This window comes from Misgurnus anguillicaudatus, chromosome 24, assembly GCF_027580225.2.
Source record: "Misgurnus anguillicaudatus chromosome 24, ASM2758022v2, whole genome shotgun sequence".
NCBI classification, from domain to species: Eukaryota; Metazoa; Chordata; class Actinopteri; order Cypriniformes; family Cobitidae; genus Misgurnus; species Misgurnus anguillicaudatus.
In genome coordinates, this window is record NC_073360.2 from 31125750 (window position 1) to 31186697 (window position 60948).

Below are 60948 nucleotides of genomic sequence, written 5' to 3' on the forward strand. Positions count from 1 at the left end.
GACTTCAATTGGACAAATTCTTCAAATGGACAAATTCAATGACAATGTCTTTGTTTTTTACACCATCAGATGCCAGATTTTTCTACAGTTGTACTGTATCTTTTTTCATAAAAGTATGATTATTTTTTAAAGATAAGCTAATTGGAAAGTGCAGATTTTAGTCATGTATACCTGTTCATCATTGTTCATATATCTTAAACAACTGTGGTAAATGTGGTGTTTGTTTGTGTGTAAGTACACACATGATGTAAATTTTGGGTGAACGTGCAGGGAAATACCTCCAGTCAAACCGCAACTCTGGGAGACACTACAGTACCTTCTTTAGTTAACTTCTCATGAAGCAGGTCAGGGTGTGGTGAGCGCTGGCGTTTCTGAGGAACAAGAAACTTAACATTACATCTATTGGTTGGAGTGGGTGGGCTGGAGGTGTTTCATGCAAAACAGAGAGTAATTTAAAAAGAAACAAATAGATTTACTTAAGTTTGGTCCTTTAAGTTTAACTTTACAGCCACATATTTCAAAGTGAATAACTGCAGAGATAACTTCACACAATTAGGTATAAGACAGATATCATTAAAAAAAGGTAGGAAATGTCACAATGGAATATGTATGTTATTCAGAGGTGTTATTCTTTTCACCCTATTAAAGGTTAGAGACAGATGTGATGTGTGGCCAGTGTCAAAGATGTGTCAGTGGACAGCATTAGTCACTTATGCAGTGGCTACTTATACACACCGGGGCAGCCCCCCCAGGAACCATACTGACACTGATAGATCACTATGGGGGTAAATGATAGACTAGTAATTAAGACTCACAGTGGTGATAATAGAGACAAATGACCAGTAAATCTAAATGAAATTTTCATTTAGAGACACTTATCGTGCCTGCTTGTTTGTTGTCTTGTTCTCTTTTAAAAGTTGCTTATCCTAAACATACACTAAAACTAAAGTATGTTTACATTAACGTTTCAAACTGTACGTTACTTTGAGTAACAACAAGTCAACAAGTAGGTTTATTTACAACTTTAGATGTAAGAGCACATTTTTCCTTTCCTCATTTGGTGTGTGTGTGTTAGTACATGTAAACCATCTGCAAAGTTACAAATCCCAAAGTCTACAATTAGGGATGGGACGGTTAGAAAATTTCATATCATGATTATAGTGACCAAAGTTATCACGGTTATCAATATTATCATGGTTTTCTTAAATTGAGATAGAAATGTTCAAAAAGAACTGATACACACACTGAAAACTTTTTAACAATTTTTATTTTTAAAAATCAGCAAACAACAAATACAATTAGCAGCTATATGCACTTTTTAAAGCATAAACATTAAATCAGGGGTGTCCAGCCTTTTTTGTGTGGCAATCTACTTTTAAAATGATAAAGCTGACAAGACCTACCTGCTAAAAAACATTTTTTAACAAAACACTGTTACATTTTTTAATAACACTTTAAATGTTTAAATGTTTAAAAAAAAATCCTTGAGTACATGCTGAGTCCTTATAGCGAAATAGCGGAGATGCGGTTTTGATGAAATAAACTGACAACATTATCAGAAGCATCTCTCTCTCTCGTTCGGTTGGTCGATCGATCGCGCGCACATACACCGTGCGTGTGGATCAACTTCAGCATGTATGTGCATCCAAATTTCGGAAGTTAGACGACTCCGCTGCAGCGGCCAGGCATAAGATTTATAAAAACACACTTGAGAAGAAATGCGCAACAACTCAAAAAGACTTCTAAGGGCCCAGTCACACCAAAAGCGTTTATGGCAGTTGCAGGCGCCTTTTTTGAATGATATTCTATGGGCAGGGCACGTTTGTGCGCTGTTTATGCGCGCCGAGCGCCTTGCGGTTTTCTGCCGCCTGCTGCGCACACGTTTTTGAAGGAGCGCTGAGAGCGGAGAAGCGCCTGACGTCATTCGCGTCTTCCATTGTCCAATCGAATGAGGGGAGAGGCGGGCCTTACGTTGTGGTGAGGGAAGTTTACAGTTGCTTTGAAGAACCGGACTTACTCGCTCACTCTCTCCTGCGTGTTTGTGCACCTCTCACCCTCAAACAAGGCCAGAGCAAGCGCCCTCTTTTTAAAGTTTCTGCTAATATGACAGTTAACAGCAAAAGAGCGCTCACGCTTCAATATTTGATTGACAAGACAGCTGACTCGGTGGTTGCTTAGCAATATGAAAAGCTGCGCCGCACTGCTCTTTTTTAAAAAAAGCAGTGCGTCGCGCCTTGCGTTTGCAAGCGTTTAAAGCGCTTTTGGTGTGACTGCGCCCTAAGACCATAATGCCAATTTGGCGCTTTGCTTTCCGAAGCTCGTGGAGGCGTGGAGCAGCATACAGTTATTAATTTATAGGCGATCTACCGGCATTGCATTTGCGATCGACTGGTTGTATTGGACACCCCTGCATTAAATGAACATTAACATGGACCCCTGAGACGTATGAACCTGTTTTAATGAACAGTACCTTAAATAAGAACATCAAATGCACACATAAGCAACGCATTAAAACACAGTGCACCTGTTACTGCATCCGCCACGCCTTTTCGCACAAAAACTAATGTTGCATGCGAGCGCCTGCGTCAAGCTGATTCTGTCTGGACAGGATTTACCGCGAGTTTTCAAAATCACGGTAATCAAACACGGTTGTAATGATAATTACATTTTAAACGATAATACTAACCGTCAGGGCATTTTATCATGGTTAATCGTGAAACCAGTAATCGTCCCATCCCTATCTACAATGATGTGAGTTATCATCTCCAACATAAATCTCTTTTCTTGGACTACAATGAGCGCAATGATTGTAGGGAACAGTTTAAATTGGCACTTGTTTGTCGTTTCCGCGAAACAAATACAGACACTTGCTGTGTCCAAAGTCACATACTGTGACAATAGATCTGAATTAGATGAAGTACCTACTCACTGACTGTTAAAACAGTAGGTACTATATCAACCCAGTCTCACCCCATGGCGTCAATATTTGACGACACTTGACCATGCGTCAATATGTTGACGCGGAGGGTATACCTTTCGCGTCATTTTTTGACAAACTGGGGACTTCAATACTATATTTTCTTACCATTTTCTACCATTTTCGCGTCGGTTTAGGGTTAGATTTACATAATGACATCCTTACCCAAACCTTTCCCTAACCCAATGCCAGGCGACAACTGTTTAATTTCGCGTACCTAATAGTATTGACGTCCCCAGTTCGTCAAAAAATGACGCGAAAGGTATACCCTCCGCGTCAACATATTGACGCATGGTCAAGTGTCGTCAAATATTGACGCCATGGGTGTGAGACCGTGTTAACTATATAGTATGAATATGGATAGAATGAATTTGGACATACTACATCCGCCATATTGATACATTACAGCTGTAATGACTGACTGCATCACAGCAGCGCTACTTGAGACTAATAAGGCTGTCCCAATTCAAAGCGTGCTTAGAATTAAACCACAAAATGCGTCCTTATTTCTCTGCGCTGTTAAGGATTGAACGAATGGATCGCGCCTGCAATGGCTACATATAATGGATGGATATTCTAAAATAAACAATTAAAACCTTTATTCAATAAAATGTTGTATTTATCAGAAAAAAATTCGATAGCACTTTATTTTACAGTACGTGTACTTACCTTGTACATATATGATAAATATGTTGTACTTGCAGATAAATGTGTGGTACTTACTTTTGAGTTTCTACATGGTAATTAAATGGTATTATTACTGTACTTACCAGTGGTATATTCTTGGTAGTTATTATTTAACTCTAGATAAGTACTGGGTAATATCAGATACATACTTATAGTGTAGGTATACTGTAACTAACAAGAAACACTACTGTACTTACAAATGAATATACAATATAAATATGTAGTACTTACATGTAAGTGTGGGTTAATGACAGATACTTATAGTGTACATAACTAATAACAAACACTACTGTACTTACAAATTGTATGTACACGGTAAGTGTGTAGTACATATAGGCCAGTGTACGTTAATGACAGCACATATAGTGTATGTATACTGAACTAACAAGGAACATTACTGTACTTACAAAATCTATATACATGGTAAGTGTGTAGTACTTACAGGTCAGTGTAAGTAAATTAAATGTACTTATAGTGTTCCTATATGATAACTAATAACAAACATTACTGATGTGTCATTTTTGTTCTCAATAATTTGTTGTACTCTTTAAACCCCAGCATTAAATACCGTACGCATTACCTACTCGGTACATTCAGTAGTAGGTCCATAGTAACTGCATAGAAACAGTACTGTTAAATAAAGTGTTGCATTTTACACTGTTATTACACAGGACCTATCAGCTAAGGTATAGCATAGTATACATATGCCACTCTGAGGCAACCCCAACCATTAAATACCATACACATTACCTACTGTGTACATTCACTAGTAGGTCCATAGTACCTGCATGGAAACAGGGCTGTAAAATTAAGTGCTGCATATTACACAGTTATTACATAGGACCTACCACCTAAGATAAAGCATTGTATTATGCCACTGTGAATTATATTAACTACATTCATTTGTAAGTACAGTAGTGTTTCTTGTTAGTTAAAGTATACCTACACTATAAGTATGTATCTGGTATTACTCAGTAATTATCTAGAGTTACATAATAACTACCAAGTATGTACCACTGGTAAGTACAGTAATGATACCATTTAATTACCATGTAGATTCTCAAAAGTAAGTACCACACAGTTGTCTGTAAGTACAACATATTTACCATATATGTACAAGGTAAGTACACGTACTGTAAAATAAAGTGCTTGTCACTGTTTAAGTTTTGTTATGTTTTGTGTTAATAATATTCTGTTTATGTTGCGTATATTTCTAAGGTTGATTAATTTGATAAACTGCTGAATAGTTTAATCTACATCAACGTGTCATATTTCCTAAAATGAATTATAAATTATTTTTCTGACTCCATATTATTTTAATAAGTCAGAATCGTCTCCGCTGTGTCCTGCTGACAGGCCCAATGGACGCGTGCAGCAGGTGACGCAAAAAGTCCTCCAAAGGTTACACCGTCTCATTTCAGTTCTCTTTGCGGACTTCTGAGGTTGCAACCTTGAAAGACCGAGTGCTAAACTCTTAAGGTTGCATCAGGAGTGAAAAAGATGACAAAGACACAAGGGCCTAAAGTGTGCCAAGAAAATATCCCCCACATCATTACACCATTGCATTAATTAGAAATTGAACAGGTGTTCCTAATAATCCTTTAGGTGTGTGTGTGTGTGTGTGTGTGTGTGTGTGTGTGTGTGTGTGTGTGTGTGTGTGTGTGTGTGTGTATATATGTGTCATTTTTTGTTCATAATGCATTTACTAATGTGAACAAATATAACCTTTTTGTAAAGTGTTAAAGAAATTTGTAGTTCATTCATATTATTCAGCACACATAAACAAATAATTCAGGTATTGTTTTGTTAACAGTCATAGCTCTATACAGTATGAATATAAACTCTGAACAGGGATCAAACTCGTGTACAATTCGACGTACAAATCTTATTAAAGGTAGAAAAGTGATTTATTTAAGAGCAGTGAGAAATTTTCTTTCAATGCTGTTTGATTAAAACGAGTGACAGACAGGAGCAAAATTAGGTAACTTCCCCTTTAAGACCAAAGTCCGTATCCAATATACTGTTACACATGCGTTTAGTTGTTTACTTTCTCTTAAGACCTAAATTGTCGTGTTTATGAGGATACTTGCAAAAGCTGGGAATTTTGATGCATGTGTGTATTTAAGGCTAATACAGCTCCAAAAATACTCACAAGCTCAATGAGATGCGGATGGACGGCTTCTCAAACAGAAACAGTGCGTGCATATAAGTTAGCACTGTTGTTTGTGTTTCAATGGCTTAAAAACACTTAAAACTTAAAACTGTGGTGCTTAAATGCGTGTACAACAGTGGCGGCTTGTGACTGCTCATCCAAGGATGCGCTATTTCAAAATAAGTGTTCGGATTGTCACAATAGGCTTTATGGCCAGCTGCACTACTTCCTGAACTTCAGCCAGCTCCTTAGCTGTGTCTGAAACCGTTCCCTCGTTCACTCATTCACTATTCCCTATATGGGAAATGACAGTTGAGTCCACTATATGGGGAAGAAGCAAATGAAAATGAGTCAGCGATTTCGGACACTGACGCAAATATCATGCGTCAGAGGGCTGTCGCAGAGATTCATCATAAACACCTGTGTGGCTTTATTGATTGTGCTGTGAAATGGTAAAGTTTACTTTCTTACTGTTTTTCACATTTGTCATGTTTATTGTATTAGTTGATAATAAATATAACAAAACAACTCTTTATAATATTTATTTACTGTTGTTATTGTTTAATAAAAATGTGTATTAGATTTTAAATAAAAGATAACGCAATTATTTTTCATTTGTTTATTTTCAAAAAGTAGAAAATAACTGACAACAAGAAAATGTTTGGTGTTTACTGTCAGTATCCTTCAGCTGATTCAAGTCACGCGTTCGTCTTCCGTTGCATCATGGGAAATATGAGTGAACGAGTGTACATCGAATGTACCCTCAAAATCAGAGTGGATTGTGGGTAAAAAGTAGTGAATGAATGTAGGGAATGAAGTTGTTCACTCAGGTTTCGGACACCACTACAAAATGGCCGACACCCGATATAGTGCACTATATAGTGGATAGGGAGCGGTTTCAGACACAGCTCTTGTTTTCTGTCTGCCTTATTGGACAAACTGATTAATCCAGGTGTGTCTGATTATTGTTGTTGTGACTACTGAGGTCAGGCACACCTGGATTAATCAGTTTGTTTGTGACTACTGAGGTCAGGCACACCTGGATTAATCAGTTTGTCCAAAAATGGCAGACAGGAAACAAGGAGCTGGCTGAAGTTCAGGACGTAGGGCAGCTGGGCATAAAGCCTATTGTGGACCCCCCCTCACTCCACATTTTCAAAAACTCACCAGATCTAGACGAATCACAAGAATGACCTATTTTGGATCAAAAATGTCCGAAAGGTGATAAATTTGCACCCCTGTTGCATGCTTAAAAGGTTGCAGCCCTTGAATTGGGACACAGCTCACGTGACATACAGTACATTGTCACAAGTTAGTCGTTAACTGAAATGCAATTTAACCACAAGGGACAGCTGTTTAATTTATGTTATTGCATTTAAATAGAGCAACAGTACCACTTTTGGACATTTTTGAATAAAACAACGCCTCTCCTTCTTTATTAGATAACTCCTCTTCATGTGACTCACTGGAATACTATGAATTCGGACATACTACTCACCTCACCTACTAGTATGGAAGTAGGCAGTTTCGGATTGCAGCCATGCTTTATGTTTTAGTATCCTTATCTTATTAATCTGTTACGTTTTTCTGCGCTTTGTCATTTCCATTTTCTGGATGACATTCTATTGATAAGGTAGTAAAGACAATATTATCTCCTGTTGAGCTAATCTTCCAAATATGGTAAAGAGCATCACATTTACATCACACATGAGGTATGCGGCCAATCAACGCACTGGATAGCTGGCCAATTGGAGCACATGTTTTTCAGATCAATGAGCTTTGTACAAATTGGCACGTTTCAGAAAGCCAGGGCATAGAAGACCAACAATAATGTGCGGTATGTTAAAAATAATGTTTTTTCAACCATAAACCATGTGAGCACATTGTATTACACCATATACCCCAGATAGCCTTTTTATAATCGTAAAAGGGGCTCTTTAATACAACCCAACATTTTTTAGAGTGTGCAAAATGCTGTAATCATACATGGGAAAAGTCATGAAAAACAAAACTGTGTCATTTCTATCAAATGCATTTACAGCTGATTATATTTTGACATATTAATCAGGCAATATATAAATATTATTATGAGGCCTGTGGTGAATGAGGGCTCCTCCATTTAGCCTTGAAGGAATAATAATCCAACATCTTTCTTTGGCAGATTCTTTTTGTTCTGGCCTGCCATACATTTACATAGGGTGACCATATGTGGCATTTTTCCAAGACACGTCCTAGCCAGGATTTCGTGTGGATCCTCTGGAAGTCGCATTGTGCAACCGCATACGTCATCGAGGTTTATCTATTCAGAACCAGAAATAGATGACGTATGCAGGAGGACGCACCCGAAAACCTGACTAGGACATGTCCGGGAAAAATGCCACGTATGGTCACCTTAATTTGACACTAACTCCAATGTAAATAACTAAAGTTAACAGAAGGAGTTTACATTTATGCATTTGGCACGTGCATATATCGAGAGACTTACAGTGCATTCAAGCTATACACTTCTTTTATTAGTTTGTGTTTCCTAGAAATCAACATTACATTTTCCAGGTAACATATATAGTCTTTACTTGTAATACACCACACAGAGGGGAACTGGAAAGGCAGTGATTGAGGTTTTTAAGGGGCAAAATGTAAATATACAGTCAGAATATTCCAGGATTTATGCTGATCATGTTACAGATCTTGAACATGTTTTATAGTACAGCCCAGATTTCAGAAATATGTGGCATTTAGCTTGCGAACTCAACAGGAACCACATGTACTACTCATATCCTTTGACCTGAAGCTGAGTCCACACAACATGCAGACAAACCCAATACAGTACGTATAAAGTAATAGGTTCATCAATGTATGAAATGGAAAAGTCGTCACATTTCCCGTACACCGGTATTGCTGACAAGTAACCAGGTTGGTCTCCATTGGTCTCTTCATCTCAATGCATCAAACCCACAAATTACAGCGAATTTCATGATGAACCACAACGGGAGAGTTCCCCGTACAACATTCATTCATGACACATTCAGTGCTCACTATCTGCTTCTTGTTTTCTCCTTCTTCAGTCTCTCTCTTTCTCACTCTACGTTTCTCATGACCACAACTCTCGACATTCGTTGCCTTTTTGACTTGCTTGTGTTTATACAGATTGGTCTCGTCTCTAGTGAATGCTCTGGCAGCCAGGAACTGCTTGTCATTCATGCATTTTGTGTAAGCCTTAGTCATTTTGAAAGGTAACTGAGTTTTCTCCCAGACATGCTCATATGCTTGCCTATGCCTAAGATTCACATATTTATATATGTTATGCATATATACTTGTAATTCAAAAGCATTCATTTATCAAAACATTCGTTTTGGCATACAAATGTGCTTTGGCCCCGTTTGGACAGATTGCATGTCATCACGTACAGTGTACATACAGGAAGCATGTCACACTGAAAGGGGCTGTACATACTGTAAATATTTCTGAGAAGTCGCTGCATTGTAGCTGTGTTTTATTAGGACCCTATGAGGGTTGTTGGTTCATTTCTGTTTCCGTGTATGTGCTTTGTATGGCAACCATCAAGACAAGATGGTGTTGACTCAAACTACATATTTCTCAATTTCTCATAACCTGCAACTTCCTAGCATTTCAGAAGGTGGCCCAGTTAGTTTAGCCTTTGAGGTAGATTATTGGTTCAGAGTTGACCTGTTTGTTGTTCGGATAAGGTCTTATGAATTACTGCAAATAAGGGCACAATGTCTCAGGTGTCCCCAGAATATGTCCGTTAAGTTTCAGGTAAAAATACCTTTAAATGCGAATGAGATACTGCTCTTCACTCCCTTACCAGATGAGACAGTGAGCGCTCTTTACTTAAAATACATCTGATTCCTGTGAATACAGTCTGAGACAATAATATCTTACTATTGATAGCGTAAAATTCCCTGAAGGTGCTATTGTAATGCAAGAGTGTCTGTCAGCTGTGGGTGGGGCTTTATTAGTGTGACATCATATTAACAAGAGCATCAAAACAGCATGTCTAATAAGACTGTTTTGTTTTAATAGGGATTAAAAAAGTAGTGGATATTTTTTATTGTAGGGTTGTTTTGGTCACACACTGCCAACATACATTTATGTGGATTTGCATAATAGGTCCCGTTTAAAGTGCATCTGTGTCCAAAAATATGTACTTTTATGTATTGTTGCCTGTCTCTTTAACATTGAATATTAAGGTAGCCAGATTTTCACATCTTGCTAAATAGACTTGCAAAAACTCATGATGCTAGCATGTTGTGGGTATTTGAGAGGGTTTTGGTTTCTAAAAGTGTGCATGCTGCCATTTGGTTGCTAGGGTGCCCCACTAGGTAAATGCTATTGTGTTTGGGGTTGCCACGTCACACTGTAAAAAAAATCATATGATCTGTAACCGCTTTAGCTCAGTAAGTCATGACAACATATATTTTTATAATAACTTATAAAAAAGGGAAATTGCTTAATTTATTTTGATAAGTTACAGCATCATTTAAAAACTACGTTTTAAAAAAACTTCATAAAAAACTACAGCAATTAGATTATTAAAGGTGCATTTTGTAACTTATAAAAGGATCTCTTGACAAAAATGCAATATTATATACATAAATTTATTATCAGTGGTGTATAAAGACCTTACATAATGAACTGTATTGTTTTTATTACCTTAGAATGAGACGTTTTTATCTACATACACCACGGGTCCCTTTACATGGAAGTCGCCATTTTGTGCAGCCATGTTTCTACAGTAGCCCTAAATGGACAAACTGTTCTATAAACGGTTTCATCGGATGCACATGCATTGTCAAAGTTACGCGTCTGATCGTAACTTTACTTTCGGTCCTGTTTGTTTGACTAGTGTCTAAACTGAACTCTAAAACAAATACCTTAATGTTTGTGTAATGTTATGTTAGCGTTGACCTGCCTAGGGGACTATGGATGAAAATTAGCCCTTGGCTAAATCCAGTACAATACATGAAATGGAAATTTTATGTTAAAAATCGTGCATGGTCCCATTATAAATAAATAAATGGTAAAAAAAACACAACAATTCTTTTGGTTTCCTAAAGACGAGGGGAGACAGAGATTGTGGATCGTTGCTATGTGAAGGGAGGTTCGGCAGCCAGTTTGTAGTTAACATTGTTAGTACACATTTTACACAGTGATGTTACCTCAGTGTAGTTTTTGTATACGCTTTGGCTATTTATCTACTTGTTGTTTATTTAGCTTGTTATCAGAAATAAACTACTCTTAAAGGACTCTATTGTTATTGATTCTATATTGAGTTTACCTAAAGTTACGTTTGTTCCACAAAAGCCGTTTATTTATGTTGTTACTGCTGTAACTATAGAGCGTGTTTCATCACTGCGTTGTCTCAGAGAATGACATGTTTGTACTGAGGCGGCTACCGTAGCTTCTCTATGCATTTTGAAAGGGAGGGTTGTGGCTAGAAGGGATACAGCTACGGCCAAAATCTCCTGAAATCTCACTGGATGAGCATTGTTTTCATCTTAACACCAAACCTAACCCTAAACGCTGCATTTCATGGGTTTTAGGATGTAGTTGTACCCTATCTAGCCAAAACCACTGTTTTTCATCCCAATCCTGCCCCCAAACCTAACCCTAAACCCAACATTTTACAAGATTTGGCCATAGCTGTATCCCATCTAGCCAGAACAGAAAAGGAGGGGTGAGCTGTGGACCGAGGCATTGGTTGCAATTCACAATCTCATCCCTAGATGTCGATGAAAATCTAAACAGTGGACCATTAAAAAAATAACATCCGTAACTTACTTAAAGAGCAACTATGGTCCGATTCACATCTTTTAATTTCCTTTGGTGTGTAAGTGTGTATTAGTACATGTTAATGATATACAAACCCCAAAGTAAACGATAACGCGAGTTATCGTCTCCAATATAAATCTTTTTTTTTTTTGACTGCAACAAACACATGGATTGTAGGCAACAGTTTACTTCCTGAGATTGGTGATGTTTGTAAAGACCGACATTATCATAATTCCTCCCGCTTCGGACTTACAGCCTTTAAGTTAACACCTGTAAGCAACCGAATCTTTCAAACATGTTAAGGAGCGTCAAGGTTCCGGCTAACGTCAGAGGTATTCAGGTCAATCACATCATACGGATTAGCTGGCCAATCAGGGACACAGAGCTGTTCAAATCCGTGCATTTCAGGAAGAGAGTGAAATCTGGAGCTACAAAAAGGTACGGTAAAAATAATGTTTTTTTAGCAATGAAATAGGTGCTCTTTAACCTACAGTACATCTTCACATGTATTGAAAAACAACTGACCGTGAAATCTGCAACCTCAACTTAAAAATAATTTTCATAAGCTTACCATTGTAAATCATTCCAAGGTAAGAAAACAATTTTTACAGATTGTTGTTTATTTTTAAACAAAAATTCATGGATTGTGGCTTTAATGCAGCAGAAGTATCGTCTTTACATTTGCTAATGCTAAGTGGTCAAGGTGTAAGGAATGCTAATATTTGCAGAGATAATTTGACTTTGTACTGTAATGTTCCTGTAGTTTAGTTGCTATTGCAACAACAAATTCACGTGTTCAACTGCAAGCATCAAATGCACTGTAGGTCACTTGCATTTACCAGAAGCCTAAATACAGTAAAATGTCACGAGAGCGCTGTAAATTTAAATGTTTACCTGATCGCTTAGGAACTGTGAATGATGTCAGGATAGTTTCTTTCCTGTCAGCTTGACACCTTTTGTGCCTTTATGCATCTGCAAAAATTCAGTCAACACCTTTTATCTTTCAAGTTCTCGTGTAGTTCATTGATAGTGAGAATGTTACTGGACCGCTTTAGGTTTATGTGCATTACAGTCTACACCGCAATGACCTCCCATCATCTATAGGGTGATTTAGTTCAGCTTAGTCAATATACTCACTTCAGCCAAATCTAAAGCCATATATTTTTTGTAGCATATATAAATAGCAGCAATTCCAGAGTACTGTAAAATGCTTTGCTCAGAAACAAAGTGCTGTGCTCTCTCTTCAATTTTGCATACACACCACACATATTCACACGTACATATCTGTAAATGATGTAGGTTATTTCAGTGTGACTCAGCTACGTGCGAGGCAGTGGTCAAAGTCACCATAAGTGTTAATGTCCCGTAGTGATCTTTAAACTGTGGTCTTTGAAATTTTAATGTCAAGACCCTTTACTCACTTAACTGGTGGTCTCTCCTTTCTGGCTGTATAGGTACAATGACATTTAAAAGCATTGTTCACACTACACCACTTATTTGAACTATAGATGTGTTCTTAACAAGGTATGTGCTGGCTGTGGTTTTGTAAGGCTAGTCTCAGAACAGTCAGCTCTTCCTGGATATGCGTTGCTATTTTTAAAATGTTCTTATGCTAATTGTATACATTTCTGCATACAGTGCAAGCATAGATTGTTTATCTAATTGCACTGTTTTGTCTTAAAGTCCATATATTGCTTATAAAAATGATAGTATTTAATAACAGTAGTAAAAGCAGTACTTGTAGTGGTAACCTGTAGTTGTTACAACAAAGAGAGTTATAAAGATTTCTGCCTCATCTAGCCATAAAATCTTTTTAGTTGTCGGTCTAACATAAAATCTTGTATCAGTGATGTCAAATTTGACCCTGGCTGTGAAAACCTAGCTGATGACATTTTACGGTTTTCTAACATAAAATCATCCTACATAATGTAAAGAAATGCCTTTTATGTATAATGTAATGTCCTACATAATTAATTTTATGAATTTTGCGTAAATGAGTTTACAAGACATAAGACATAATGAGTTCACAAAACCAGGACTGGGCCTTAGTTTAATTAGGAATTATAATTAGTTTTAACAAAAATACTTTACTAAAAACTAGGGGTGTGACGAGACACTTAATCCACGAGACGAGACGAAACACGAGATTGGGTTCATGAGAACGAGACGATATTTTTACATTTTTTAAGAAACCCTCAATGATAAAATAAATGAATAAGAAACTGAAATCACATTATTTTTAAACGTTTTAGCTAATCAAGGACTGGCCCTAACAATTATTTTGCTAACTGATAATGAAGTAATTTGTTATTTTTGGGTAATAAAAATAGACCCAAGTGAGCAGTAGCATTTAAAATTACATAATAACGAAGATGCAATAATAATTAACCAACACATTACATTTGTGCCCTATAAATAAAAAGCATTATGTATGTATTATATACATAGAGAGTAATTCAGGCGTTTGAGAGAGTAATTCAGGCGTTTATTCTCTCTCGGTTGGACTACTGTAATTCGGTCTACATAGGTATTAGTCAATCCTGTGTGGATCGTTTACAAGTGGTCCAAAATGCTGCGGCCAGACTGCTTACAAGAACTCGCAAATACGACCACATTACACCTGTCCTATTCTCCTTGAATTGGTTGCCGGTAAAATACAGAATAGAGTACAAAGTTTTGCTTTTTGTCTTTAAAGCTCTTAATGGGCTAGCCCCTGTATATCTCTCTGAGCTCTTATGTATAAATGCACCATCTAGATGCCTAAGATCTTCTACCCTAAATCTGTTGAGGGTTCCCAGAACGCGGCTAAAGACAAAGGGAGACCGAGCTTTTGCTGTGGCCGGGCCCAAATTATGGAACAGTGTACCGCTACATATAAGGGAAATTACCCATGTGTCTTGTTTTAAAAAAACTCTAAAACGATACCTACTACAGAAAGCGTACAATCAATGAGCACGTAATGTGTTATTGTCTGACTTTGTAAATTTTTTGGTGTTATGTTTTATATGTTCTGTGTGTGGTTTTTATGTATTTATTTTTTATTGGCTATGTTCAGCACTGTGGTCAACATCTGTTGAAATATAGTGCTATATAAATAAAATTAAACTAAACTAAAAATAACAAATGCCTGCAGGGGGCGATAGTGGACTCGTCTCGCGGACGCTGTCTTCACTTTCACTTTAGACAGAGAGAAACGCATATTTTTAGCCAAACAATGTTTAAATCCATATTAATATTTAATATATCTCCATTTCTTTACACTAGAAATTATACAGGCACTGTCATTTTTTGCAAGAACATGCAGACATTAAGGGGCGGTTTCCCGAACAGGGATTAGACTAGTCCTAGACTAAAACATTTTTAAGAGCTGTCCAAACTGAAAACAACTGTAACTTACATATCTTAAAATCCATCAGTGCCCTTTGTTTTGCCTCAAAATGCACACAGGTAATGTTTTTAGTAAGGCATGTTTGTTAAAACTAGTTATATTTCCTAATTAAACTAAGGCCTAGTCCTGGATTATGCTAATCCCTGTCCGGGAAACCGCCCCTAAATCATGTAAACTCTGAGTGAGGATTTAATCTGCTGAGACTTCACAACTGACACTGATCAACAGACAAACATAACGTGTCTCAGACTTCACACGAGCTCCCAAACGAACATTATTGAAAACCCAAACAAAAAAGCAAACGCAGTAAAAGACAAATATAATGCATGCACTGTAAAAGGTTCAAACAGAAAGCTGCATCCTTCGGAGGTCGCATATGCAGGCTGCATACGTCATCAAGGTTTATTTAAGATCGTTAATTGAGCATTACATTCGCAAGTCGTGAGCATATTACAACAATTTGCGATTAACTAAATAATTAGTAAACTTTATAATTGTTAATAGTCTATAATAAGACAGTGATGAAGTAAATGCAGTTTAAAAATGTGACCTCCGAAGGATGCAGTCTTTTATTTGAGAAACGGCCAGCACCTCCACAAGAAATCTCGCGAGACACATGTAATCTCGCGAAACACATTTAATCTCTCGAGATCTCGTCGCAGGAGATCTCGTCACACCCCTACTAAAAACATTACCTGTGCATTTTGAGGCAAAACAAAGAGTACTGGTGTACTTTAAGCTGCCTGATCTCACAAAATACGTGAAATAGTCACGCATTATTTTGCTCAGTTTTGCGTGACATTGTCACATATTTTCACCACTTTACGTGCCCGTGCCACGCTTTTCCCGTGTCAGTTTCACGTATTGGTTACTCAACTGTTTTTCCTAATTTCTTACAACTGTTGCTTCGGTTTGGGGTTATAACAACTTTCTCTTACAAGTGTCATAAACTTTTATTAAACACAAAGCTATTTTTTTTGCAATAATCCAAAAGTCTGTGGGAAAAATAATGGATGTTCTGGCGAGAAAAATGGTGTTCTGGAGTAAGGACAAAAACTGTGTCAGGGGCTAGAATCCGAATTTGGGGTGGGACTCTTTAATTGCAGATTGCTCTAAAAAATGTTGGGTTGTTTTTAACCCAGGGTTGGGTAACTATTAGAAAGAACACATTTCTGGGTTAAAATGACCCAAATAGTGGGATGTTTTACCCAACTGCTGGGTTATTGTTAATCAACCATGTTGAAACAACCCAGCAGTTGGGTTAAAACAACCCATTATTTGGGTCATTTTAACCCAGAATTGTGTTCTGTCCAATAGTTACCAACAACCCAATATTTTTTAGAGTGTATAAAATAAAAACTGCATTTTTGAACTAATTTTTAATCTGTGATTTTTTTGCCATTTAAAGCAACATGAAATGTCTCTACAACATATTTTTGTATAGTGTCATATTGGTTACAGTTTCAATTGCATCATCATTTTGGGTGTTTTACACTTGGGGAATGACATCATTAGCCTCATTTCATGTAAAAAGGAAATTTTCTTTGTAAATAATCTGAGTGGTGTTTAGTTTGTCTATTAACTTTGAAGCCATCTATATTCTTATGCACTCCTATACATTCACTTTTAGCCAATAGAAATCCTGCATGCTCCCTTTTAATGGCCTGCTCAGTTTCAAACTATATCCTGTGAAGCTATTTCAATTTTCAAAATAAAGGTCACAAAATGTTTCCTTGTGGGACTAAATGGTTCTATAAAAACCTTTAACATTTACAGAAACTTTGTGGCACAAAGTTTCTTTGTAGGCATAAGGTAATAGTAAAGAAAATGTGGAAACTATAAATAAAAGGTTGTTTTTAAGAACCTTTGACTGAAAGGTTTATGACATCACTGTGAATAACCCTATTAGCATCTTTATTTTGAGGAGTGTTATTTTAAAAGCACACACCTTAACAAAAAGCTGCTTTGGCAACTTTCCAAAAGGTAAGTGTCTGATTTAAATTCTTTAAAATGAAAGAATTGAGTTCATAGAGAGAGATGAAGTGTAGACAGACCACCATTGTAGCGCAAAGACATATTCAGCGAATAGATTTAGTGGTGGGGAAACCCTCTTATAAAAACACATCAGAGGTGGAAGGTGAGCATTAGAGTTTATCTTCAAGGTAATTGAGCTTTTATGAGGGGTTTCAGTCGTTGTAGTACAGTTTCACTGTGCATCATCACGTTCATGTGGCTATGAAAACCGTTGCGTACAGTATGCAAAACTTGACATTTCTTTCAAAGGGTGGGGGGAGTAAGTCTGGAAATTACTGGACCATTAAAGAAGCAACTGCTAAACCAGCGACCAGCAAAGCCCCCTGACACGCCCAAAATGTCTGTGTATACTCTATTATAGAGCTTAATATGTATTTTTCACTTGTATGTATGAGCATATTTTGGTAAGTTATAGTCTAACTTAACATGAACATGCTATGAACATCTCTAATGCTTGAGAAAACAGCTAAATGCATGCTTCTGGCTTTTTGCAGCTGTGGTTTCCTTAAAGTTTCCAGCTGAAATTCAGTTATAGACTAAAAGTGAACACAGTCACCATTTCATTTGGACTTTTTCCCAAAGCATTTTTTTAAATGTCAAATATGCCATAGCATAAAAAGTACATTTGGCTTCAGTCTCTGAATACTTTATGCGGCCACTGATTTACTTTGTTTATTGTTGCTTTCATTATAATATTTCATACCTAAATTGAAGCATTAGATAGATGATTAAGTTGTTGTGCTAATGAGAAAGGATCACAAGTCACATTCTTGACAGTTCATCTCCAGCAGCCTTAAAAGCTATCTGGTTGCCTTAAAATTTCGAGTTTATTCAACCTAAAAATACAGACTGATCTCTCAGAAAGTCGTGTTATAGTCATGCAAAATTTTATAAATTTATTTGTGTCCATGGCATGAAATTAAGCTTATTTGTCTCACTCGCACAAATTTCTATAAATAGTTTTCGTGTCCGTGGCACAACTTTCTTTTTCGTGTCATTTTATGTATTGTTTTCTCATTGTTTTTTCCCATTTTCTTACCATTGTTGCTTGGGGTTGGGGTTAGAATCACTTTCTGTTACATTTTTAGACATCCTAACCCAAACCCGAACTTTAACCCCAACTCCAGGCCAGAATAGTTTTAAAAGTGGAAGAAAAACATGTAGAAACCAATACATAAAATTACATCCTAACCCCAAATCGAACCCCAACCCCAAGTGACAATGACTTAAAAATAGAAAAAATGATAAAACAATACATAAAATGACACAATAAAGAAAGTCGTGCCACAGACACGAAAAACTATTTATAGAAATTTGTGTGAGTGTCATGAAAAATACATTTATGCTCAAGGCATGAAATTTTGTGCCACAGACACGAATAAATGAATCAAATTTTGCGTGACTATAACAAGACTTTCTGTGAGATCATGTTGCAAAAATTTTAGTTAATTCAAAAAAGTTGTGTAAAAATGGTTGTGTCAACTAATATTTTTAAGTTGAATTAGTTCAAAATGTTACTTACTTTTTTAAGCTCCACCAACTTTTGTGTAGAATCAGAAAAGGACCACAAACTTGTACTTGAATTTGGGTCGCCTAAAGCCTTGTTGTGCCTTGTTGCACTTGTATGTGTTGCTTAATACAGTTGTTTTCAAACTGGGGGCCGTGAGATGGTGCCAAGGGGGCCCCAGTTTTATGACATTTTATGAAATACATTAATTTATCATGAATTCTGTGTAATTAAACCTAAAAAAATAAGGCTACTAACCAAAAGCACTTATTTTTTGTATCATTTAATGTTTTTTTTTTATTAAAATGTTGAGTTTTAGAGCAGTTTTTTGTCACAAATTTTCTATGGGGGGCCGCGAAGGAATTCCCTGTACACAAGGGGGGCCGCACGCTGAAAAGTTTGGGAACCACTGGCTTAACTCATTCACCGCCATTGACAAGTTATCTCGTCATTTATGAGTTCATATTTAACTAATAAATATGCCTTTCTGGACGAATTTCAAAGTGAAAGTGTAATACTGCTTTTATCCACCGAATTTATCAAAAACGGAAGTTAAAAAGATTTAATGATTTATTTTAACTGCCTTTATGTTTGATAGTCATTCTGAGTCTGATCTCTAACATAAATTTCTTTACAAAAACGCAATTTTTTTAAGCTTTTTGCTCAAAATGTTGTATTTTTGAAGAGAAATATCCATATTTCAGTGCTTAAATTAAGTAGAAAAAGTAAATATATAATGAAACGTTTTTTCCCCATTTTGTTTGTTTGTTTGTTTGTTTATTGTTTGTTTGAAAGCAGAGGGTGTGTTCTTTTATTTGATATAATTTGTATGTTTAAATATTTATAGAAAATAATTTTTCCTGAAAAGAATTTTGTGAAAATTTTTTTAAAATCGCAAAAATGCAGGTGGGCAACTTTTCTCAAAAAGGCTGGCGGTGAATGAGTTAATAATTGGTTGAAGTGATAATCATCACAAACAAAACCAGGGTAACTCAAAATTCATTTACTGTGCAATATACAAAGATGAAAATATGTCTGTATTGGCCATAGACTGTTGGCTGCCGTCACCATCTTGGTCGCGCATGACCACGCATCACTCGCGGATACCCGGAAATGGGTAAAGAGGTGGGACGTAGGTAAAGTTGAGGTGGCTGGTTGCTAAAACCATGCCTGCCTAGCTCGACTCTAGTGACATCAGTGGCAATTCACCCGTTACTCAAGTGGTCCCGCCCTTAATTATGCAGAACTTTAAGGCTTGATATAATTTAAAAGGAAGAGTTACAAAAAATTCACCGCCTCCCCACAGTTGTCATGAGAGAGAGAGAGAGAGAGAGAGAGAGAGAGAGAGAGACTTTATTAATCCAAGGGGAAACTGGTTTGCCACCAACTAAACCATACAGCCAACAAGCACATCACACAACTAACACACAGAATACATACTCTACATTTAGAGACTATTAAAACATGATTAAGAAATCAGTAAGACATGATTATATAAAGATTCACTTTCACAGTTCAGAAATACAAGGGAACAATACAATAAATTCAACAGTATAACAATCAACAGTATTCATTAAAATATGCTGCAGGAACAAATGTCCTTCTAATTAAACGCTTACTTAAAGAGCTTCGGAGTCCATTAAAAACACTGTGTAGTGGATGGCCTTCAAAAAGGAAAATGAAGGGCAGAATTAGCTATACAGACCAAAAACACTTTTTGTACCAGGCTGTAAACATATTATTTTCTGCTGTAAAGTAGAGCCCTGCACGGGCCATAAACTCCAGCCCTAACCCGGCCCTGGCCCGTGGTGTTCAAGCCCTACCCGACCACAGCCAGACAACTTCTGCATTTTTTTCAGCCCGAACCCGACCCGAGACCAAAATCAATCACTTTTAAGCTCTCTCTGACGGGCAAGCTCTTTGATGAACTCCCTCTCTGACACGCTCTCTCTGATGTCCGCTGTCTCTGATACACACGCAAACACACGCGTATCACACGCTACTAAGAGGTAAACTTATATTATAGGCCTGAAACATCATGGCCAAAAATATTGGACAAACAGAAGTATAAAAATTAAGGGAGAATAGTGCTATGGGATCAAACCGCAAAAATAAGTAAATAAACAGCCTACCTTTCTTTGCTTTTCAGTAACTGAACTGAAGAATAATGTTCAAAACAATCTCCAACAGGCTAATTCTGAACTTTTATCAACTCCCCACAATCCAACTTCTCTTTGATGTCCTGCATGGTCAACCGTCACCTGTATAATGCATGTGAGTGACGCGCGTCGTGCATGCGTGTTGCGTTTGTGTTACTTCCTTAGGGCAGGCGATGTATAATATTTATAATATAATCAATATATTAATATTTCATACACACTGTGTGACATGTGCTCTGCTGCACATAAATGATATGCACAATGAGGAGAGAAGCTAAAATAAGCCTGAGTCCGACCCGAGCCCGATCTGTAAAAAAAACAAAAAACATCCCGAGCCCGGCACAAATAGACTTAGCCCAGTATGTCCCGTCCCGAAAAAGTAGTATACTTCCATAGTGTACTTAAAGTGCTTTATTTTCGCACACTAATTTTGTACTTACTACATACTAAGAATTCATCTTAAAGGAATATTCCATTTTCTTAAAAAAAAATCCAGATAATTTACTCACCACCATGTCATCCAAAATGTTGATGTCTTTCTTTGTTCAGTCGAGGAGAAATTATGTTTTTTGAGGAAAACATTGCAGGATTTTTCTCATTTTAATGGACTTTAATAGACACCAACAATTAATACTTAACTCAACACTTAACAGTTTTTTTCAACGCAGTTTCAAAGGACTATAAACGATCCCAAACGAGGCATAAGGGTCTTATCTAGCAAAAGGATTGTCATTTTTGACAATAAAAATAACAAACACTTTTAAAGCACTCGTCATGTAGATCCGGTCGTGATGCGCCAGCTGACCCCACGCAATACGTCATCACGTCAAGAGGTCACAGAGGACGAACGCAAAACTCTGCCCCAGTGTTTACAAGCGTCTATAAAGAGGACCGTTCCTACGTTGTTGTATGTCAACTGATACTAATCAATGTCTTTGTGTCAGTTTATTGTTTAAAATGGTCCGCAAATTTGCGTTTTATATATCTAACACGTGACCTCCCTACGTCACTACGCATTTACGTTAGGTCGCGCTGGACCGGACCTAGACGAAACGTTGTGGTTTAAAAGAGCATATTTTTTATTTTTCTTGTCAAAAATGACAATTGTTTTGCTAGATAAGACCCTTATGCCTCGTTTATAGTCCTTTGAAACTCCGTTGAAAAAAACTGTTAAGTGTTGAGTTAAGTATTAAATGTTGGGCTCTATTAAAGTCCATTAAAATGAGAAAAATCCTGCAGTGTTTTCCTCAAAAAAAAAAAAAAAAAAATTCTTCTTGACTGAACAAAGAAAGACATTAACATTTTGGATGACATGGTGGTGAGTAAATTATCTGGATTTTTCTATTTCTTTAATGAATTTCGTGTCATTTTATCTTAAACAACTTAAGATGTTCTTAAGATTATCTAAGTGTACTTGCTATTTTGAGACGCCATGAATGTGAACCAAAATGCACTTTTAACATACTATCTCTGTATTAAAAAATGTATTTAGTTAACACTTGTATTAAACTTGAACTCAACTTTCATACAAAGATGGGTTCAAGATTACTACAAGTGGTACCTGAATACATTTTTAAATACATTTTTAGCACATTTTAGTTCATATTTATGGTGTCTCAAAATTCTTAAGAAGATTCTTAAGAAATACTAAAGATGATATTTTAGTATATTAAGTATAAAATTAGTGTGCGAAAATAAATCACTATAAGTACACTATGGAAGTGTACTACTTTTTCACCTGGGCAGGCTTGCAGGGCTCTACTGTAAAGTTTGGCATTTTAACATTGGGGTCTATGGGAATTGACTCCCTTTTGGAGCCAGATGAATTGCAGTTTAAGTCACTTCCGTATTGGCTTCATCAAAGAGATCAGAAGGTTGCCCCTCGGTATTAACGTGTATATGGATTAACCGGTTCTCAATATAGCCATATATGCTAAAATGGCATTAAGAATAAATTAAATAATTGAAGCCCAATATATATATATAATATTAATTTCATCCAAAAAAAGGATTTTAGTGCAATTGAAGAAAGTACAAATAGATTTTCAATGTGAATTAAATGATGCTAAGATGTTGTATGTATAAACAGAAGGTTTGAAAATGTATGTATGTGTGAAATGTATGTATGTAAATGTATATAAAAACAGAATCAGTTCCCAAGTCTTCATCATAAAATCTTTTCAGTTTTTATACATACAAAAAGGAACAAACCCAGCCGCTGTGTTAAATTATCCCAGAAAATGTTTATATTTGACCCAATAATGGGTTAAAGCTACCTAGCATTTAGGGTTAAAACGACCCAGCATAGGTTAAATTACAACCTAGCTGGCTGGGTTTGTCCCTTTTTTCAACAAACAGAGGGTTAATAACCAAATATGTTTTAGTTTGTCTAGCCCGTTTTCCAATGCACATTGTTTTAGACACCTTTACAGAAAGTTGCTTTCTGTTAGACCTTTTCAAAGGGCTTACAATAAATGTTTTGAAATGTCTTCAAAATGACAGGTTTAAAGTCTTTAAAAGTTTCACCTTGAATATGTTTCTTCATTTTTCTTTGTATGATGTCAGTTTAAAATTTCACAGTCTGTGTTTCCGTGATTGAACAGCAGAAGCTGATAAAGGTTTCCAGCTTTCACTCCGATGACTGATAGCAATTTGCACACCTTCACTTTCATTTTCGCAGAATTATTCTTATCTGGATTGTCAAGGTGCCTGTGAGGCTTTGATGCCTTTACCTTTGCAAAATGTGATTATATCATCACCGTGGCCCTGCAGAAGTGGCTGCTGGAGGATTTATGTGTTAATCTGTGCGTGTTTAGAGGAAGGATGTTTCAGAGAGGTGAGGAGATGACAGGAGAGGTGATTCTTAAATAGTTTCACTTGTGGCCGGAGCAACAGCTATCTCTTCATCGCAAACTTCCTTTGGTCTTTAACAGGCTGTTTTCCATAACCTGATATTTTGTTATTATGGAACATGGGCAAGAGTGGGCTGATGACTAAAATGAAGCAAAGATAGTTGCATTAACGTTGGAAAATCTTACCCTTCACCAATTTGGGGCCTTTTGAGGCAAAGGGTTTGATAAGAGACCTACAAAAGCATTTGTGAATAATTACAATTCAGGTTTTTCATTTCTATGCTAAAATATAAATAATTAGCCATTCCTACTAGCACAATTTGATATTTCATATATGCCTTTGATAAAATATGAAAGTTTATTTGATTTTAACAGTCCACTACAGACATTTTACTAACTATGAATACCTTATTGTCAACTACCTCATACAAACCTAATACTGACTATAAATAAAGTAAAATATCTATTGGACTGTTGAAATTAAGAACAATTAAGTGTTAATCATAGTAGTTTATTAACTCATAAAATTAATACTTGATTAGAAAATGTGTTTCTCATTTTTTTCATTCCTCTGATCAAAATGTTAAAAAAATCATACAGTTATGTTATTGCAGCCTGATCTCACTGTAAGTATGTATCTTAAGAGTTGGCTGATTATGAAATCGTATGAAGTGAACAATAATAAAACCCCAACCCCAATTTCACTTTGCAAAAGCAAATTGCACACAAAAACGAATGTGGTCGTATGAATTAATACGAATTAGCCACCACATGAAATACATATATACGAGTTATGAGATACCATTGGTTATTGTTACGAATATTTTTTTACTTTTACTAAAATATGTTTAGTAATTAATCGGTTATTATGTTCTTAACATACATTTTGTCCCTGATTCGAAAAACAAAACAAAAATCACGCACACTATAAATCTTGCAAAAGTATCAAAAAGTTTTATTAATCACCAACAACAATGCTGCTGATTTGAGCCTTGGCTGGGTCGGGAGGTCTTTTGTGTGGCGTTTGCATGTTTTCCCTGCAGTTCCCTGCATGCTGTTTAACACATTATGTGTCATTTTAACACATTATGTGTCATTTTGTGTTGACTTTGTGTTCAAATAAAACACAAGCTGTGTTAAAAGTAATATATATTTATATATAAACTACGGCATAACACAACTGCAACTGGGGGTATTATGTTGGTGACAAAATGCTGTTATATAGAATTCTGTTATATAGAAATTGCAAAACCATACTCGTGTCATTTTATCAAGAAGCTTCTTGAAGTTTTACTTTAGAATGAATTTTAAAGAATATTGATGGACTTCACATTTAATCTGGGCTCTTATTGACAGATTTTTCTTTAATATTCAGTGCAAGTCATCTTTTAAAAAAAATTTTTTTTTAAAGTGTGTCCAAAATTTTGGCCTGTACTGTATATATAAATATATAACACTATGTATTTATAACACTGAGATGTGACGCATTTAATGTGTTGTCCCTAAACTAATGTGTTGTTTTTAACACATCCGTTCTAAGAGTGTGAATCAATGTGGGTTTACTCCGGTTTCCTCCCACGGACCAAAGACATGCATGTTAGGTGAATTGGAGGTGCCACATTGTCCCTTCCCAACTTGTGTGGATTAACTTGTGTGTGGATTATCTTGTTTGTGGATTATCCAGTTCTCACCTTGGATAAAGCCATAGATGGTAGAATGGCATTATAAAAAATGTATAAGTAATATAATTTTGTATCCTTTTAGTCAGTTCCTTTATGATATTGCAACACAATCTCACGGCAAGTCGTGTCATAGTCACTAAATATTTGATTCATTTATTTGTGTTCATGGACACGATTTTCCGCTTTTTATGTGCCATTGAGCGCAGATGTCTTTTTCGTCTTAGTCAACACGAATTTCTATAAATAGTTTTCGTGGCACGACTTTCTTTTTCGTGTCATTTTATGTATTGTTTTCTCATTGTTTTTCCTATTTTTAAATCATTGTCGCTTGGGGTTGGAGTTAGATTTGGGTTTTTGTTTAGGATGTACTTTTATGTTATGGTTTCTACATGCTTTTCTTCCGATTTTAAAAATATTTTCACTTGGGGTTGGGGTTAGAGTTGGGGTTTGGGGTAGAATGTTTGAAATGTAACAAAAAATAATTCTAACCCCAACCCCAAGCGACAATGGTAAAAAATAGAAAAAAAAAAAACAATACATAAAATGAAACGAAAAAGAATGTTGTGCCACGAACACAGAAAACTATTTATAGAAATTCGTGTTGACTGACATGAAAAAGAAATTTGTGCTTAATGGCACGAAAAAAGCGAAAAATCTTGTCCATGAACACAAATAAATTTGTCAAATATTTTGTGACTATAACATGACTTGACATGAGTTTGGGTTGGACATTGTTGTTCAACAACTACATTTTGTTGGAGAAGCGCAACAAGCATCAACCAGCATTGAATTTTATTCATTCTGTGTATCAATTCTTTTCACTGAAAAAAATATTTTTGCACTTAAAGAGGACATATCATGAAAATCTGACTTTTTCCATGTTTTAGTGCTATGATTGGGTACCCAGTGCTTCTATCAACCTAGAAAATGTGAAAAAGATCAACCCAGTAAATAAGTTTTGGTAAACCATTCTCTGCAAGCATGTGAAAAATCAGGTAATTGAAAATTGCCTCCTCCTGTAATATCAGAAGGGGATACTACCGCCCCTTAATCTGCACTATCCAACCATGACACTGCCATTTAGCGCAGAGTTCAGCGGTCTCATTTATAAAGTGTGCGTATGCACAAAACGGGGCTCGAAATGTGTGTACATCTATAAAAAAACAAACTTGATGGAAAAATGGGCTTGCAGGGTGGGATCTGAGGATGATACATGTACACACACTTGCAGGTCATATGTGACTTATAAAGGGAACATCTACCCAGTCTCCTGAGGATGCGTATAAGTGGTGCAATACATACGCCAAATTCCACTTTGGCGTGCATATGATACGCCAGTCCTTCCCATTCACTTAAATGGTGCATCTTTTTTTGTCGTTTTATTTATTGGTTTCTCAATTTTTTTCTGTTTTTTAAACCATTTTCGCTTGGGTTTAGGGTTAGATTTTAGATTTGGTTAATGAGGTTATTTAATATACAGGTTTCTCCATGTTTTTGTCCATATTTAAGCCATGGTCGCTTGGAGTTGGGGTTAGACTTGGGGTTTGGGTTAGGATGTCATTTTTATATAACAAAAAGTTGTTGTAACCCTAAACCCAAGCGAAAATGGTAAAAAATAGCAAAGAAATTAAGAAACCAATAAATAAAACGACAAAAAAAGATGCACCTATTAAGTGAATGGGAAGGACTGGCGTATCATATGCATGCCAAAGTGGAAATTGGCGTATGTATTGCACGAGTTTTACACTTCATGCTATTTATACGCATCTTCAGGAGACTGGGCTGGGAACATTGCTTTGTTTTATAAATCGTAATATTTTTTGGCATATGCCATTTTTCGCTTTTGTGCCTATGTAGACTTTTAGTAAAGATCCTACGCACAGTTTTATAAATGAAACCCCAGCTTTTTTGCATTTTAAAAGACACACCCAAAACGGCACATTTTTGTTCAGACCTACAAAGTGGCAATTTTACCATGATATAATAAATTATCTATATGATATTTTAAGCTAAAACTTGTTTAAGCTTAATCAACTTGGATTTACAAGTCATTTAACTGTATTGACTAGTGATGAGTTACTGTAACTTCTAAAATAAAGCTGACATAACTAATGCAAATTTAACTTGATTTATTAAGTTACAGTAACTTATTACTTGTCAAGATAATTAAAATAACTTGTCAATCCTAGTTGATTAAACTTAAAAATGTAAGTGCAAAAATTATTTTTAAAGTGTACCCATCTAATTCTAAAATGTTAAATCGAGCTTCATAAGATTAAAGAATTAACCTAACTAACTCCTGTTAGTTTTCGTCCCATTAGACATCCTGATGGTTTTTCTAGTTTTTTAAAACAATAAAAATATATAATTTTTAACGTCCTGAACTTGACCAGAGCTCAGTCCTGTATACCCTTCATACAATAAAGTTTTGTTGTTGTAGTCCAAAAGTTAATCTACAGTAGTTATTTCAAACACTTCCTAACTCTGTGTGGCCTATTGCCTATTTTCTAAAATCTGAACTTATCCCAGATTCATCTGCAGCTTTGGTTAGATAGATAAACAAGTCAACAGTACAGTTGCACTTAAAAAAAAATGGCAAAAGAAAGACCAAAAGGATTAAAGACCAATCACAGATCAGTGAGGTGTAAGGGGAGGGCCAGACTAGAGTTTAGAGGTGGACTTGCATTATTCTTACCCACATGTAGGCTTCTGCCTGTCGATGGCATCACTGGTTAAGGTCGGAGTGCGCATAACTGCGTCTCTGTGCACTTGCTCAAGCTAAATCGCAGCCTTCGCTTTGAACGCTTAGGTACGTCTTTGAAAGTTTCTGTGAGTCATGTTGTTCTTTCTTTTCCTCAACTTGTATCTCTGTCTGTCTCTCTTCCCCTCCCCCTTCATTAGGTTTACGCTTTCTATATCTGGAACATCTTTTGATTACAAAAGCATTCGTGCAAGCCTCACAGTGTGATTGTGTGTTGAGGTCTTCATTTCGCAGGCCCGGAGAGGATGTGTCACGGCAGACAGGTTTTCCCCTGTTACAAGGGCGTCTTTCTCTCACTGTGCTTTTGTCTGTCTTTGTGGGCCTGACTGATGCACATTTGCTTGAAGTTTTTTAAGTTGTCACCTGCATTGGAACCGTTGGAAGAGAGTGCCTGATGCGCAACTCGTAGGTGACTGTTTTGCAGGTGGGCCGATAGAGCATAGTTTGTGACCAGGGATAATAGCTGTTGTAGCTTGACGGTAATTTTGACGTTTTTAATAATCGTAGCTTTGTAGAAGTGATGTAGAATTAAGAGACGCCGTGTAACGTTTGTGTCGAACTGAATACGCTCGCCTTTAAATGCACAAGGGCCTGCAGTACAGGTAAGTCAGTTGCTGTCTGTGACGTACAATTTGCAGTCATTCGTAGTAGAAATTGTCATTGTCATATTAGTCAGATTTGTCATTGATTTAGTTTCATTTGACGGATTCCCATGCTATACTGAGAATTATGCAGCTGAAGATCTTTGAAAGAAGTGGGCGATGTATTGTACGAACCGATGATGCGTCTTCCGATCCGATGGCATGGCTAGCCAACATTAAATGTCATATAAACAATGCTTCTCAGAAATAGTTGTGCAAATCTCAAGTAATCACTGGGTTTGATAATAAATTGCTGTATATGTTCAATTCAAATGCTAACTTTACGCTAATCGTAAAGTAACACGTTTACGGATTTTCTGGTCTTTGCTAGTGCACCTGCGTTCAAGTCATTTTTGTTTTCATTCCTGCTCACAGTATGCGTATGACATTACATATTTTTATGAATATTCTGCATTTTTAATATAGTGCACAAGCATTTTTGTATTTTTAATATGTACGTAAAATATGTACGTAAAACGACTTCCATAAAGCAAGGAGTCTTTACAAAGGGCCAATTATTCAAAGTAGTGATTGTTTTTTGCTTTTTGTTTTTAGCAAACATTTTGTATTATTATATTGTATATGCATCTATATATGAAGAGTTTCGTTGCAAAACGAGATAAATCCATTTTTTTTACATTTTTGTCAAAGCATGTTTATTATTATGTTATCATGTTATTATTTTGTTTTATGATGCTACATAGCTGTATTTTTTAAGCTATGAAGGTTTAAATCAAAACATATCAACTGCAGTTGAATTGAAATGAATTGAAATGCACAACCAAAAAACGAGATTTCTGAACAATAAAAAAACGGTGGTTATCTCGTTTTGCAACGAAACTCTTCATATTTTCTTGGAATATTAAAATATAAACAAATGCATTTCAACGATTAGATAGACAGACAGACAGACAGACAGACAGACAGACAGATAGATAGATGAGTAATATATTTTTATCTATCTATGTTTATTTTTATATTTATCATTTTGCAGACGCTTTTTTTTGTAGCTGTTATACGACAGCCCACCTTAATCACTTAGGTCCACACAGAATTATCTTTTTTTTTTTTAATAAAAATATTTGTATTTATAAACCAGGTAGTGCTGTAATAATATGCATAAAAATATGTATTCTTATTTTTCCCATGTATGCATTGGATAGCTGTAAAAAATAGCTGTGCATGCAAGGGTTAATTCATTTGTTTTGACCTTAGCACTGCTGAAAGCATATGACTAACAATTTTTAATTCTGTAATATGACATATTAGACTATTAATATTGTAACATGACTCATCAGCTTTCATTAATGGTAAAAAAAGTCTGTATTTTTGTTTACATGTACACACTTGGCAGATGCTTTAATCCAAAGCGACGCACGGCCTATTACAAGACATACGTTTTTATCAGTATGCGTATACCCTGGGTTCAAACCCTTGACATTTTGCGCTGCTAGCGTAATGCTGCCACCACTGAGCTATATAGGAGCACATTGTATGATGCCAACTCCTATTTGGTTATATAACGCATTTTAACAAGTTACGTGCTTCCAGAAGAGATTAATTGTAAAATCAGGAATATGTAACAACTCCCAACAGTTACGAAACTAGGACAGTTGTGCAAAAGGCGTAATCTGCAAAATTTGTTGTATTGGAATCATTTCCAAGTCATTTTTATGCTTTGCATTTTGTGCGTGGTGCATGTCTGTGTCTCACTTTAAGTCGGTTTAGCATCAATTCTAGTAATTAGAAGATTGAACTTCGTCATTTCAGTACAGCCTTTTCCACATAAGCCGTCAGCATTGCGTCTGCGTTGAGGGGGAGTGATCGTATCAGCGATTTGTTTTCAAACGTATTCAATACAGTATGCATCCTCGCTGCTTAATTGTTGATGGCGAAAACAAACAATGAGGGTTTGGGTAAATATTTTCAGATTTTAATAGCTTAAGGTCATTTGAGATTTTTGTATCAAAACTGTTCCACGTTCTGTCAAAAACTGCTAATAAATGTACTAAACAGTAGTTTTTATGTCAAGCCTGTATCAATGTTTACATTCGTACTTCCAAGGCTGAACAATATTTTTTCCTCAAAAGTAAAGAATTGGAACGCTGCCTAGCGTTCTTCTTAATCCTGTGATCTTCTATGCCGTAGTGTAGGACTGCACCAGACACCACAATACAATGCTACTACAGTAGATGCATATCTAAACCAACCTACTGTATGGCTTTGATACTGTTGTTGTTGATCAAACAGACTTGAACTCTTACGAGCCTCAGCGTACCGGCATTAGTCACAGTTTCACATTCTGAGGAGGTCTGTGGCTTCATCGCAAGGTTCCACAGCAGAATTTCAAAGCTGATGCAAAATGTGAAAGGTCCTCGGTGTTTGACGTGGCCAGACGTGGCCACCTCCGCTCTCTGCTACACCCAGACAATGCAATTCTAGTTTACGGTTGAATGTATTCTATGATTGAAATGATTAAACGTCGTCAGACTTTCATTTTGTAAATTACATCTGATTGCTGAAAGTAGGTTAGAGGTGTTGTGACATTGAAGCGATCAGAAATACCCTCTCTATTCATTTGAATATGTCTCCAGAATTCTGTGGAATTGACCATATTGCATAGTATATTTAACTCTTTGTGGTCGTTAAGCCCACTGTCTGTCTTATATGTCTTTTTTCACATAAAACTTCAGACAAAACTTGGCTATGATACAGTTTAAAATTAAATTATCCACCTGTTTTTCTTATCCAAGAAGTTCTAGGGATCAGTAGCGGCTATTTAATGTACCATAACAAGAATAACTGTAAAAAAGCAGTGCATTTAATTGACCTAAATCTGCACTGTAAAAAATACTTTGCTGCCTTGGAATTTTTTGTTGAATCAACTCAGATTTACAAGGCATGTCAACAGAGATGAGTTGATTCAACTTATAAAATATAGTTGAGAAAAGTCAACTTAATTTAATAAGTTATAACAACTCACCTGTAGTTATAACAACTAGTCAAGATAAATAATAGTAAGTTGAAATGACTTGTAAATCCAAGTTGATTCAACAAAAAAATTTAGGGCAGCAAATTTATCAATTCAATATGTTATATTTAGGTAAGAAATAGGGGTATAAAAAGATTAATTGCGATTAATCACATACAAAATACAAGTTTGTTTTTGCATTAAAAATGTGTGTGCACTGTGTGCATTGCAATTATTTTGTATTTATTTAAATGCACATGCATGTATGTATTTAAGAAACATTTATATGTAAATATATATTTATTTACATTTTGATATATTTTATATTATATAAAAATATTATTTTTATCATATAATGATATACATAAATAAAATAATTATACATAATTATATAAAAATGTATACATAAAAAAATCTTAAATTTATGCATGCATGTGTGTATTTATATATACATAATAAATTACACACAATGCACACACAAATATATTACGCAAACACAAAGTATGCGATTAATCGCGATTAATCTTTTGACTCGCCTAGTAAGAAATATACCATAATTAATCAAAAAAGCAACACTTTAGACTTTTTACCCTGTAAATTGCTGCGTTGTCTGAACATATGGTCCAGTAAAATATTAACAAGCCCAACCGTTGTGTTTCAATTGGTCAATAATGGGTTGATTCAACCCATGGTATAGTCAAAAATGACGATTTCTAGGTGAATTTAATGCAACTGTTTATAGGCTTTTCCATACAGTATGTGGCCTGAAACATATTCCTTTTATTACTATTAATGGATTCAAGTAAGATTATATAATGGTTTTACCAAATGTTATTTCAATACTTCTATACATGTACTCCTGAGATTTAAATAGAATTAGAACTGTATTGTAATCCATTAGTTAATAGTTAAGTGAAATTAACTTTGCTCACTTAGGAGTTTATGTAGTTTTCCTATTTACATTTTTGCATTTTAATATTTTGTGTCTTATTTACACTAGCCATTAGTCCTTTTTCTGTGTGAATGTTTCATGCAATTTATGGAAAAAAAAATTTTAAATCCGAGTTTTAAAATGACGTGTGCCAAGACTCTTAAAAATGAACGTGCTACACAATGAACCATTGTAGGATCATTGTGACGGTACACCTCAAAAATGTCCTAGGTACAGCTATGTATACATATAGTACCTTTGAGGATCTAATATGAACTCTTTAGGTACCACGGTGTACTTTTTGAAATGGTACCGTCCCAGTGACAGATTTTGTACCTTTTTCTGTGCGGTTAAAGAACCTTTAAGATAAAAAACTCCCACAGACCTTCACCAAAGTGATCACATAATCTAGTGGACAAGATTTTTTTTTAAAAGCTGAGTGTTAGCTAAAATTTTCTGCAGCATATTAATTTGTAAAAGTGAATCGTTTTTCATTGTATGTTCCATTAAGATTTTTAATATTATGATGATTTAATAATGATCAGATCTTCTCATGACAAATCTGACCTCTGTTTTTTCCTCCAAAGGCTGAAATGACATTTCACAGCTGGACGCCAAACCCGATCACGTTGGTCCATCCCCTCCACCCGATTTGAGTGAAGATGATCCGCATTCGTAACCCCCACCATGTACCTTTTCTCCATCAGACGGAGCAGCTCCGAGAGGCGGGGACCCTTTGCGACACGCTTCTCACCGTGGAGGGCCGTTCATTCAAAGCACACGCTCTCATCCTTGCTTTGGCCAGCAAAAGACTGCAGCGTCAATTAACAAGCCAGCACGGTTCAGCGCCGAAGTACAGCTGCGCTATAGAAAGCGTCTCTTCTCACACCTTCAAGCAGATCCTGGACTATGTGTACAGTGAATCGGTGGAGGTGCCCAAAGATGATCTGATGGAGCTTTTGAAGGGAGCTCAGTACCTGGAGGTGGAATCTTTGGTAGAGCAGTGTCAAGCACAACTTAGGAGACCAAAGTCTCCTATCGAGAAACTCATTTCACTCCAAGATGACAAAATGTATGACCATTTGTCGAAAAAAAGCCAGAGGTTGGATGAAGACCACCAAGACTGTATATCTGTAGAAGAAGAAAGCTCCGATAAAGATGACCTGAAGAAAAAAAGTTGTTCTCCAGTGTCTCCACAGGTTCTCGCATCTTCCAGAGAGACCAGCATTTCGTCCACGACTCTGTCTCCAGCCCAACGCCTCTGCTGGCCACCGGTTAGCCCGTCTCGAAACGTGGTGTTCAACTGCAGAGAATTCATGACCTTTCACTCTCTCCGCGCCTCACAGCACATGTTGACGTATCCCTACCCGTCACCCATGTACCCCATTCTCCCTCGGTCGCTGCATCCTCAGGTGCCCTCTTCAGTCATGGGTTACACAGGGATGTTTCACCCCTATCACAGTCTCATTCACTCACCTTCAATGACTCAAGACAACCCCTTCATGCAGGGCCTAAGAGGAAAGAGCGCCTCCGTCAATGCGGTTTTAGCAAGATCCATGCCGGAGGATCAAGAAAGGTGAGATATTATTGAAAATTCTGTTTAATTTAATTTAATCTTTCGTTTATGTGGATATAAAGAGTAGACATTACTAAATACAGATTTTCGGCATGAATATAGCCATAGGAACTGGAATAGTAATAAGAAAAAATGGCACACTACATGTGAAAACCGAACTAAAGTCATATTTTATCGATTAAAGTGTTTACATACTTCAATTAAAAATGGCGAACGCCACCTGTTTTAATACGATTATGCATATAGGCTTAATCACATTATTTTTATCAAAGTTTTCCGTTTACATGAGGTAAAGTATAATCAGAATATTGGCAAAATCCCATTATAAATCGCATTTTAAGGGTGCATTTAAATGTGGTCATTGACTGTTTTCTACATAAAACCATCCTGTAAATTATAATGTAAAGAACAGTCTGTGAAAATGTAACCTTTATGTCTTTAATATTGACTGAGTAAGATTAAAATTAATGTGAAATCAAACTTTGATGCTCCAAATATCATCATTAGGTTATGAGACTTTTATGTATGTAAAATTCAGGCTAATGTAGTCAAAGTATGTGTTATCTTAAAAGAAAATGTATTGTGAAAATTGTGAAACTATGTTAAATTAATATTTTTAAACTCCTTCATAAAACTTCTTTCTGGACAAAAAGTGCTAAAAGATATAAAAAACCCATATACTGCACATAAGCAACACATAAATGATTTAGCCTAGTTAGATTTAGGGGCCCAGCTAAAGTTTCCGCAAACTGACCCAAAAACTCGACCCAACTACCCGAGTGCCAGCCCACCCTTGTTGTCAGTATGGTTAAATTGTACGTTTATAATGTTATTTTAAACAGGAAGCCACATTATAGTTAGCCGACACCATTAGCCCGGTAAACTACTTTTTCACCAATCATTTACAGTCATAACCAACAGCGCACCTAAAAACTAAACCCTACACGTTTGACAATTTTTCACTTAACGTCTTTTGCGTTAGTTAACACGGTCATGGTTATTAAATTATTCTTGATGCAAGTGCAAGAAAATCTGAATTATTATAAGGAAAGTTTACTATTATGCAAATTAGTTTTAATTTTTGTGTCATTATTGTTTTATTGATATGTTTTTGGGTTAAAATAATATTCTTGAATTGAGCAAGTGCAGCTTGACAGTTTGCAATTGAAATACTTCACAATAAAAGAGATTTGATTTTTTATAAGAAATTGTGTAAAAAAAAGTGAATTTATATATTCTTAGGAAGGTAAACTTTAAAAAGTTTAATATCAGCATTAAATAAATATAACATAATAATTTTAACGTGAAGTCATTATAACATTTAGTTAATGCAAACTTTGTGACCATATTTGAATTTGTGTGCATACAAGCCTGCATGTGTTTGTGCATGCATGTGTATGTTTTGTGTGTGTGTGTGTGCGTGCGTGTGTGAGTTTGTGTCTAAGGTGATGCTACCAGTCTATCTGTACTTTCCAGCAGACACATTTTCTCCAGGCAGCCCCCTGCTCCACCTACATCAACAGACTCCTATTAAAATATGGGAAACTAAAAAGCTCCGCTGTTTAGTATGCAACTAGATCAATGATTGTGATTGAATGTACATTCATACACTAGAAACACAATTAATCATAACGCAACATTTGTAGGTCACCATGCAATTATTTAAAACAATAAAACCGCTTAAATTTCTTTCAGAGGCATTTGAAGCAGGGCAGATGACATCACATGACCACGCGTACGCGCTTCAAATGCTGGAGTGTTTTGGAACACAATTCTTTACTACGGTATCTGGGCCGAAACTAAGGGAAGCCCCCGAATCAACCCCGACTTTACAAACAGCAAATATTGAAAGTCAGTCATCCACCCTCATAGCAGGAGATTCTATTTCTAGCTTATTTTTAGGCAAAGCTGTTCCACTCCATACATTTCTCACACACACAAACAGGTGCTCCATCAAACAGAAATCTGCTTTTGCTCAATATATGCTGAAATGAAACAACAGCGCGAACGGATTCATTTACATTTATTGGCAGCGTGTACAGAAAAACAGTACTGAACACCCACACGTGTTAAGATTCGAAAACACGCTTCACAGTTAACGCAATACTGTACGGGTAACCTTTCAAAATATGAGAAATCTATGAATGCACTGTGGGTAAATGCATTAGGGCGCACTTTTAGACTTTAGGTTTTGTGGTGCATATTTATTTTTTGGAGACAGGTCTTTAATTAGCACACAATAGCTGTCCTTCAACACTGTAGATGCATTGCAGATCGCTCTCCTCTGGCAGAGGAAACCAGCGTCTGCTTGCTTAGCTTCCTGCTGTTTGAGGACAAAACTTCTGCTCCTGCATGTTTTAGACAGATGAAGGTGATGTAAGTCGAAATGCATTTCAATAAGCAATAGTGCCGCTTGCCAGTGTTTGATTACATAATGCATGCTGTTTACTGTAGTGTACATATTTTACTTGCATGCATGCATATGTGTGTATATATATGCATGTGAATGTGTGCGTATAAGTCTTTTGTTAGAATTATTTACAACTAGACCCAAGTCTACAGTATCAAAGAGAAAAACCACAGTTATAGTTTAATGTGCTCCTGTAGCTCAGTTGTGGTGAAGGTCATGGGTTCGATCCCAGGGAACACACATACTGACAAACAAAAAAGCACTGTTGCTTTGGATAAAAGCATCTGCCAAATGCATAAATGTAAATGCAACATGTGTACATGTTGAACAATGCCTTAAATTGCCATGAATAGTCTTGAACATGAATAGTTTTATTGGCAGCATGTACAGAAAAACAATACTGCACACGTGTTAAGATACTTACAAATGGTATCACTTTACAATAAAGTTGTATTTGTTAAGGAATAATTGATTGACGAATAATAATTTAAAGGACCGGAGTCAATTATTCCTCTTATACCACGGTTACCACAAACAATGCTCTGATGGTTATTTTAAGACGTTTGATAAGTTAGGTGTGCGTTTTACCAAAATTAATCAACACCAGTGGAACATTTCTCAACCAGAATGAAGAATTCAACAGTCCCATGGTATAAAATGAATGAATGCATTAGTTAACATGACCTACAGTAACTATGAACAATACTTCTACAGCATTTATGAATCTTAGTTCATATTAATTTCAGTATTAACTAATGCAGGCCATTTTTCAAATCAAAAGCTGCAACGTTAGTTAATGCACAATAAACTAACATGAACAATTTAACTAACATTAACGAAGATTAATAAAGCTGAAAAATTATATTGCTCATTTTTAGTTTAGGTTAGCTATTGCATTTACTATTGTTAACAATAACAACCTTATTGTGTTACCTAAAAAATAAATTTTAGCATCTCTAGTTTGTCTACTGCAAGATTTTCAAAATGAAAAGTTGGTTTTTGCATCTTACAAACCAAAGCAGATCAATTCGTACAAAGTTAATTAGGCAAAAACATACGATCATCATAAAAAAGAATAACGAAACTCTAACCCTAACATAACAGGGTCAAGGCAAATCATACAAAAATGTATGAATCTGGGCGTAAGAATAAATTCAACTTAGCCGCCTCGTAACATACGTGCGAATTGCCATGAGATACGGTTGAATGACCATCACATGTTGGTCCGAATTATTTGAGGAGAGGAGAAAGCCCCTGAATGTGTGTAAATGCAACACTACACTCTTAAAAATAAAGGTGCTACAAAAGGTTCTTCACAGCGATGCCACACAGAAGAACTTTTTTTGGTTCTTCAAAAAAAAAAAAACACCTTTGTTACACCTTATAATAATCTAAATACCATTTTTCTACTACAGACAACCTTTTATGAAAAAGAAAAGTCATTCTGATCGAGATTCATTGTTTAGACAAAAATGGTTCTTCTAGTGCATCCTACAGCACCTTCATATTTTAAGATTTTGGGCGTGCAAAAAGGTATAACTCGACCTGATCAAACAAATTGTTCAATGCCCAATGACTCATTGTAAAGTGATCAGTTATGCATGGAAAATATGGACATCTTTAAATAAGAATAAACATGACGACATTTTCCACAGGAAGCCAAAAGTACAAGAGGAGAGGGAGATATGTTGCAGATACTGTGGTAAACCGGCGCTGGAAAACCCCTGGAGGTCGATGAACGGGCCGTCAGCTTCAGGTAACATATCACACGTGCATTCATGTGCACAAAAATACAACAAGAATGCAAGATTTATTGACTTCGATGAAGTAGTAACATATATCCTCACGATCAGAAGAATGGATGCCCGCAACAGGATGTAAATGCTGCGTGTGCTATCTCAAAAGCTACGGTAGAGATGTCGCTAATGCCTCCTTTCTGCCAACATGGTTGTAGAGAGTATATACAACTTAAGGTATCTGTCAACGGCACGTTAGATGAGTGTAATGTTACATCAGATTAAGATTAATAGATTTACATTACACTTTTCTATTTTGTTCAACCCAGGAAAGTTTTTTATATGACCCAATCCAGCATAGGTTAAATTACAACCCAACAGTTTTGACACAACGCTGGATTGAAAATAACCCAGCATTTTTATGGTGCAGTGATATATAAACTTGAAAATGCTTTAATTTTATTGCATTAGATACAAAATATCAAGTGGGATCTGCAAACACCTTTTTTAACCATTTTGTCTTGATGTGAATTATGAAGTCAATTCCTCTTTAGGTGTCATTCATAGCAGAGTAACCAAAAGTGTAGTTTAGCACATAAACATCAAACTTTAATTTATGTTGGCATTTCACGCAAGTGTAGATGTGCTAAATTTCTCTGAAAATGAAGGCTGGTTGGTGTGATGCAGTGGTTAGAAGAGGCATTCGCACCACTGTGTCACAGCATAACAAATTATTTAAACATGCTATACAATTTTAAGGTGTTTGTTAAGTTCCTATCAAGTTCTTGGTGAAAAAAATGGCAGAAATCGATGACCCCTAACCTGGCGAACTGGGGTGTAAAGCTTGGTGCAAGAAAAAACTGTGGCTTCTAAGCACAGTCCTGTGGTTGATTGACTCTGTGCTACATGGTGGTTTGTATACAGTACCAAAAGAAGAAGTGTTAACTTGATATTTTTTCCTTCAGATTGGGGTTAGAAAGTCGATCTGTAAGCATGCGTGTGCCTATGTGTGCACATTTTGGGGTGAGAATGATAGTAACACATTGTTAATGAGATCTGATCTCTGTGAAAATAAATTGCGTATCAGATTTATTGTACATTTTGCAATAACAAAAAAGCACAAGGGAAAGAGTTTGGTGTTGCAACTGGCCACTATTTCACCTTTTCACCTTTTGCAATTAACAAGTGAATATTTAAATGTGCATATGTTTCACAAAGTATCTAACAGTAATTTGAAAGAAAATAAATGATGCAAAAATGCTCGGAACCGTTTCAGATGATGGGCATTTCAGGTCACCTACTTTGTTGCATGTGGTTGCAATAATTTTTTCTAAATAAAACAAATGCGAATGACACCTCGCATCCTCGGTTTTCAGAAATGTCGCGCACATCGGTGCCGTTTTAAAAAGCAAACTGAAGCGCAAGCTTCTGCAGCAAAATCTTACTGTGCTGCATCCTGGGTTAGTGTGCGTTTGTGTTTGTGGCATGTGGGAATGTGTGGGTGTATATTTATATATATATAAATATATGCATGTGTGCGTGCACATATGTGGTCACGTATGTGTCTTTGCTTTCGCTTCAGCATGCTCAAAAGTGTAAGGTGACACAACCTTGCATGTGTCCATCGCAAATTAGTTTTTTTTTGTGTGTGATTATAAAGACAGAATGTGTTAACCAAGCCTTTTTTTCACATTTTGAGCTGTACACAGGAGGATGTGGTGTGTATGTATGTATCTACGTATGGACAGGGAGAGTTTTAAACTAGGCCACACACCAAGAAAGAGTTGCCACAGGATGTGTTTATCTAAAATTGGGCCCCTCGGCTGCGCGGTTGCCAAAAGCTTAGATGTCACCTTTTATATATCACCTTTGATCCTTTGTTTTGTGTCTTGTTCTCCAGATCGTCCTTAAGATTCTCTAACAAGCAGTTTCGTAAGATAGTTTTAAACTATTTTTTTGGAGTAGCAATTAATTCGATGACTGCTAAAGTTAAACTAGGCATCACTCAACCTACAGTCCAAAATGTCACATGGCTACACTGTTAAAAGTGAAGGCGCTAAAAGGGTTCATTGCACCATTTATATCTTTATTAGTCACTACAACAAATGTTTTGTGCAACAAGAAGGTTGATGTGGATGTTTGTGAAACCATTCAGACCAACACAGACTATTTTTGGCACCTTTGTTTTTAATAGATAGAGATAGTTTACCTAGAAATGAGAAGTCTGACATCATTTACTTACTCTCAAGTTGTTATAAACCTGTATGAAGTTCTCTGTTGTGCTAAATGCAAAGGGAGATATTTTGAGCAATGTTTGCAACCAAGGGTTTTTGAGCACCATTGACTTCCATAGCGTTTTTATCCTACTATGGAATTCAGTGGTGCTCCTGCTTAATGCTTGATTACAAATATATTCCTTTGTGTTCAGCAGGGCCGTAACAACAATAGACATTGAAAAATCAGAAAGTTGATATTTTCAATATGCATATAGCCCTGCATGTTTTGGTCCCCACTAATGTTTATTTATAAATCCACGGCAAAGTCCAAAATTATTAAAAATGTCTTTGATGTGGAAAAGTACTTTAGCGCCAGTAGCGGCTCGTGACTGCTCTTCCGAGGGGCACAAATTCAAAATATGTGTTTGGAGTGTTGTGTGTTGCTTGTGTTTTCAAAATATGTGTTTGTTGCGTCATGTGAACCATGTGCATCACGTGATTTGTCAAACTAAGTGCCTGCTGCACACGCGTCAAAACCGTTTATGATAAAAGAGACGCTCACGTTCACAAAATACACTCCCTTAACAGTAAACTCTGATTACGCATGAGAGGCAAACCCGAGCATCTCTTTTGTCATAAACCCTTTGGGCGCGTCTGTAGCAGGCACTTATTTTGACAGGATACGTGATGTACATAGGATAACTCAACGCGCAGAACACATATTTTAAAATTACGAACCACACAAATGACGATTGCTGTATTTTTTTGAAAATAAGTATTTTTGCTGCTCGTAAAGGATTTAAACATTAATAGGTGCTTTTTTATGTGTCAATGACATTGTTTAAACGTGGAGATTTGTAACTATTTAGCTATCCATAATTTTAAGATTATTTGTCATTTATAGGTTTCACATCTATACGCACGTTTTCTGTATGCACGTTCGTTTTATGAATCACACGTACACATTTTTGAAAAATGATCGTAATTTAGGCCATTTCTATGCAGCATTTTATATAGGAGACCCTTGGTGTTCAGCAGAACTTTAATTGTTTTGGGTGAACTATCCCTTTAAGAGTGTAGATGGGAATTTTTCGGATTCGAAACATTCGAAACATAATTCTCAGTTATGTCTCTACAAAGCGAGTCTTCGCAAACACGCTGCCAATTTTGATCTTCCTTTTTTCCAAATGGATCCAGATTGGTTGATAGCCATGTTTTCATCTGTTATAATCTATCTGTTTGTACACTGACTGTAAAAAAATATACCAAATCAACATATTTTTATGTTACTTTAACTTAACAAATCAAGTTGAACTATTTCAACGGTTATGTCAACTTATCACAAGTCAAAACTTAAAATAATAGGTTGAATTGACTAGCAAAACCAAGTTGTTTTAACTTAATTTAGCATTTTTACAGTGTACAGTATTTTTAAGTTTTGTGAATTTTTTTTAATTGTGTAAATTAAGCAAAATAATAATTTGCTACATGAGACCATTTTTACTTAACCTGACCCCAAGCACAAAACAGTTGTGGTTAAAGTGCGTTTAAACAGGATGAAGCAATCATCATTATTTTCCACCACCCGCGCATTAAACAACACTCGAATGTACACACGTTTGAGCAGACATAAGAGGCCAAATATCTGACCACTACCAAAAAAATCCCCTGTTTTTTATTAGATACATTTGACCTGAATTTCATTGATCATAATAATGTGTGAGAGTTTATAAAAAGTGTTGCTAGTTAAACTTATTTGAGCATTTACTCTTAAGACAAAAAATAAAAGTCATGCACCCATTGCATTGCAATCCAATATAAAAGTGGATCACCTAAAACTGAGATTAGGAGCATCAAAGTTTAATTTTAATCATTGATATTAAACTCTGACATATAGCTTACTCAGTCAATATTAAAGAGATCAAGGTTATATTTTCACAGGCACCCTCACATATAATTTAGCATATATTGGTTGTACATTATTCCCCTTGGCCAGGAGGACAATTTGAGTAAAGAGTGGCACACCTTAGTTACCCCATCCTTCATTTCTGTGTTCCAGCAGGTTCAGACGAGATGACTTTCCGGTGTAAATTTTGCGGGCGAGGTGGACGGGATAAGAGATCACTGCGTTCCCTCAGGAAGGGTATTGGAGGAGAGAAGCCATACCAGTGTAAACAGTGTACCAAAAGGTTTAGTCTGAAGCACCAGCTGGACACACATCACAGAGTACACACAGGTACAACTCACCGTCTGTCTGTAAGCCACATAAGCCAATGAGAAAACCATTATGGTTTAGAAAGACTTCACCACTTTTTATAAAAAACATCTTTATTTTTGTATGTTTTATCCACATACACGCGCAACTAAAGATGCGCAAAGGGTTTCTTCTTCTGTGCAATATAAGGTTCTTTATGGAACCACACAGCCTGACAAAGAACTTTTAACCTTTAAATTTTAACCTTTATTAAAGGCTATTAACAATAGGTTTGATTTTTCTCTAAATGCATTTTGTTCACTTAACAAAGTATACTTTATATAGTTACTTTTTCTAGGCTACTGATTTCATAACGAGTTCACAGAATAATTCTTTGGTCAAAGGTTCTTAAAAGATTTCTTTCTTACCTTTTTATAGCCTGGAGAACATTTTACACTAAAAAGAAACGTTTATATACAACAAAAAGGCTGTGTTCTTTAGGGCGGTTCACATTTCGTGTCTTTTGCACAAGCAAATACGTTATTTTAAATGTAGGCAAGCAGCAAGCGCGCTCTTTAGTCACACCGCAGGTCATGTGACAAGAACCAACCAATCAGCTTCACCCAGGCTTGTTCGACTTGATGTGGCTCCGCAAGAACCGACAGGCGGATGACGTCATATTAACGCGAGAGCAGCAGCTCCTCCGTACATTTCTCCAAATCGCTCTCGCGGTACTTTGACGTTACCCGCGTTCGGTTCTTGCGGCGCCAAATGTCGTTTTACGTGTTGTTTGTTTTGTTTGTTATCAGAAATAAACTACTCTTAAAAGGACTCTAATGTTGTTGATTCTTTGCCGAGTTAAACGGAAGTTGCGTGTGTTCCACGAAAGCCTTTGTTTATGTTATTACTGCTGAAACTGGCTTTTAGGAACCTTTAAGATCATTAACATGCAGTCAACTAACTGTTAATAATTAATTACATGTCTTGATCTTTTCCCTTTTTACGCACAGGTGAGAAACCATTCGAGTGTCGCCTGTGTGGCCAGCGTTCACGTGACTACTCCGCTATGATAAAGCACCTGCGAACACACGGCGGTGCCACTCCCTACCAGTGCACATTATGCCTGGAGTTTTGTAGTAGCCTGGCAGCCATGCAGAAACATCTGAAGAATCACCCATCCCAGGATTTCCCACCAGACTGGAGTCTGAGCAGCACGTATCTATATAACTGTCACACCTGACGCTCACCTTTGCTTCCTGGGGTTTATGTGACAATTAATTTTCTATGCAGCTTTGAAATTATGAATAATTTCTATAAATCAATGTTAAAATACCAAGCCATAACATAAATATTATATATTTATATTATATACCTAATATATACATGTATACATTACAGTAGTCACCATGGATTACAATGTGGTAGCTGGTAATTTGCCATACTTTAAAATGTAATTTATTGAGCTGACAAAATTGATGCCATTAATCTGAGTAATTTTGTATACAGTCTTTTAATAAAAGCATTATATTGTGGTTAAAATGCAATGATTTTATTGAATCGGTTTTGGTTTAAAGCTCTGCACATGAGAATATCAGGTCCCAAATGAAGTCGAGATCTTTGACTTCTTGAACTTCCTCTTATACTGCTGCTGTCTATGCACAGCTCTGTGCACTTTATAGTTGAAGTCGAGCAAACATAAAAAGACTTTAAGGATCATCAAGTGTTTTGTACATAAAACGAATCTGAGCATATGAAAGCAAATGCCTTTCAAGAGTATTCAACTATTTAGAAATGAATGGTTTGTGCTTTCCAGTAATGTATAATTATAATTAATGCAAAATAAGTAAATAAAAACATGAATGCACATATATTTTATTTCATTGCTCTTGCATGGCAACCATATAGCCTACATTATATAGACTATATATTCGTTTTTACAGCAAACACTTTTCACAAACATCAGCTAACAGGATGATCACCAGGTGGCGACAAAACCATTTCTTCCCTTCAATTTACTCTACTAAAGGGTGACGTACAGCTCATTGCAACTCTTTGTATATAAAAAAACCAAACAGTACACAATAAACAGTCAAGTAGGCCAAATTACTTCATCATCTGTTCAACTAGCACAAAACACATCTTACATATCAAGTATAAAACTAAAACAAAGAAATTCTACTATATAATACAGTACTGTATGATCACTTTGGGAGGTCTAAAAAACATTTAGTTTATGTGCAAACTGCCATTTGTCTTCAAGTTATATTACTGTAATTGTAGGCTATTACACTACACTATTTATTACAGTACTGTAAGTGGTGCGCATGTTCTTGAAAGATGCTCTGACTCTCTGTGAGGTTGATTCTTCTGATTGATTCATTCACCACTACGCATGCCTCAATGGTCTGTAATCCCTGCCCTGTCACGGAATCCCCGTCGGCGAGCTCAAGCTCCAAAAAGAAGCGGCTCGCTTGGAATCTGAAGGCTGCAGCCTCCGGAGGTCGCATTTGCAGGCTGCATACGTCACAAAGACGGAATAATTTCAGAATATTAACAATTATAAAGTTGTCTATTTTTCTTAATTAATAGTAAATTGTTGTTATATCCTTATGACTTAAATGTAATGCTCAGTTAACTTAATTAAAACAGGCTTGACGTATGCAGCCTGCTTATACGACTTCCGGAGGCTGCAGCCTTCTTGGGAAAAAAACGACTTATTTAAATGTATTATTTTATATGGTAAGTTTTGCATTCATAAATGCATGTGCTCTCGGAATAAGCCCAGTATTACCCAATTTAAGGTTCGAATGAAGATTTATTTTGAAACATTGGAAGGCCTTTCAAGTCGTAAAGCTACCAGGAATATGTAACTTTTATGATACAAATAAAAGCACAAACATGCAAAATAAAGGCTGCAGTCAAACGCTGCATGTCAACTTTATGGTTTAAAAGCAACGCACGAATGGCATTTAATTGATCAATTTCGTTGCAAAAATAATTGTTAAGTTCTTTTCATCTATTAAATACTTCCACCACGTTTAAAACATTTCGGTTAATTTTTTTAATGTTTTATAATAAGTGTCACGGCTGCACATTTATACATGTTCCCTCCAGTTTTCCTGACCCGGACACTTAGAACTTTATTCTCATAATGTTGTTGCGTGTTATTTATAGTCATCTTGCTCCCTCTATCTCTCATGCATGTCTCTCTAATAAGTGCGCGCATTTACACTACGCGTGGCGTTGCGCAGACCGATCAGAGCATGACTTAAAATACCGCGAGAGTTTCGAAAGCATACCAAGCAATTTGCTCTTCACTCGCTCTCGCGGCACTTGATGTCACCCTGCGCAGCACTGTATGAAGTCGAACACACATCACCATGCGGTGAGCGCGCTCTCTCCTACAGATAAACTGAGCGCACGGTGACGTGAAAAGATAAATGTGTACGTCGTGCAAATAAGAGGTAAAACCCGGTCGCCTTGTTCCTTTTCTTTTCAGCGTCGCATTCGTATAACGTATTTTATTTACGATTAATGTGATTTCTAGTTTTGTTACATAGCTATAAAACTCCTCCCTTTCAACCTAAACAGCTTGTAGCCTACACCGAGTTCATATCAGTTTATACGAGGACAAGCACGCATCCAGCAGCGTCAATGACTTCTGACATTTGCGTAGATGGGCAGTACTTTGATCGTGATGAGCATAAATGTGAACCATGCAAAGATAAATTTAATTTTAGAAAGGGTAAGTTTTCTTTCTCGTCAAATTTAATCATGTGCGTTTTTGACTGTTAAACTAAAACATTTTGGTTGTTTTACATTTTGCTGCAGGTTTCGAATTCACTTCAAATTGCGGACTGGACGATCATAGTAACGTAGTTGATAGTATATACCAAATCTGCAGAAAAGGAACATTTAACGATGGATCGTTTGAAAAATGCCAAAAATGTACCCAGTGCTTATATGCGACTTTGTCTCCCTGCAATTCTGAATCCAATGCCGTCTGCTGCCAAGAAAGGTGGGTTTTGTTTTTATTAAGTTGCATTAAGAAGATCCTTGTTTATCGTCTTGACGAATAATCCTACTGAAAAAAAAACAATAGGAACTATTGTATAAATTCAAACGGATTTAATGGTTATAATGGGAATTGTGGGTTTTATCCTTATTGGTCTCTGCTGGTCGTGCCATATGCTACCTGGCTGATAGGAACCGTTAAATACTGGAAAGTACAAACACAGTAGGTAGTAAATGGTTTTAATGGTAAACAGCTGATGGTTTATTTATGGTATTTGTAATGGAAAGCATTAGAATTGGCTATTTTTATTCAACAAGTTTCTAAAGTTTGAAAGTCAATCAGGTCAGTCAGGTAGGCTATTGAAGTTTAAATTTAGTTTCATGGCTGTATTGTTCCTCTCTGTTTCATAACATTTTCTATTAAGCTATATAAAAGGTAAGAAACAAAGTTTTTTGTATTTTTTGAGGAACCAAATATAGGTTCTTCCATGTCATTAATGGTGAAGGACCTTTAGCATGACCTTTATTTTAAAGAGTGTAGCATTCAAAAAGGTTGTGCTTGCCTTTATTCCTGTTGTAGTTATTATTCTGTAATGTTTGTCTTTTTTAAAGGGAGGTTGTTGAAGATGGACGTTGCGTTGATCGACCAGTGACAACCACAGTGATAACAGTAAAAGTTTTTTCCTAACCTTAAATACCATCAGATGTTTGTTCATTGGTTCAATCCTTTGGCCAGACAGTGTTCTTTTATATCTACATTAAAGGAAGTTCGACTCAAAATGAAAATTCTGTCTTAATTTATTCACCCTTATGTCTATTCTATGTCTGTCTCTGGGTTATAAAAACTTTTCCATTTACATTCGGCCACAATAAATTTCCTGAACGGATATCAAGCTAATCTTCTATTCCCGCGCAAAATGCTAATGCACTATTCATTAATCCGCCTTAAAAAACTTAAGACGAAGCTTAGCCTACAACAAAAGGCAGCATAGGTTACAGTCGGTCAAGCGCAAAAGCTGGAGCGCGCAGTACACAGCAGCACGAGAGTGCGACGGCGCGATGATCGTCTTTGTTTTCCTCTCTCCTAGCGTGTAGGTATTTAAACATATCAGGTTTCATCTGAAACACATCCCCCAGACCACCTCCTGAAGTAGGCTAGTTTATGCGATCTGATTTAAATCCATCTGGAAAACGTTTCGGAGGACATTTACATTTGGTCTTTTAATGAGCTATCCGATCAGAGAAAACGCATGAAGTTGTAAAAAGGCTCTTTGATGAATGATGAGAAGCACACAGCTGGTGGAAACCACTGACTTCCATAGTAGGAAAAACAAATTTGGAATAATTCAATGGGAACCGTCTACTATATATGCTTGCCATATTTTACCAAAATATCTTCAATATCATTTATCAATCCTTCCATAGTATTTGTTTGTCCTACTATGGAGGTCAGTGGTTTCCATCAGCTGTGTGCTTATCATCATTTATCAACATTTTCAACGTGTATGAAAAGAAATTCATGACAATACGAGGGTAAATAAATGATGACAGAAGTTTCATTTTCATCCCTTTAACCCTTGAGAACCCACGGGTCAAATTTGGCCAATGTTAATTGATGCTAAGAGAAGGGTTCTTGGGTTCTCCAGGGTTAAGCCAGAAATTAAACATACCTAGAAACTCTTATGTTCATTTCTCAAGATATTTTTTATAGTGTAAACTTTTTTTTAGACTACGAGTAGAAACCTTAGCACGCCTGTGTCCTTCACTGAACCAAGCACCACTCAAGCACCTACCCACCCTCGTGTCATTAATGAGACAGGTATTGTTTTGCATTTCAATATTAATCTCATTCTGATTCTATAGGCCTACAACAGTTTATTACAGTTGTGTTCAAAATTATTCAACCCCCAATGCTGTTAAGGGTTTTAGGGAATTTAGTGTACATTTGTAATTGTATTCAGAATGAAATCCTACAATGACTTCTTAAAGAACCATATGCAACTAAAATGACATCAATTGGTTTTGTAATATAGTAGTAAATGTTTCTTTTGTGAATTCTTCATTGACACAATTATTCAACCCCTTAAAGAACTACCACTCTGAAGAACAGAGGTTCATTGAAGTGTTTTCAATCAGGTATTGAAAACACCTATGGATGTCAGGGAACAGCAATAAAGCCTAATAAGCACCAATTAGGCAGCTTTAAAATGACTGTGATACTCAACTCCTTCTAAACATTTACTGGTGTGGTTACAAACATGGTGAAGTCAAAAGAATGGTCCAGGAAGACAAGAGAAGAGGTGATTAATCTTCACAGGAAGGGCAATGGCTATAAGAAGATTGCAAAGATGTTAAACATACCAAGAGACACCATAGGAAGCATCATTCGCAAATTCAAGGCAAAGGGCACTGTTGAAACGCTTCCTGGTCGTGGCAGAAAAAAGATGCTAACTGCGACTGCTGTGCGCTATCTGAAGCGTAGAGTGGAAAAAAGTCCCCGTGTGACTGCTGAGGAACTGAGAAAAGATTTGTCAAATGTGGGTACTGAAGTTTCTGCTCAGACAATACGGCGCACCCTGCGTACTGAAGGCCTCCATGCCAGAACTTCCAGGCGCACCCCCTTGCTGTCTCCAAAGAATAAGAAGAGTCGACTGCAGTATGCCAAAAGTCATGTGGACAAACCACAGAAGTTTTGGGATAGTGTTCTGTGGAAAATTAGAACTGTTTGGGCCCATGGATCAACGCTATGTTTGGAGGAGGAAAAACAAGGCCTATGAAGAAAAGAACACCTTGCCTACTGTGAAGCATGGTGGGGGGTCAATCATGCTTTGGGGCTGTTTTGCTTCTGCAGGTACAGGGAAACTTCAGCGTGTGCAAGGTACCATGAATTCTCTTCAGTACCAGGAGATATTGGATGACAATGTGTTGCAGTCCGTCACAAACCTGAGGCTTGGGAGACGTTGGACCTTTCAACAGGACAATGATCCCAAGCATACCTCCAAATCCACTAGAGCATGGTTGCAGAAAAAAGGCTGGAACATTTTGAAGTGGCCATCGCAGTCACCAGACTTAAATCCGATTGAGAACCTCTGGTGGGACTTAAAGAAAGCAGTTGCAGTGCGCAAGCCTAAGAATGTGACTGAACTGGAGGCTTTTTCCCATGATGAATGGGCGAAGATACCCGTAGATCGCTGCAAGACACTTGTGTCAAGCTATGCTTCACGTTTAAAAGCTGTTTTAACTGTAAAAGGATGTTGTACTAAGTACTAAGATTGAATGTCACTTGGGGGTTGAATAAAACTGAAAATGATGTGAGCACAGAAAAGACATTTGTGGTTATTTCATTATAAATGTTATGTTATATTTGTCTGACCTACACATGCCTCTTTGATGTAATTGTAAGCAGGATGACTGAATGATCAAAATCAATGTCAAACCGGCCAAAACAATCAATTTCAGTTGGGGTTGAATAATTTTGAACACAACTGTATGTACATGCAGAGATCCAGATTCTATTGCTTATATTCATTTCACATACACACAGAATAATCAAATTCAATATATTATTTCTCAGTGTCATTTGTTCCATTTGATTTTTGTTGATCTTTATAATCTCGTATTTCTTTGCAGCGTTGTTTGTATGTGTAGGGTTTTTGTCTGTCCTTACTTTGCTCTGCATGTTGTTTATCCTAAGAAGAAGGACCAGACGTTCAAACCGAGGTTGGTTACTAAACAAATCTATTCCCAAGGATAATTTGAGGGGCTGACATGTTACTATAAAAATATATATTTGTCACAATCTTGAGTTCTTTGTTCATGGTTTTTCTGGTCTGGTGTCGGGATCGTGACAGTCCCACGTTTTGTGGAAGCATACAGCCATTGTTCACTTTCAGAGTGTACACACACACACACACACACACACACACACACACACACACACACACACACACACACACACACACACACACACACACACACACACACACACGTATTATGGAGTTAAACTCCATGTGAACGTTGCCCTGAACGATCTATTTACTTTACATTGGCAGTCTAATGGCTCCGAATTCTTGTTAATCTGTTACAGTCTATCGCACAACAGCTGTTTCCCATTTAGATGCGTTTTCGTTGATTTCACACTGTACACAAATTCTGCCGCTCTGTCTTTTGCCACTATGTGGGCGTAACCGCAGTCACCGAAGGTGACGACACGTGCACACCTGTAGTCTGTGGACGTTGCCATGAACAATCTATTTACTTCTCCTTTCTGTGTTTTTTGGCAGTCTAATAGCTCCGAATTCTTGTTAATCTGTTAGTACAGTCTATCGCACAACAGCTGTTTCCCATTTAGAAATGTTTTTTCCTGTGTTTTCGCTGATTTCACACTGTACACAAATTCTGGCGCTCTATCTTTTGCCACTCAGTGGGTGTAACCGCAGTCACTTTCGCCGAATGTGACGTCACGTGCCTACCCTCTAGGGAGCAAATCAAGAGGTGAGCAGGTGACATGAATTAAACAATAACAAGGTGATTTACGAGGAGACAAGGGGGCAAGGGCAGGAAACAAGACAATACACACAGCACACTGAAAGTGAACAATGGTCCGCACAGGGCATGGTACTGTCGCGGTCCTGAGGCGGGACTGGAGGAGACATGAACAAAGAATCCAAGATCGTGATAATATTGGTTTCATGAATGTGATTTACTGTTCGTAAAAGCAGTACTCTAATGAAAATGTTGGAATGACAGGATATTTCTTTCTTCAAAAGAACAGAACTCCAATGGAGAGATAAGGGAAATCCTGCCAAATGAAAGTCTTCCTCAAAAAGTTGTTTTTGAGAATAAAAATGCGGACTGGTCACCGTCTGTCTTTTCAAGTAAACTGTTAGGTGAGTTAACCTAAGCCAACTAAAACACCAAGAATAACGCAAACTGTGTTTGGCTTTACCATGGAGCTAACTCGATCCTCCCAGGACTTAAGTGTTTAGCGCAACCAAATGTTATTTTTCCTATTCATCCAGCTCCTGAGATCCAGAATGCCTCTTTGAACACAGTGCTGAACAACCTGGATGTGCTCGAGGAACTTGTTTTGTTATTGGACCCAGACATCTCTGGTGCCAAAAACACCCGTCACCTTGCTGCCCAATGCTCATTTTCCTTTGCCTGGATCAATTATGCTTACTTAATGAAGGACCACAAAAGCCCTCTTGTCGCTGTCCTGGAGGGGGTCGTCGCCAAAAACCCAGACTGGACTGTCGCTGATTTTGCTAGATTGTTAACTGCTATCGGCCGCAACGATGCAGTGGAGATTTTAACAAAGCTTCATGTTAATGTATAAAGCTTTTTGTATAATCAATGCCAGTATTAAAAGATGATGAAGATAACATGAAGCATATGAAGAATGTGGATGAGCTTAGTAAAAGCAAAATATCTTGGGATTATCTTATCTGAAACCACATGCTGAAATCAAAGTGCAGTTGTTTTCATATTGTTTATAGAAAGTTTTGCGAATACACTGTAAAAAGTAAAAAAGTTGGATCAAGTTTTTTTTTTACTTAAAATGTCAATATTAGCTGATAAATCTAAGTTGAATAAACTTACATTTTGTAGGTGTTACCTGTTGAATTAACTTCTTAAATTGAACCAACTTTTTACAGTGCACTGAAAAAAAGATGAATTCAATTTACTCCATTTTTTAAGGTAAGTGGTCGCAATCAATTTATTTAAGCTACATTTAAACACATTTTTTTCTAATTTTTTTTTTAATAAATTGATTGCGACCTTTACCTTAAAAATTGAGTAAATTGAATGAATCATTTTTTTCAGTGTGTAATGCAAACTCTGTTCAACACTACACATTGTATTAATCTAATTTTTTTTTCATAACATTTTATACTGCATGCCACATTCAGTATTTTATTAAATACCCCCGCCCACAAAATACTGGGTAACTAAATGTACTTAATATTAACTCACTGTAAAAAAGGTTATACTTAAACTTAAAAAAGTGTTTGTGCTGCCTTAAAATTAATGAGTTAATTCAACGTAAATTTAAGTTGACAACAAATAACTTTTTAAAAATTTAGAGTTAATTCAACTTAAAAATATTAAGGCAGCACGAACGAACACTTACTTTTTTAAGTTGAAACAATCATTATCTAATAATTAAATACACACAATGTATATACCGTATTTTCTGGACTATAAGTCACACTTTTTTCATAGTTTGGCGGATCCTGGAACTTATAGACGGTTTCATCGGACGCACGTGATACACGTCTGGTTCCGAACCTTACTTCCCGTTTCGTTTTTTAATGGTCTGACTAGTTGCTAAACTGATCTCTTGAACAAATGCCTTGTCAAAAATAACAAATGTTTTGTGTTGTTTTTATGCTTGTTATATAAATAAACTACGTTTAAAGAACTTTGTTGTTATTTATTCTTAGCGGAGTTTACCGGAAGTTACGTGCGGACCGCGACAGCCGCTTGTTTATGTTGTTACTGCTGAAGCGGTCTATAGTCAGGTGTGACTTATACGTCAACTTTATTTCTTATAAACAAAGAGACAACATTAATGTCTACAGCCGCGAAAGTCCTCTCTATGCTGCTCCTGGATTTATGCAATTCTATACACTGTTAACCTAGATATTGTCTTTACTTAAACAATGAAGTAAACATCACTTAATATTTTTAATATATTTTGTGTTTTGAAGCCAAAGCTTAAAAAAGTTTAGTTGATTTAACGTTTAAGCTTACAAAATCCATTAAACTAAACATTCAAGTAAATGAACTTAAAATTATTAGTTCATGTTGTGAGAAATACCCATAATCCTTTGCGCCTGAATATTTTGATTATTTTTTGCTTTTTCACAGAATAAAAACTGACAAGAACTTTCACTACTTAAATATTTGTTAATAAAATTTCATACAGGTTCAAGCTCTTATATTATTGCAATGTTGTTTTGTTGATGAAATGATAAAGTCACTGTGTTTCTGTACATGAACCCTGTTCAGAACATTCTATTGTATTTCTCTTCACAGTACTAACAATATATGTCAAAAAAAAGTTTTGTGTGTGTTTCTGTGGAGAATCGCGTTTATTCAATGATTGACTTAAAGTCAGTCACTAATTTTGTGGTATAATACCATTTATAACATCAAAAGTAATATAATGTGGTAAAAACTAAAGTTATATGCAACGTGTTTCCTCGCAAATTTCTAGTAATGTCAACTAATCGGGGTTAAGAGTGCAGGAATATTAAAAGAAATTAAAACATTAAGTCTATTCAACTTAAAATTGTTGTTAGAACAACTTATATGCTTAAGTAAACTTCACTTAAAGTGGTTAAGGAATCATTACTTGAAAAAATGTAGCAATGTAGTTGCCCTAAAAAATTTAAGTAAACTCAACTTAAGTTGAGTCTTACAGCGTAGATTCAGTGATGCAGAATGACTTCGGGACCTTTTTAAACTTGATTTGGCTTGTCATGTTAATTCAGCCCACCAAGTATGTTTTGTATGCTATTGTGTATCATATAAATAAATGTTTATGTTACTTAAACATGTGCAGACACCTATTCAGCCTGCTGTTCTGTGTGCTATTGGAGGCATTAAAGGAATATTAAACTTTCATAAAAATAAAATATTGATCATTTACTTACACCCATGTCATCCAAGCTGTTAATGTCTTTATTTGTTTAGGTGAGAAGAAATTAAGTTTTTTGAGAAAAACATTCCAGGATTTTTCTTCATATAGTAGAAAAACTTTAGTGGACATTAACAGTTTAAAGTTTCAATGCAGCTTCAAAGGGTTCCAACCGATCCCAAATGAGGCATAAGGGTCTTATCTAGTCATTAAAAAAGCATTTTTAAACTACAACTTCTCACCGTAGATTTAAATTTATGTTATTTACTGGCAACATTTTGTTCAAAGTTAAATAAACATTAAACATTTACAAGTCTTTGTCTTTACAGAGTAAAACTTAAAAAACAAAAAAAAAACATTCTGGGAAACAAAATCTGAAGCAAAAAACAGAAAAAGGTTGATGATGATTTCTGGTTCCCAGAATCCTTTGCATGAGGCTGTTATTGTATAGTTTTATTCTGTAAAGATAAAGACTTGTTAATATTCAAAATTTATTTAACTTTGAACAAACTCTTGCCAGTAAATAACCTAAATTTAAATCTACGGTAAGTTACCGGCTACCCAGCTGCAATAACATTGTAATTTCTACGGAATTTTTTTTACAGTGTAGCAGTGTGACGCACCAGCATCACATCGAAAGGTCAAATATGTGAAACGCACACTTGCTGATCATTTTCAACAATAAACTGACACAAAGACATTCATTAGTATCATTTCACATACAACAACGTCAGAACTGACCTTTCTCCACACTTCTAAACACTAGAGCAGTAGTTTTGCATACGTCATGCGTGACCTTTCGACGTGCTTACGCGATACGTAAGGTTGCGCTGTCGCATCACACAGCTAGTGCAAAATGAGAAGTTGAAGTTTAAAAATGCTTATTTTTTATTTCGTCGAAAATGACTATTGTTTCCTGGCTAAGACCCTTATGCCTCGTTTGGTAATCCTTTAAATGAACACACCCACATTTTGGGAATTTAGCTTATTCACCGTATCTCCCAGAGTTAGATAAGTCCAAACATACCCTTTTCATCTCTGTGCGTGCTGTAACTCTGTCTGACGCAGCCCCCGCTAGCTTAGCTTAGCACAAAGACTGAAAGTGAATGGCTTCAGCTAGCATACTGCTCCCAATAATGACAAAATAACGCAAACATTTTCCTATTTATGTGTTGTGGTTTGTATAGTCACACCGTGTACAAATAATAAGGTCATATGAGACACAGCTATCTTTTAACATTATACATACTGGGAACTATATTCTCAGAAGGCGAAGCAGTGCTACTTGGGCGGAGTGATTTACACAACTCTGACCGAACTCTCTGCTCCTCACCAAGGGACTTCACGGGTGCTGCGAGCAAATCAATCCGCCCAGTAACAGTGCTTCGTCTTCTGAGAATATAGTTCTCAGTATGTATACTGTATAAAGATGTGTCTCATGACCTTGTTATTTGTTCACGTTGTGACTATAAAAACCACAACACATAAATAGGAAAATGTTTGCGTTATTTTGTCAATTATTGGGAGCAGTTTGCCATAGATATGTACACTAGATGTCACCTTGGCTACGGCAGTTCATTGGACCAAATGCGTCAAACAGAGCCTCCATCTTGAAACAGGGGAATCCCGCATCAGCGTCATTGTAAAATCACCATAAATTGTCATGAATGCGATTTTCTTGTTTTGGTTCGTTTCAACAGTCAGACATGTATTTAGCATTTAGTACAGGAAAAAATAAAAGTTTTGATTTTATGAAAATTTACTTTTTCTAACTGTAATGCATAGTGCTAGTAGCCCTTACATCCATGCGCAGCACAAAAGTCCGGCATCGTTCATGAATTCGAAGTACAGGCGGAGATAGCAGCTTTACCTAGATACTTCCTATGACAAGACCCCTGTTCTAAGATGGTGGCGGTTTTGACGCATGCTCAGAGCCCCAAGGCGACATCTAGTGTATATATCTATGGCAGTTTGCTAGCTGGAGCCATTCACTTGCAGTCTTTGTGCTAAGCTAAGCTAGCAGGGGCTGCGTCAGACAGAGTTACAGCATGCAAGGAGATGAGAAAGGTATGTATGGACTTATCTAACTCTAACTAGCCAAACTAGCTAAAGTCCCAAAATCTGGGCGTGTTCCCCCAAAATATTCAAACAATTACTTGCATTATTATATATTATAACAGAAAGGTGGTAAGATGAGGATATTACTCCTGGATGTGTTAATTTGAACACATTGTTTTGTGTAAACTATTTAACACATTATGTGTTGATACTGAGTTCACATAAATAAAAGGGACAACACAAGATGTGTTAAAACAACACAAAGCGTGTTGTTCCAAAAATAACACGGATGTGTTAAATTAAGAATGTGTTGTCCCTAACTAGAAACGTTTTAAGAGTGTGTGAATGGCTAAGGCAAAATCCAGCTAAAGGGAAATCCGGCTAAAACCTTAACCGGTTAGTTTACAGTTTTGCTCTTATCTGCATGTCTCCTTGTGAAAAAGATAAATGTCACTCAGAATCGAAAGCGTAAGTAACAAATACTCATTTTGACTCATTTGACGGATTGACATTTCCAGGTTCTGCAGACATAACACAGACACAACCGTAAGGCTTTTTAAATGACTAGGCAGTGACAACATCCTGCGAGAATCCTAACAAATCTCCAAATCCCATAAAAACGGGATTTCCTTTGCGTACTTTCTCTGGTTTGTGAATGTTTACACAATCGACTTGTTTTGAGAGCAAACATCAAGATCAACCCTAACGTTTGTTCAAACATTTTACATCTTTATTAAGCAAAAAACATTATAAATAAAAAAGTGCATAGAAAAATTAAACAGGTTTAGAAATATGTATACAACTATTTACAAACTTAGGGTTCATTTGTACAAGGTAGCAAAGACATTTACTCATTTTTAAGTCTTTCAACAATGTTTTTTTAAAATAACCTACACAGGAACAGACAGATTTTTCTCAATAAGCTCTGAGAGACGCATCATCACACGAGGAGCTGACGAGTGCTTTGCATCCTTCATTGCACGCATCCATCTCTGCATGACAGCACAGACCACGCAACGCTCTATTCTCATTAGATTTGCATTAGTTGACGTTAGTTGAACGGCTTGAGGTAGAATCCTTGCAAGTCAGGGGAGGGTTGATTAAAATCTGAAATGTCTGGAAATCCCCCAGGAAACAAAATAAGCAGGAGACGACATCGTGATGGGGGTCAAATAAAATCTACAACTAAGATCGTTTAAAAAATACAGCCGGCTGTGAAAACATCACCTCTTTAAAAGGCCACATTGCAAGAACTCGTCCTCAACGTTCAAGTTAAAGAAAGAAGGGAAACGTTAAAAAAAATTAAACACCCTGAAGAAACTTTCCGATAAGACCTCGATCACATACAAAGCACAGACAGACGGGAATAAATAGAACAAGCCTACATCTTTTATACTCTAAGATAAACAACGGCACCAGCCTATGTAAAGAACCAACTCTAGTGCCGCGTCACTGATCTGCTGAAAATCGTTTCGATAACTCTTCTATAAATATATATAGATATATTTCTGCTGAACAATATAATGCAGTCATGACATTTTTAAAGTCACCAGTATACGTCGCCTCCGAGGTCCTATCGCTGTAAGACGCCCGGTAACCGTACAGCTCCAATCGTATGTGCAACTGTGGCAAAACAAAAACACGTTTTTATTGCAGGAAGAATCCACGATGACATCACACCTTCGAAAGCTTGGACGCTTTGAGGATGCGTTTAATAAGCTTAAGTAGTGTCCTACTACACGATAACAAGAAAAATATATATTTATATACTTTCCATGATTTTCTCCTCGAAAATGAAGTACGAATCGCATACGTGCCAAAACGTTGTCGTTGGTGTAGGGTGAAACTACTACGAACACACGTGCACGCGTTAACTACAAAGAATGTTAGTTTTGTTTGCCATTAAGTTCTCTAACACGACAAGAAAACTATGTTTTTCCTCTTATTCAGGACTATACGCATAGCACCATAAGGCTTTCAAGTGGAGTAGGAGGATAAAACCACCCAGAGAGTATTACAATACAGCACAAGCCCAAAAAAACAGAACGGAAAAACGAAGTCAGCTTCCTGTAGAGATAAACAAAAATAAATAATAAAAAACGGTTATTCGAGCAAAAGCATTAGCCAGAAAACTATCACGGATAAAGCATTCGATGATTCAAGATGTGTTAAATGAAATGCAACGAAACGCGTCCAGTACCGCCTTGCCATGCACGAGGAATGAACCGACCGGTTCTACAGTGTCGTCCTGAGTCGTCCTATCTCAACCTGTTATGTGATCTGGTATGAAAGCACAATTCTCAATTATAAGTCTGCATCATTCATTACTAACATGAATGTTTTTACAGAGTGTCGTCACTGTTGTGATGCGTCTGCACGCTATGGGCTCCTCACTACACAAGTTTCCACAAGCACAGAGGCGTTTTTGTTGAGAACTTGATATTACAGCGCTTTAAAGTGGGCTGAAGGGGAAGTAGTGACGCGTGTCATTTCCTTAATCTAGATCTGCTTGGCAGCAGCTAAAAGCTAGATTAGTGACTTGAAGAAGTTCAGTTTCTTAAACAGTAACTGGCATTACATTAACCGCAAAGGATGCAGCTCACAGCATGATCTTCTTTGAAGGCCCTGGCACACTGTATTATGTCAAATGACTGGAATATAATGAAAACAGAGTGGGCGTTTTAATATTTCATCGCCAGAAAAGTTGGTCCTCCATTTCTCAGCAACACAAAACCGATTAACTTCGAATGAAAGCAATGACTCTTGTTATTTTTCCCACCGCTTGCGTCGTGTCATTTCCGCCGATGCTCAGTTTAAGAAGCGCCTACAGCGCTTGGCACCGCAATTGCAGCCGAGTTTGTTGCTGGCGTCTTCTATGGGGAACTTGTAGTCGTAGGTAAGCTCCTCCCCGCGGTAGATTTTGCGGAGGGCGAAGATGACGATGTGCTTCTGACCCTCGACGTTGATGACTCGAGAGTAACAGTTAGGCTCGCAGGAGTGGTTGATGAAGCGGGCCGCATTGCCGTGCATGGTAGCATCCACCACGTCAAAGTCGTCAATGCGGAACATATAACATCCGATGCCCTGGTAAGAGTAACATAACAGATGGTAAGATGATGATTTGAGTCCTTTGAGATGATTATCGCTGCGTTTATCGGAACTTACCTTTCCGTCGTAATACTTCTCGCGCTTATCTGTAAGAACCGAGCGGACGACGATGCCTGAATACTCGATGACCATTTCTCCGGCCTCGATGTTTCGCTTGCAGAAAAGACCTCTTCCGTGAATAGCAGACCTGAAATGGGAAAAAACGGTTATGGGAATGATCTCAAATATCAAAAAATACGCTAACATCGAGGTGCTCTTTGGATAGGAAAATAATGGGAGTGCACCGATAAATGCCGATATACACTAAGAAAACGTGGCCGATAACTACTCTGAATCGCACAGCCGATAATATTCACACCATTTTCATGTACTACGGCTTTTGATCAATAAGTCCTTATCGATTTGAAATCACTGTTAGTTTGATTCATTTATAACATGCATTTGAAAAAGCAACATTCGTCAAACATAATTATTAAACATAATCTTTTATTATCATGAAAATTAGGGCTGCACAATAAATCGCATGCGTTTGTCACGCGCATCTCGTCAGTAATGCCGGTTCCTTGATTAGTATTAAATCGCCATCAGCTGTTTTCAGATGGAGCAGCTTTAACTACACAGAGCCGTAGTTCCCTGACAATCGGGGCAATTTCGCATTAATTATCGCGGACGTATCGCCTGCGATATGGCCCAGCTTGTCAGGGAACTACGGCTCTGTGCAGTTAATGTCGCGCCATCTGAAAACAGCTGATGGCGATTTAATACTAATCAAGGAACCGGCATTACTGACGTGATGCGCGTGGTATCGCATGCGATTTATCGTGCAGCCCTAATGAAAATACCTAAAAAAGGTTTGAAGAACAGCAATATAAATATATCCTTAAGCCATTTCCTGGGGCTGTGTGTGTATGGTTCCTTGTCTGCAGCGCACATTGAGTTTCTGCACGAGAGCGCCCTCTGGCTTTTGGATGTAGCGGCATTTCACCGTAATTCATTGAGAAACATAGCAAACATCATCGGCCGATATATCAGTGCACCCCTAGTGAATAGTAGTATAACAAACAAAAAAAAAAACTCCAAGGCACTCTCTTTAAAAAGTAAAAAAGCCTTTATTGATATGACTTGGTCATAATAAACCTAAAAAACTACTACGGACATGTTAAATCCGACACGTTTCAGCAAACGAGCCTTCGTCAGGGAGGGAATTATGGTAATGAGTTGGACTAAAATGCAAAATTGAAAAAGACACATTAGATTGCTTCTTAACCAACATTGCATTACACCACCAAGAATTTGCACTACAAAAATGAAAGAAACCGCAAATTTCCTCCAAGGTCCAACACATTCGCCATTTAAAGCAATACTCCAGCCAAATATCTTGACTTCAAGCAATCCGAGATCCATCATCTGCTTAGATCATCTTTCAGACGAGCACATTTGAAGTTATTTTAATAA

At 36.7% G+C, this 60948-nt stretch overlaps 2 protein-coding genes and 1 long non-coding RNA gene across 5 annotated transcripts; 2 read left to right on the plus strand and 1 right to left on the minus strand.

Moving 5' to 3' along the window:
• Window positions 1-33198: 33198 nt before the first annotated feature.
• zbtb32 (zinc finger and BTB domain containing 32) lies at window positions 33199-44207 on the plus strand. 2 transcript variants are annotated; one of them, XM_055197120.2, is made up of 4 exons: window positions 33199-34112; window positions 38178-38278; window positions 42534-42710; window positions 43679-44207. In XM_055197120.2, exons 1-4 carry the CDS (start codon window positions 33199-33201, stop codon window positions 43906-43908), a joined length of 1422 nt encoding a protein of 473 aa, XP_055053095.2. In that variant the 3' UTR covers window positions 43909-44207. The 2 variants fall into 2 exon arrangements, with proteins under 2 accessions (XP_055053095.2, XP_055053096.2); XM_055197121.2 differs by having other exon boundaries at window positions 42537-42710.
• Window positions 33917-43306, minus strand: LOC129438378 (uncharacterized). Its single transcript, XR_008642536.2, has 3 exons — window positions 43097-43306; window positions 42500-42728; window positions 33917-34047 (listed from the first exon to the last, which is right to left on the minus strand). It is a non-coding gene; the product is annotated as an uncharacterized lncRNA (long non-coding RNA).
• Window positions 44208-46023: 1816 nt separating the features above from the next.
• igflr1 (IGF-like family receptor 1) lies at window positions 46024-53337 on the plus strand. 2 transcript variants are annotated; one of them, XM_055197122.2, is made up of 8 exons: window positions 46024-46132; window positions 46260-46413; window positions 46500-46686; window positions 47295-47352; window positions 48411-48501; window positions 50313-50402; window positions 51452-51571; window positions 51704-53337. In XM_055197122.2, exons 2-8 carry the CDS (start codon window positions 46323-46325, stop codon window positions 52018-52020), a joined length of 954 nt encoding a protein of 317 aa, XP_055053097.2. In that variant the 5' UTR covers window positions 46024-46132; window positions 46260-46322; the 3' UTR covers window positions 52021-53337. The 2 variants fall into 2 exon arrangements, with proteins under 2 accessions (XP_055053097.2, XP_073718710.1); XM_073862609.1 differs by having other exon boundaries at window positions 46068-46413.
• Window positions 53338-60948: the final 7611 nt, after the last annotated feature.

Coding starts and splice junctions, on each gene's coding strand:
- zbtb32 (XM_055197120.2), top strand. CDS start 33,199: ATGATCCGCATTCGTAACCCCCACCATGTACCTTTTCTCCATCAGACG. Junction 34,113..38,177: donor ATGCCGGAGGATCAAGAAAG/GTGAGATATTAT, acceptor CATTTTCCACAG/GAAGCCAAAAGTACAAGAGG. Junction 42,711..43,678: donor ACATCACAGAGTACACACAG/GTACAACTCACC, acceptor TTTTACGCACAG/GTGAGAAACCATTCGAGTGT.
- igflr1 (XM_055197122.2), top strand. CDS start 46,323: ATGACTTCTGACATTTGCGTAGATGGGCAGTACTTTGATCGTGATGAG. Junction 47,353..48,410: donor TGACAACCACAGTGATAACA/GTAAAAGTTTTT, acceptor ACTTTTTTTTAG/ACTACGAGTAGAAACCTTAG. Junction 48,502..50,312: donor TCGTGTCATTAATGAGACAG/GTATTGTTTTGC, acceptor ATTTCTTTGCAG/CGTTGTTTGTATGTGTAGGG.